General features: G+C 40.2%; 1 protein-coding gene and 1 long non-coding RNA gene across 2 annotated transcripts; both read left to right on the top strand.

Annotated features, from left to right (window-relative positions):
* Positions 1-27,465: 27,465 nt before the first annotated feature.
* Positions 27,466-49,590, top strand: LOC127525798 (galectin-9-like). Its single transcript, XM_028807105.2, has 10 exons — positions 27,466-27,622; positions 27,858-27,946; positions 31,379-31,574; positions 32,040-32,159; positions 37,699-37,734; positions 37,879-37,911; positions 42,546-42,578; positions 47,562-47,650; positions 48,674-48,833; positions 49,062-49,590. The coding sequence occupies exons 1-10, from the start codon at positions 27,587-27,589 to the stop codon at positions 49,206-49,208; spliced, it is 939 nt and encodes a 312-aa protein (XP_028662938.1). The 5' UTR covers positions 27,466-27,586; the 3' UTR covers positions 49,209-49,590.
* LOC127528870 (uncharacterized) lies at positions 40,114-41,259 on the top strand. Its single transcript, XR_007935477.1, has 2 exons — positions 40,114-40,833; positions 40,874-41,259. It is a non-coding gene; the product is annotated as an uncharacterized LOC127528870 (long non-coding RNA).
* Positions 49,591-60,948: the final 11,358 nt, after the last annotated feature.

A 60,948-nucleotide genomic window follows, 5' to 3' on the forward strand; every position in this document is an offset into this window, starting at 1 on the left:
TATATAGTGGTCGAGATCTAAAGTTTCAGTCTTTAAAGGGTCAACAGGCCATCGGGTATTACACAGAGCACTGTTGGAGCCCCTCCATCTACATACTGCTTGCCTCTGGCAATGTGCAGGACAACAGAGGAGTGGGCAAACATTGAGCTCCTGGATTTAGAAACATCCAGTTTGAAGTTTCCCCTACTAACATGTTTACTGGATTTAAATCTTGCTCTTGTTGTTTGGATTTTTGCCTCTTACCTTCTTATTCTTGATTTTTTTTTTTTTGCCTGTCAGCCTGTGTTTTTGAGCTCTGTTTTGATTTTGACCTGACCTCTACCAATCTGACCTTATGGGATTTTTACCATCCTTGGTTATTGCTGTCTAACTTGTCATTTCTTCTCGATCAATGCTTATCTCAGTGAACCATCCAGATCTATATTGTGGCTGGGTGCAGGAATGACAGCTTGTGACAACTGGAAATAGCTGGGATACCAACGAGATTGTCCCTTTTATTACAGTTCCTAATGTAAAGTGTGCTCCTTTGGCACTAATGAATGGCCCCCTCTATGGGCAAATGAACCAAATAATACAGTGGCTCTAAGGCCACCATAAAAAATAGGGTCCTTCACAGAGCTCTGTCTGGTGGTCTGCTCAAATTGTGAAAGATGCCTCCTTCCGGGCGGCTGGGCTTCTTATATTGTGTGGCTCAGAAGGGGCGGGGCTAAGATAGATAGATAGATAGATAGATAGATAGATACTTTATTAATCCCAAGGGGAAATTCACATACTCCAGCAGCAGTATACTGATAAAAAACAATATTAAATTAAAGAGTAATAAAAATACAGGTATAACAAACAATAACTTTGTATAATGTTAACATTTACCCCCCCAAGTGGAACTGAAGAGTTGCATAGTGTGGGGGAGGAACGATCTCCTCAGTCTGTCAGTGGAGCAGGACATTGACAGCAGTCTGTCTCTGAAGCTGATCCTCTGTCTGGAGATGATACTGTTTAGTGGATGCAGTGGATTCTCCATGATTGACAGGAGCCTGCTCAGTGCTTGTCGCTCTGCCACAGATATCAAACTGTCCAGCTCCATGTCTACAATAGACCCTGCCTTCCTCACCAGTTTCTTCAGGGCACTCGCCACAACCATCTGATAGAACATCTGCAGCATCTTATTGCAGATGTTGAAAGACGCCAGCCTTCTAAGGAAGTATAGTCGGCTCTGTCCTCTCTGGCACAGAGCATCAGTATTGGCAGTCCAGTTCAATTTATCATCTAGCTGCACTTCCAGGTATTTGTAGGTCTGCACCCTCTGCACACAGTCACCTCTGATGATCACGGGGTCCATGAGGGGCCTGGTCCTCCTAAAATCCACCACCAGCTCCTTGGTTTTGCTGGTGTTCAGTTGTAGGTGGTTTGAGTCGCACCATTTAACAAAGTCCTTGATTAGGTTCCTATACTCCTCCTCCTGCCCATTCCTGATGCAGCCCATGATAGAAATGTCGTCAGCAAACTTTTGCACATGGCGGGACTCCGAGTTGTATTGGAAGTCCAATGTATATAGGTTGAACAGGACCGGAGAAAGTACAGTCCCCTGCGGCGCTCCTGTGTTGCTGACCACAATGTCAGACCTGCAGTTCCCGAGATGCACATACTGAGGTCTGTCTGTAAGATAGTCCACGATCCATGCCACCAGGTATGAATCTACTCCCATCTCTGTCAGCTTGTCCCTAAGGAGCAGAGGTTGGATGGTGTTGAAGGCACTAGAGAAGTCCAGAAACATTATTCTTACAGTCCCACTGCCTCTGTCCAAGTGGGAGAGGGATTGGTGTAGCATATAGATGATAGCATCCTCCACTCCCACCTCCTCCTGGTATGCGAACTGCAGAGGGTCGAGGCCATGGCAGACCTGTGGCCTCAGGTGGTGAAGCAGCAGCCGCTCCATGGTCTTCATCACATGTGACGTCAGAGCGACAGGCCGGAAATCATTCAGGTCACTAGGACGTGATACCTTTAGGACTGGGGTGATGCAAGATGTTTTCCAAAACCTCGGGACTCTCCCCTGTTCCAGGCTCAGGTTGCAAATGCGCTGTATAGGACTCCCCAGCTCCAACGCATAGGCCTTCAGCAGTCGTGGTGATAAGTGCTGTCCATGGGCGGTTTCTCGGAGCTGTGAGGAATAAAGCACCCCCACTCGCTCTGGCGGGTTATCACTTACCTTGAGTGTGTCAACGAGGCGGTCCTCCAACGCGCATGCGTAACAATATTTATATTTCATATGGCTTTCTGAGCACAACAGTACAAAATCTGTATCCAACAGGAGCACATGCTGCCTGGGAATGAGTTCTTTTAGAATTGTAGCTGTGGAAGAAACCCCCGAGGAAGGCAGGAATAGTTCAATCAATTAGATTTTTATTCAGTCACAGATGAGTACATGGATTCTATGTTGAAAGGCAGAAGAGCAAAGTTACATTTTTCGATTGGCTTTTTATAATTTCTTCTTCCTCCCCCTTCCCCTTACTTAATCAAAAAGCATAGTATCATTTACTTTAGCATTTTATTTTATTACACTAATGGGCCATCTGTTCTTATTTTTATTTACTTGTCAGATAGACCCTAAGGAAGGAAATGTCACCTTTCCTGTGTCAAATAGACACATTCCTAAATAGGAAGTTGTCCTCAGTCAGCTTACTGCACCCTGTCTTATGACAGACGCCTGTATGAAAAACCTGCCGTTATAGCAAAACGGCTTTGTCAGCTAATAACCCTAAGTAGCTTGCACACAGTCAGTTGATTTTTCTTTCACACAGGTCATACCTGAACCCGCACATATCACTCTCTAGTAATTATGGTGGAAATCTTAAGACAAGAGAATGCCATGGAACAATACCACTATCTTACATTTCTTCAGTGGGATCTTTGATGATTGAGTGCCCATCTTTAGAGGAGTTTGGAGGCAGTTCTTTTAGGTACAGGTTCCATCCCTACAAGGTGGCTTCATACCCAGACTTTCCACAGCACATTCAGTGAGCCATTTCCATGCTCTGCTGACCAGTGCTATATATGGTGTGACAACAAGGAGACACCACTAAGCCCCAAACCCCAGGTACAATTACAACTAACACAATCATGGGTTCAGCTAAAGGTTGATTATTTGCACAGTACCTTCATTAAACAGACAATCACAGTCCAAAATGTAATCACCACTGTAAGAGCCAATCTTAGAAAGTTAATGCTTTAAGTTAAACTCATATTAGTGTTTGCTTAATTTGAACAGAATATAATTTTCTCTCATAGCTATAGATTATGGTATAACCTTTCCCCCCTGTAAGTTAATGTGAGACAGAACTTTCTTAGTTAAGTCAGTGTGTTTTGGAATAGGCTCTTGGCCTAGCATGGACTGAAAGACCCATTTGCAGTTTGTAATAGGTTTGGGGTAGGCATACAGTTTTCTGATAGTTAAGAAGTGGTTCAACTGTATTAGAAAACTGAAAGAATGAAACAAGATATATAAGCTTTAAACAGAATTTTTTATTAAACTAGAGTTTTTGTGTGAACTGTTTTTTTTTTTAATTTTTACTAAAGCATTTAAAAACAAAGATATTTGGATATGTGGAATCATTTCAACGTGTCAAGCTATTGCTAGAATCCCATGAAGCAAACTAAACCTGCAGAACTTTGGTAATTTTTGGTAAACGCAGCTACAACCACCATTGATTAAAGTTTCCTTCCTCCTCTTCTGCTCCTCCGGTGAGTGTCATCCCCTCTCCTCTCGACTCTGACGCCCTAAATGAGGTGATACGGCTCAGTTTATGTTGTACATGGGAATACTTCTGATGTCATGACATAGCATGGTGGAAGCACTTCTGGGATATGCTGAAGCTCTCCAAAATAGGGAGACCTTCTCCCAGCAGCACACTCAGTGTTTCACCCAGAGATCCCAACAGGGTTTCCCTTCCAAACAGCATCTCCCATAAAAACAATAATATCCACTTGCAGAGCCACAACACCATACGTCACTGCAGTTGTAGACCCGTAGTTACAGACCTGGAAGTGACGTCTCTGTCGTTTCAGGACTGACTTCATAAAATTACTTTTGGAAGGTTTCGACAGGTCTCGGCAAAGGTTGGAAGGTAACATCAGGTCAAGGACCCATTCAGAAATTAAGCGAGAAAAATGAGAAGGAAAAACAGTACATCAAACCAAATAATACGCATCATTGTGAAGTTCATAGGGTTACTGCCATCACGTTGTGTCACACTTCAAACTAAACAATATGGATTGTTTCTGTGAAATACACTATTAAAATTTATGTTGTGTTCAGGTCTGTGGGAACCATTTAACATGTCGACAAAATTAAAATCATCAAGATCTGTGTTAATTGAAATAGTTTTTCGTTTACATTCATGAAACAAAATATACATTATAATTACAATGTTTGCACCACGTTAGAGTTTAGCAAAACGTTAATAATAAAAGTGATTATGTTTTTTAAAATGTACTATGCATGTGTGCAATACTGTTCTAAACCAATTTAGAATAAACATTTAAGCCAATCTAATATTTTTAAACATGTATGTGAAGAAAATGGCAATACATATTCTACACTGACTTATGCTATATATTGCCTTATATAGAAGCGCTCTAGTTTTTGTCACTTTTTTATTATAAACGATGGGCCATCAAAAGAATAAATATAAAAATACTAATAAGAACATAATTTATTTATATAGCACCCTTCCTATGCCCAAAATTCAGAAAGAACAACAGAACATATATAACATTGGCTACAAATAATATCTTCACTAAATTAAGATAAATACAGGATATACCTGCGGTGGGCTGGTGCCCTGCCCGGGGTTTGTTTCCTGCCTTGCGCCCTGTGTTGGCTGGGATTGGCTCCAGCTGACCCCTGTGACCCTGTAGTTAGCATAGAGCGGGTTGGATAATGGATGGATGGATGGATACATGATATACAAAACATTCAAACAGAATAAAAGACAATAATGCAGACTAAAATACAACATATAATACTACAAAAAAATCTTGAACAAGTAACATAAATTGTGATAAAAATGCAAACCCTGAGTACCTGGACAGATAGAGGGGATAAACTGAAAGAAGGGGCAGAATGTCAGGTCTGTTTAATGTCTTCCTAAACAAATGAGTTCAAAATAAATGAATGGAGTCAGCTGATCTCGGTAATTTCAGGAGGTCATTCCAAAGTCTGGGCGCAATACAGCTGAAGACCCTGCTGTCACCCACAGAGTGCAGGTTAGTGGGGGGCACAGAATGAGAGGACCTTAGTGGGCAGGTCAATAACAGAATGTGATATTCAATCCTGTAAGACACAGGGAGCAGTTAAGGTGCAACAGGATGGCTGGGATGTGCTCGCTGTTGTTGGTTCGTGTCAGGACTCTTGCAGTTGAGTTTTGAATCAGCTGGAGCTGTGATATAAGATTAGAAGTGGCACCTACCAGTAGTGACTTACATTAATCAATGCAGGATGTGATAAAAGCAGGGACAAGATTCTCAGCATTAGAAAAGGAGAGGAATGAGCAAACATAAGAAATGTGACACAGGTGGAAGTAAGAAAGTTTCTTAATATGGTGTACATGGGTGAAATAAGACAAGGAGGAATCAAAGTGACACCGAGATTCTTTGCAGTAAAAGAAGATCTGATGAAATCATCACCAAGAATGGCTGAAGAGGAGCTTGTTTTCTTATGTTGCACTTTAGTGCCACTTTGCAGGAGTTCAGTTATGTTGCAATTTAATTTTAAAGGGTTTGCTCTGTTCGGGTTTTAATTTTAATTTAATTTCACTGAGGCAAGTTGTGAGCTGAGAAAGCTGTGATGAAGTGTCACTTTTAACACTGAAGTAGATCTAAGCATCATCTGCATGGCAACCCAGTCCAAAGCTATGAATAACATGCTCACGGGGAAGCACAGACATACAGAAGAGCAGAGGATGTCATTTCATTAACAAAGGGAAGTCAGATGGAGGAACTCTTGTGAGAAATCAAGGTGTGAGGGTTGCCCTGGATATGACATAAGCTGCATGGCCACAACGCCATATGCAATAACTTTTACTTTTACACAAACTGGGACAGTAGCTCCTCAAGAGGAAGGCAACAATGCTTAGCACAATAAGGAAAAATAAGCCAGAGCTCCTATCTCAACTGCTGGCCACACAGAATAGGCTAGTGAAAACATGAAAGTTTGTCTAAACAAATGACACATCCTTGGTGCACAATGTGACCTGCACAGGGATAGGAGATTCCATGGCTAGAAATGATAATGGACTATTAATGCTACAAAAAGAGGAGTGGAGAATTTAGACAAAACATTACGCTGGATGCTGGCCATAGGCAATTTTTTCAACGTATTGAACATCTCTGAAAAAAATACTTTTGTCATCTCAACAACCTTGAACTGAGACTGGAACAGGGAGAAGGAGACAGAGTCATCTTGAGGAGCAGGGTAAACCACTGGTGACACCTCACATGCTACTGGGACGACAAGTGCCAAAGACCCCAGCATGTACAGCCATTGTGTCGATTCAACAGTCCAATCCACAGGGGAACCAATGACGGCACCTGTAGTGTGTATGCATAGTGAGTGTGTTTGTGTGTCTCACTGAGTGAACTGTACAGTTATTACAGTATTGTGTAGAAAATGAAAATATTCAGTTCTGCTTGGTAAACAAATAGAATGTGATCTGAGGGTAAAGAGTAGACAGGTTATTTACATTGCTTGTTAAAATAAAGTGACCATCTGTTTTAAAAAAAAGTCCCTCAATAGTACATGCGTAGCAAAAATGTAATCATAAGTTGAGATTCAACACAATTATTTTTCATGCTTCTCAAAGAGAAATTAAAATACAATGTTTGTAAACTACTGCATTTTTGAAGGTGTGAAGTGTTGGGGGCTATCCAAAACTAGCATTGAGTGTATTTCAGTAATTTGTGTAGTGACTTATAAAACCACAATATTACATTAAAAAATACTGCTCAAAAAAATTAAAAGAACACTTTTTAATCCGAGTATAGCATCAAGTCACTGACACTTGTGAGCTATTGATCTGGTCAGTGAAGTAGCAGAGGGGCTTGTTCATCAGTTTTAGCTGCTTTGGTGCACTAGAGGGGCAACAATGAGATGACCCCCAAAACAGGAATGAATGGATTAACAGGTGGAGGCCACTGACATTTTTCCCTCCTCATCTGTTTTGTCACTCGTTTTGCATTTGGCTACAGTCAGTGTCACTACTGGTAGCATGAAGCCAAACCTGGACCCTACAGAGGTTAGTGGCACAGGTAGTCCAACTTCTCCAGGATGGCACATCAATATGTGCCATTGCCAGAAGGTTTGCTCTGTCTCCCAGCACAGTCTCAAGGGCATTGAGGAGATTCCGAGAGACAGGCAGTTACTCTAGGAGAGCTGGACAGGGCCAGAGAAGGTCCTTAACTCATCAGCAGGACCGGAGGAACAAGATGAGTGCTGGCAGAGCCTACAAAATTACCTCCAGCAGGCAGGCCACTGGTGTGAATGTCTCTGACCTCTGACAAAAATGAAACAGACTTTATGAGGATGGCCTGAGGGCCCGACGTTCTCTAGTGGGCCCCGTGGCGCTTGATTGGCATTTTCCATAGAATATCAGAATTGGCAGGTCCACCATTGGTGCCCTGTGCTTTTCACAGATGAGAGCAGGTTCACCTGGAGCACCCTGAGCACGTGACAGACGGAGAACGTTATGCTGCCTGTAACATCGTTCACCATGACCAGTTTGGTGGTGGGTCAGTGATGGTCTGTGGAGGCATCTCCATGGAGGGACGCACAGACCTCTACAGGCTAGACAATGGCACCTTGACTGCTATTAGGTATCAGGATGAAATCCTTGGACCCATTGTCAGACACTATGTAGCTTAGGTCACGTCCAGGACAACCCTCATGCCTTAATTTATAATATAATAATTAAGTTATCTTAATTTTATAATAATATAATCTTATATCACAGCTCCAGCTGATTCAAAACTCAACTGCAAGAGTCCTGACACAAACCAACAACAGCGAGCACATCCCAGCCATCCTGTTGCACCTTAACTGCTCCCTGTGTCTTACAGGATTGAATATCAAATTCTGTTATTGACCTGCCCGCTAAGGTCCTCTCATTCTGTGCCCCCCACTAACCTGCACTCTGTGGGTGACAGCAGGGTCTTCAGCTGTATTGTGCCCAGACTTTGGAATGACAGATGGTCACTTTATTTTAACAAGCAATGTAAATAACCTGTCTACTCTTTACCCTCAGATCACATTCTATTTGTTTACCAAGCAGAACTGAATATTTTCATTTTCTACACAATACTGTAATAACTGTACAGTTCACTCAGTGAGACACACAAACACACTCACTATGCATACACACTACAGGTGCCGTCATTGGTTCCCCTGTGGATCGGACTGTTGAATCGACACAATGGCTGTACATGCTGGGGTCTTTGGCACTTGTCGTCCCAGTAGCATGTGAGGTGTCACCAGTGGTTTACCCTGCTCCTCAAGATGACTCTGTCTCCTTCTCCCTGTTCCAGTCTCAGTTCAAGGTTGTTGAGATGACAAAAGTATTTTTTTCAGAGATGTTCAATACGTTGAAAAAATTGCCTATGGCCAGCATCCAGCGTAATGTTTTGTCTAAATTCTCCACTCCTCTTTTTGTAGCATTAATAGTCCATTATCATTTCTAGCCATGGAATCTCCTATCCCTGTGCAGGTCACATTGTGCACCAAGGATGTGTCATTTGTTTAGACAAACTTTCATGTTTTCACTAGCCTATTCTGTGTGGCCAGCAGTTGAGATAGGAGCTCTGGCTTATTTTTCCTTATTGTGCTAAGCATTGTTGCCTTCCTCTTGAGGAGCTACTGTCCCAGTTTGTGTAAAAGTAAAAGTTATTGCATATGGCGTTGTGGCCATGCAGCTTATGTCATATCCAGGGCAACCCTCACACCTTGATTTCTCACAGGAGTTCCTCCTTCTGACTTCCCTTTGTTAATGAAATGACATCCTCTGCTCTTCTGTATGTCTGTGCTTCCCCGTGAGCATGTTATTCATAGCTTTGGACTGGGTTGCCATGCAGATGATGCTTAGATCTACTTCAGTGTTAAAAGTGACACTTCATCACAGCTTTCTCAGCTCACAACTTGCCTCAGTGAAATTAAATTAAAATTAAAACCCGAACAGAGCAAACCCTTTAAAATTAAATTGCAACATAACTGAACTCCTGCAAAGTGGCACTAAAGTGCAACATAAGAAAACAAGCTCCTCTTCAGCCATTCTTGGTGATGATTTCATCAGATCTTCTTTTACTGCAAAGAATCTCGGTGTCACTTTGATTCCTCCTTGTCTTATTTCACCCATGTAAACCATATTAAGAAACTTTCTTACTTCCACCTGTGTTACATTTCTTATGTTTGCTCATTCCTCTCCTTTTCTAATGCTGAGAATCTTGTCCCTGCTTTTATCACATCCTGCATTGATTAATGTAAGTCACTACTGGCAGGTGCCACTTCTAATCTTATATCACAGCTCCAGCTGATTCAAAACTCAACTGCAAGAGTCCTGACACGAACCAACAACAGCGAGCACATCCCAGCCATCCTGTTGCACCTTAACTGCTCCCTGTGTCTTACAGGATTGAATATCACATTCTGTTATTGACCTGCCCACTAAGGTCCTCTCATTCTGTGCCCCCCCCACTAACCTGCACTCTGTGGGTGACAGCAGGGTCTTCAGCTGTATTGCGCCCAGACTTTGGAATGACCTCCTGAGCTGACTCCATTCATTTGTTTTTAACTCATTTGTTTAGGAAGACATTAAACAGACCTGACATTCTGCCCCTTCTTTCAGTTTATCCCCTCTATCTGTCCAGGTACTCAGGGTTTGCATTTTTATCACAATTTATGTTATTTGTTCAAGATTTTTTAGTAGTATTATATGTTGTATTTTAGTCTGCATTATTGTATTTTATTCTATTTAAATGTTTTGTATATCCTGTATCCATCCATCCATCCATTATCCAACCTACTATATCCTAACTACAGGGTCACGGGGGTCTGCTGGAGCCAATCCCTGCCAACACAGGGTGCAAGGCAGGAAACAAACCCCGGGCAGGGCACCAGCCCACCGCAGGTATATCCTGTATTTATCTTTATTTAGTGAAGATATTATTTGTAACCAATGTTATATATGTTCTGTTGTTCTTTCTGAATTTTGGGCATAGGAAGAGTGCTATATAAATAAATTATGTTCTTATTGGTATTTTTGTTTTTCTACCGATGGCTCATCGTTTATAATAAAAAAGTGACAAAAACTAGAGCACTTCTATATAAGGCAATTAATATATGGTATAATTCATTATTGAATATGTATTGCGGCGGCACGGTGGCGCAGTGGGTAGTGCTGCTGCCTCGCAGTTGGGAGATCTGGGGACCTGGGTTCGCTTCCCGGGTCCGCCCTGCGTGGAGTTTGCATGTTCTCCCCGTGTCTGCGTGGGTTTCCTCCGGGCGCTCCGGTTTCCTCCCACAGTCCAAAGACATGCAGGTTAGGTGGATTGGCGATTCTAAATTGGCCCTAGTGTGTGCTTGGTGTGTGGGTGTGTTTGTGTGTGTCCTGCGGTGGGTTGGCACCCTGCCTGGGATTGGTTCCTGCCTTGTGCCCTGTGTTGGCTGGGATTGGCTCCAGCAGACCCCCGTGACCCTGTGTTCGGATTCAGCGGGTTGGAAAATGGATGGATGGATGGATATGTATTGCCGTTTTCTTCACATACATGTTTAAAAATATTAGATTGGCTTAAATGTTTATTCTAAATTGGTTTAGAACAATATTGCACACATGCATAGTACATTTCAAAAAACGTAATCACTTTTATTATTAACGTTTTACTAAACTCTAAGATGGTGCACACATTGTAATTATAAGGTATATTTCGTTTCATGAATGTAAATGAAAAAAACTATTTCAATTAACACAGATCTTGATGATTTTAATTTTGTCGACATGTTAAATGGTTCCCACAGACCTGAACACAACGTAAATGTTAATAGTGAATTTCACAGAAACGATCCGTATTGTTTAGTTTGATGTGTGACACAACGTGATGGCAGTAACCCTATGAACTTCACAATGATGCGTATTATTTGGTTTGATGTACTGTTTTTCCTTCTCATTTTTCTCGCTTAATTTCTGAATGGGTCCTTGACCTGATGTTACCTTCCGGCCTTTGCCGAGACCTGTCGAAACCTTCCAAAAGTAATTTTATGAAGTCAGTCCTGAAACGACGGAGTCGTCACTTCCGGGTCTACAACTGTGGGTCTACAACTGTGATGACGTATGGTGCTGAGGCTCTGCAAGTGGATACTACTCCATAAAAACCCTGCAGGAGTCCAAACAGGCACTGCCACCTTTCATCCTGGGGGATAAACTGTCCCTGATAACCAGTCTCCCACTATCCATCCATTATATGATTGCCCTGACTAACATAGGAACCTAGAATTACCTCAGCTGGGTTGCACCTCCACTATGGCCTCTCAGCTGGATAAGATTTCACTCTCTGTCCCAGTTGGGATGTCAATCCCTCCATTCAAGCATTTACAATGGATTAGGCTCTCAGTATGGCACATTCTTTCATTAATCTGCAATCGCTAAAGTTCTTTAAGGTCCCTTTTGACAATCCTCATATTTTCAGAGCTGCAAAAATGTATGCTTGCATGCTAACATAAGTGTATCAAAAGAAAATCATGTTAACAGATTCCGTTTCAGTTTCCCACTGATCATTAGAGCATTTTTGAACTCTGGTTACACCATCTCACTCTTCACTTTTGAGGTTTGTCTTCCATTGTGAAGAACTGGCTTCTGCCTTGCTTGCAATAGCCAAACAGGCCCTGTGGTGGGGTTTTCTGCTCAGCATGGCCCCATTTGGATGACAAATACTGGATCTGAAAACCAAGAAGGCACTCAGGGTGTGCCTCCTTATCGTTTTAACTTCTCCTTCAATATGTCATAGCCACTGGTAAGTGTTGGCAAGCAAACTAATCAGATGGGCACAGTCAGACACGAGCAGGATGTGGGAGGAGAGGTCAAGGTGGAGCCTTTCCATTACAAGAAATGATAAGTCCTAAATGCTGTACTCAGTTTTCAAATACAGGTACATCAAAAAAGAGATGCCATTGTGGATGATTTATTAAAAACACAACATGAGGAACAGGTGAATACAGGTAGGATCTCAAATATGAAATAAACTGAGAAAACAAGAAACACAAAAGCCTTTCTAGTCCAAAATATACAGGCCTTTGGCCCCTTCCTCTCAGGTGGAGTAGCTCATTCATTTCCCTGCCCCTAAGTAGAATTTCCCATGCACCTCCTATAAGACGATTTCTTCGTCTGACTTACATCTAAGCTCTGCAAACCTGTGGGCTCAAAGCAGCTTCAAAGCCTGTCTCACAGTCAATTTCTTCAGAGCTACAGGGATGGCCTTATGTTTTCAATGAGGAAACCAGGCTAGAAGTTCTTCTGACAACCCCTGGTGTGAGTAACTTTCACAGCGGGCCCATCTCCTGGCCTGCCCTCTTGCTGCTTCATCTCTTAAGGAGGCACACCATTCGTGCTCCCTCAGCCTGGGAATGTGTGCTTCCTTCTGTCACGAAGCTTTCCCCAGTACTCCAGAGCTTCATTCGAGTTCTTACTGGCCCCTGCTGGATTGTCTGCCCTCCAGTGTTCTCAGACAGCATTGCTCATTACATCCCAGGTTGCCTTTCTCTCACTCCTTTCCTATCCTACTTCCAGCTCTTCTGGGCCATCTAGTGTGCCTTCAGGACATAAAGTTCCCTGCCCTTCTTCTGGCACTTGCATGTTAACATGTGTTATTGCTGTGAGTGCACCTCCTGCTGTCTTTCACATGGCCTTTCTGGGCCATTTCTCCAGCCCAATGCTGTCTGCAGTTCCTTCATTCATCAACCCCACCATCACACATGTCACTCTCTAAACACCAGAGTGACGAAAATAATATCAAGCATCAAAAGAACAAAACGTCAAGGAAAATTTACAGGACAAAAAACAAAGTAAGAGCCTTGCGAAACTGAAACTAACAAGCAGGACTCCCAAACAAAAACAACTGAAGATTTCCCTCAAGCAGCTTGAATTTAGAAATGATCCCAAAGAGTGCCATCCCAGACTAACCTGGGGTCCTTATCTTCTTCTTGACACCACCTCCCACCACCAATAGATCTGAAACTCTCTAACCTGCTCCTCCACTATATTGCCATTTCTTATAACATTTTCATTTAAACAATATAAAAAATAAATAAACTTTATAAATGAAGGCCTTATTATTATTATTATTAATAATAATAATAATGGTTCAGAGTATCAATACTACTTGAAGTAGCCAATGTAATCACAGATAACATATGATACAACAATAAAAACAACAACTTTAATACTATTACAGCTTCAAATAATAATAATGATATAAAATATCATTATTACTACAAAAAAGAATAATTACTACTACTACCACTACTATTACTACAATAATAATAATATAAAATATTACCACTACTATTACTACAAAAAATAATAATAATTACTACTACTACTCTGTGGTGGGTTGGCACCCTGCCCGGGATTGGTTCCTGCCTTGTGCCCTGTGTTGGCTGGGATTGGCTCCAGCAGACCCCCATGACCCTGTGTTTGGATTCAGCGGGTTGAAAAATGGATGGATGGATGGACTACTACTACTATTAGATAGATAGATAGATAGATACTTTATTAATCCCAAGGGGAAATTCACATACTCCAGCAGCACCTTACTGAAACAAAAAACAATATTAAATTAATAACAGTAATTATAATAATAATAATAAAATATAACTACTACTATTACTACAAAAAAAAATAATTAGTACTACTACTACTATTAATAACAGTGATAATAATAAAATAATATAAAATATAACTACAGTAATGTTCTCCCCGTGTCTGCGTGGGTTTCCTCCGGGCACTCTGGTTTCCTCCCACAGTCCAAAGACATGCAAGTTAGGTGGATTGGTGATTCTAAATTGGCCCTAGTGTGTGCTTGGTGTGTGGGTGTGCTTGTGTGTGTCCTGCGGTGGGTTGGCACCCTGCCCAGGATTGCTTCCTGCCTTGTGCCCTGTGTTGGCTGGGATTGGCTCCGGCAGACCCCCGTGACCCTGTGTTCGGATTCAGCGGGTTGGATAATGGATGGATGGATAACTACAGTACTCCTATTACTACAAATAATAACAATAATATATAAAATACTATTAACTAAAAATAATAATAAAATAAAAAACTACAACTACTACTACTGAACGTGCTTAATAAACGTACTTAAAGCAGTAAATACAGGGTCATATTTAGGCATTTAGAAAATGAACATGTGAATGTATCACCTACACTTATGAATTTATCTAAACTTCATTTTGTCCTTCCAATGACAGCACATAGCAATAAGGCATTAACTAACTCAATAATTCAATAATGTTAGCTACCAATAAAATTAACCAACAGTTGAAGTTTATCTGATCTCATTTTTCTAATTTTGTATGTCCAAGTTGCTTGCATTGCACTTTTCCACAATTCATCCATAACTTAATAGTAAGCAGGACAGCCTGTGTGTTGGTGAAATTCACAAACATGTCCTCAGTGCATCAACACTCAGAGCACTTGTCGACTAACGTTAGCAGCATTTAACAGCATGCAGGTCAAGCATGTGCCAGCTTGGCACGGTATTTCACAGAGGCGCTAAACGAGAATACGTATGTATGTATGGTCATTCAAAAGAACAGCCCCAGTGGTGCAGCAGAAAGGAAAAATCCTAGAAACAAAAAGTCTTGTTGTGCTGAAAACCATACCAGACATTTAAAAAAGGTAAAAAGGTATCTGAAAAGGCCTTTTTCAAATCATAAACCCATTGCTATTTCACAAATCTGTTATCATCTATTCACGGCTATTTATGAAACCTGTTACATATTTAAATAAATCAAGGTTCTTTCTGAAATCTTCATGTGGACAGATCTTTCAGGAACCAAAATCGGTTCCCCTATGGCATCACTCTGAAGAACCAGTTTGGCTCTTATTTTTAGGAGTATTAAGAGCATTAGGCCTGAATGCACACACAAAGTCAAAAGAGAAGAGACTTGTTGATAATAAAATGTTTGTAGGAAAGCAATATGTAGCATTTTTGGCATAAAAATTGTGATGGGGCTTAGTGTCCCCAGTCTGCCAAAAGGGCTGAACTATCCTGTGGGGCTGGCCGTAAAAGGAGTACGCCCACCATTATGTCTGCAATCCCTGCTTCCCTTACAACCTCTGTAATTTTAATAATAATAATAATAATACATTTTATTTATATAGCACCTTCCATGCTCAAGGCGCTTCACAGAGTCTGAGAAAGAATGGCATGGCATATCTAAAATTGGGTACAAATTTTTCTGTATATAGAGCACTAAAACAGATAGATACAGGATATACAAAAGTATTAAACAGAATAAAAGACAATAAACCAAAATATAACACTAAAGTCAACACTAAAAGAAGAACCTAGCAGATAACATCATTTGTGATATAACACACACATAAATTATCCGGAGCATCAGGACAGAGACGTAAACTGAAAGAGGGGGCAGAATGTCAAGTTAAGTTAAACGCCTTCCTTAACAGATGAGTTTTCAGTTGTTTTTTTTTTTGTTTTTAAAGAATGAATGGAGTCAGATGATCTAACTGTTTTCGGGAGGTCATTCCAAAGTCTGGGTGCTACACAGCTGAAGACCCTGTCGACCACAGAGTCCTTAATGTGTTGTGGGGCACAACAAGATTGCCAAAATCAGAGGACCTTACTGAGCAAACAGTAGCATAGCAATGGAGAAGGTCACTCATGTAGTCCGATGCAAGGCCATTTAAAGCTTTGTAGGTGAATAACAGAATTTTATATTCAATCCTGTAAGACACAGGGAGTCAGTGGAGGTGAAGCAGGATGGGTGTGATGTGCTCGTTGTTGCTGGTTTGTGTTCGGACTCTTGCAGCAGAGTTTTGAATCAGCTGGAGCTGCGATATTAGATTAGAAGTGGCACCTGTCAGTAGGGAGTTAAAATAATCAATGAAGGATGTGATAAAACCATGGACAAGTTCCTCAGCATTAGAAAAGAAAAGGAATTAGTGAACATAGGATATGTTACAGAGGTGGAAGCAAGAAAGTTTCTTAATGTGGTTTATGTGGATGGAGTAAGAAACGGAGGAATCAAAAATGACACCAGGATTCCTTGCATTAGAAGAAGGTCTGATGAGATCACCGTCAAAAGTGACTGATAAGGAGCTCATTTTCTTAGTTGTGCTTTAGTGCCAATTTGCAGGAATTCAGTTTTGTTGCAATTTAACTTTAAAGAGTTCTGTTCCATCCAAGTTTTAATTTCACTGAGTTATGTTGTGAGCTGAGAAAGCCCTGATGAAGTTTCACTTTTAACCTTGAAATAGAGTTGAGTATCTTCTGCATAAAAATGATAACCCAGTCCATAGCTACGGGTAATAAGGCCAAGGGTCAGCATATAGACAGAGAAGAGCAGAGGGCCGAGGACAGAGCCCTGAGGAACCCCATGTGTGACTGGCGCTGAGCTGGATCTCCTGTTGACAAGTCTAACAGTTTCTTGCCTGTCAGTCAGATAGGACTTAAGCCACTAGATGGCAGTGCCGGAGATCCCCAGAATGTTCTCCATTCTGGACAGTAGAATGTCATGTCTGATAGCATTGAATGCTACTCTGAGGTCTAACACAATTAATGTGCTGGTTTGTCCTGAGTCTGCTGCCAAAAGTACATTATTAGTTACCGAGGCAGGACAGTTTTCACAGCTGTGCTGCACTCTGAATCCAGACAGACAAGTTTCCATCAAATTATTTAAGTAATTGGGGAATTGGGAGGCTACAACACACTAAGTTTTCACACAAAAGCTAAGTGAGAGATCAAGAGCATCATGACTTTAACATTAGGATGTCAGAAGCGATTTTAAAAGTGGCTGGCACAAAGCCATTGTCAAGGGATGTGTTTATTATTGTCGTTAACAGTTGGGATTATGGCATGAAGGCAGGATTTAAGATGTGTGCTGGGGATGGGGTCCGATACACAGGTAGTCAGCCTTATCTTACAAAGCAGGTCATCAACAAATGCAGATGTGACTGCTGAAAAATTAGAAAAGGAGGAGGATGGAGTGGGAAGAAAGGAAAGATATAAATGGGTGATGGATTTGTGTTATTTGAATTATTTAGATTTTTAATTTTATTACGGAAAAAGTGGACGAATTTTTCACAAACTTCAGTAGTGGAAGTAACTAGGTCAGATGCAGATTGAAGTAGTTTATTAACTAAAGAGAATGAAACCCTTGGGTTATCATGGCCACTTTTTATTATTCTGCCATAATGTGTGTTCTTAGCTACAGTTAGTGCTTCTCTGTAAGCCCTTTGATGGTCAGAAAAAGTCTGGATATGCACAGTGAGGGTAGTCTTAGGTGACATTCTCTTAAGGCATCGGTTAGCTACTTTCATAGAAGACTCTGAATTGTACCATGGAGCTGAGTGCTTAAAGGAAATCTCTTTATACTTTAAAGGAGCTGTTTTATCTACTACTGAAAGAACGACTGATGTAACAAGGATAGAGGGACAGATTCCTGAAAGAAATTTTATGTTTACAGGTAATAGGAGGTAGAGGTAATGAGACAGTGAAAAGTACTGCTTTATGATCAGACAGTCCCAAATCACTGCTGTAAGTGTTGCAGACAGATAAGCCAGAAGTGCAGATCAAGTCCAATATATGACCACCAGGAAGGGTAGGAAAATCAACATGTTGCACCAAATAAAAACTGTCCAGTAAGGACAGGGACTCAATTCTCAGTTTACATGTAGGAGTGTCAATATGGATGGTGAAATTGCCAAAAAGAACGACTCTCTGAGAAAAGGAACTTAAGTGGGTTAATAATTCAGTCAGATCAGGTAAGAAAGACCCATTGTATTTAGGGGGATGATAGAGAATAACAAGTAAGATAGGATCAGATTTTGTTATTAGTTTAAGAGCTAGACATTCGATAGACAACGGACAGTCAACAGGGATTCTTTTGATTACTGCAACCCCTCCACCTTGTCTTGAGCTGCGAGCCTCTGTGAAGTAAATTTATAAGGTTGGGGTCACCTCTATTAGAGACGTAAAGTTGTTTGGTTTTTGCCAAGTTTTTGTTAAGCATAGCATATCAAGGTTGGGATCTGTAATGAATTCTGATAGCACCAATGCTTTGCCATTAGCGAATGAGGGTTCTTTTTGCACAGATCCCTTCAGAGCCTGAATACACCAATGACGTACTTAAACCTTGGGTAGCGTTCAGGTCTGTGAGACCCATTTTCAAATGAGATGGCTCATTTTCTTTGAATAACATGTTAAAGGACAAATTTTTATTGAGTATGTACTGTGATCCCCCTTTTACATTACATTAGTGGTCTTTGGATCTTCTAGACCCAAGAGCAATGCAAGTATGGAAACAACAATCACACCACTTTAGAGACATTTTTTAAATACCCAAAACCTAATCCCATCACACCAATCATTTATATCACCATCACCCCTGAACACCTCCATTAGCTCCTCCATACCCATCCAACATCCAACAACACCATTCCCTTTCACACACAATACCAAATTCCATCAGACCAATCAATTATTTTAATTGCTTAGTGCCGCATATGTGGGACATTTCCAAAAACCAACCAGTACAGCAGAGAAAATGTCTGCTCAGATGGCTTTAGAAATCTATGCAGAAAAGAGAGAAGACAACATGGAAGGAGTGCCCAAGGGACAAGTTTTTGTCATTTCAGAGTCTGGCAGTGAGTCTGAAGAAGAGGGTAGGATTGACTCTCAGACAGGAAGAGAAATATGGATGTCAAAAAAATGATGTACTTGAATGATATTCTTGATCAAGGAAGGAGTCACCCTGCCTTGCTGCCAATGTTATAATGATGCAACAAGGGACACCATTTATGGCAGTTAATCACATACAAGACATTTATTCCAGAAAGTCTTACTGGACTACGCTAATGTGAAGGGGTTGTGTGTTTTTGCAAAGAAGTGGAAGGAAATGAACCAAATCAATTTACAGACATACTTTGGACTTCTTATACTTGCTGGTGTTTATAGATCCAATGGGGAGTCCACTGAATCCTTGTGGAATACAGAAACTGACTGAGAACTTTTCAGTGCAACAATATCTCTGCAGATATTTAACAATATGTCCAGAGTTATCTGCTTTGATAACTGGGACATGAGCCTAGCTTGAGGACAGCAAGACAAGCTGGCTGCAGTCAGGTCAGTGTGGTACAAGTGGGTGGAACGCTTACCCCTGTGCCCAGTGTTACTGTTGATTTATGGGCTGCTGTCCCTTAACTTAGTACATGCTGTCTACACCTGCCATCACGATTTGGACTGCCTGTGCTGCTGCTTCATCATATGCATGGAGCAAGCAGGTATACTGTATACTGGGAAGCCTGATGGAAGAAAAACTGAGAAACACCAAGGGACTCTGTGATCACATCATAGGTGACATTTTTTACTTTGTAGAATTTGGGACAGAAATTCCTGAAGACAAAGCTGACAATGCTAGGAGAAATAGAAAAAAGAAACAAGCCAGAGCACCCACCTCAGCTGATGAATACAAAAAACAGGCCTCTCAATTCAAGAACGTTTCTATTCATGGCCAACATATCTCTGGTGACTTACATCCCTAAAAAAAGGAAAAGAGAATCTGTGATGAGGAGCACCATCATGGATTACAATCCTATAAAAGGAGGAGTAGATAACTGGTCACTTGTAATATTTTTAATACCTTATAAGTCACAGCTTACAATGCATTTGTTATCTGGAAGGCACTGATTCCAAACTGGAACACAAGAAAGCTCTAAAGAAGAAGGCTCTTTCTTCAAGGAATTGGTAAAACCAGAAATTCAAAGGAGACAATACAAGGCAAGGACTTCTGCTGCTGCAGCCATCTTGAGGAGGATTGAGTAGGAGCATCCTGAGCAGAAGAAGTAAGTGTACCTTATGTTCATGTTGCCTGTATACACAGCATATACTGTATGTATGTGAAGAACAGAGCCACTTACAGATGTGTTAGTAGACTTTTACAACTAACCAGCATGATGCCACTAGAAGGCAAGAGGAAACGCTGTGAACCCAACGAGGCCAGAAAGACACTGTTCGCATGAATCAAGTGCAAAGCATACATTTGCAATGCACGCCCAATAAAACTCACTTCTTTCATGTGGTCTGTGGGTGCTATGAACTTTTTTTCAACTGGGCTCATCATATCATTTCAGTATAACACCGTGTGCTAACTGTGTCCTTTCTGTGTCATCAACAGCTCTGGAAACCGTGTCTCATTTGTATTTGTTCAAGATCAGTATGACCTATTAATGGTATTCACGATTGACTATTGATTATTTCTACACAAAAAATCACATTTCATCACAAGAATCGTATAATACGTTCATTTCTAAATATCCATCCATCCATCCATCCATTTTCCAACCCGCTGAATCCGAACACAGGGTCACGGGGGTCCGCTGGAGCCAATCCCAGCCAACACAGGGCACAAGGCAGGAACCAATCCTGGGCAGGGTGCCAACCCACCACAGGACACACACAAACACACCCACACACCAAGCACACACTAGGGCCAATTTAAAATTGCCAATCCACCTAACCTGCATGTCTTTGGACTGTGGGAGGAAACCCACGCAGACACGGGGAGAACATGCAAACTCCACGCAGGGAGGACACGGGAAGCGAACCCAGGTCCCCAGATCTCCCAACTGCGAGGCAGCAGCACTACCCACTGCGCCACCGTGCCACCTCATTGCTAAATATGATTTAGCATAAGTAAATAGTAAATATTAAACATGCAGTATTTGCTGTCTATATCGTTTGTAACTGAGATAAACTAATTAACAGATGTTGACTTTAACATAAACGTTTATGGTTTAATCGATTTAAAACCTCAATGCGAACACCACACAAGAGTTAATATTATCCCAGTCCCCTTGCTCCACAGGACTGTTGCCCCTCCGCTTCCCGTGACTCGTCTGTAAGATTCGCTTTCTGAAAAACGAAAGCAGCGCCAGCAGGCGAGCGTGGGTGGGGGGTTAGAGAGAGAGATAGCGAGCGCGAGCGAGCAAGCAAGCAAGCGCCCTTCCTCGGTCCCAGTCAATTGTATCCGGCTGCAGGTCGCAGACTCGGCCTTCCACGCCCCTGGCCTTCCACGCCCCCGGCCTTCCGCGCCTCCTGCCTTCCACACCACGCCCCCAGCATTCGCGTCCGTCCTCTGTCACATCGCTTTCGTTGAAAAGCTAGTAACGTTGACTTACCATGTAACCCTAAAAGACGATATTAATATGACTTCCTGCAATCACGAGGCAAGAATCCGAGTTTCTCTTTATGGTATTACTGTCGTGTTTACTTTTAGAAACAAAAAACAGTTTTATAATTTATGAGTGAGGATTCGATAGTTAAAAGAAAGAGGGCATAACATATTTTTAGATTAAGGAAACCCCATACTAAATTTGAATGTGGATGCTCTAACTGCTATTATAGTGAATTCTATCCTTCAAAATATTTGAAATTATTTTTATGGTACTTTTGTACTAAACGGCATGTCTGACATTATTTCTGGAACCTCGTTCAATAAAGGAAAATTCCGTTAATGACATTAATTTATTATGTTACAAAATAAATGATGATCAATAACACAACAAAGCAATCAACAGGCATGAAAATGAAGGTCTAAACTTTCGAGTTTAAAAGAAACTTTTAAAATTGTTTATATTGAACAATTTTTTAAATGATCCAGCTTACTAATACAGTTCATACCTTCATTTCCATTGTTTGTCTTGAATTGTGTTTTCTTAATTTTGTTCTTCGCTGCTGCTATAATGTTGATAAATTTCAAGTGGAGTTATTAAACTTTCAAACGTTTACCTGGTTTTTAATTTTAATGCATAATTGTTATCCCTGGGACCCTAACGTATAAATATGTACTTATCAAAAAAAGTGAAGCAAATCTCTCAAATTGCTTAATAGATATTATATCGTTTGTTTTTCTAAAGAAATGCAAACATTTGCATTATTGAAAGTTGCACTTCCATAAACCGTCGTTTTTATTTATTTTGGAACTGAACTAACAGATTTTAAACTTAACTTTAAAAATGTTTCGTTTGGGTCGATACAATAATTACAAATCAATTTTTTAGTGATTTTAAATCATTTAATCGCCATATACCATTTCTTGTATTAGGAATTGGTCATTTATTGCATACCCCAACTTACTCTCCAAACGGAGGTTTACTTTTTTGTAAATAAGATTACCGTTATTAGGTCATCGGTATCACTGCCTGCTCAGGATTCTTCCCATAGTGTGTTCAGCTGTCTTTGACCACTTTGTGCCTGCGTGTGTCATCGTCTCTGTTGTCTGATTTGGTGTAACGCCTGAATCCTACAAAGTGCCCCCTGGTCAGTGTCCCCTCTTGATTAGTTAAGGGGTTTTTTGATTCTGTCAGACCAAGTATTGTTACCGTAATAAATGCTAGCTTGATTTCTGGTTGTGTTCCTGCTGCCTTGAAACACGCTGTGGTGCAGAAACGTATTATAAAAAACAAAATAAGGACCCTCTAATGTGTTAAATTTCAGGCCAATTTCTAAACTGCCTTTTTTATCTAAAGTCTTTGAAAAGGTTGTCCTACCTCAAACATTTCTAGATGAAAATAGTATTCTGGAAAAATTCCAATCCAGATACAGATGTTCTTGCAGCACTGAAACATCCTTGTTAAAGGTTAACAGTGACCTCTTCCCAATTACTAATCCTGGAGATTCTGCCATTCTTGTACTGCTAGATCTTACCTCAGCTTTTGATGCTGTGGATCTTATGATTCTTATATCCTGCCTTGAACAGTATGTAGTCATCCAAGGTAATGCTCTGAAATGGTTTAAATCTTATCTAAGAAATAGGAGCGTTTCTATTCATTTGGGTGAGTTCTCATCCTCTGTAGCTCCTCTTACTTGTGGGGTTCCATCCTTGGACCAGCTATCTTTTTGATAGGCATGTTACCTTTAGGCTCCATTGTTAACAAGTATGGCTTCTCTATACTGATGACACTTAAATATATTTGCCACTAAAATCAAAGCGAGAAAATACAGACTCTCCATGTGTGCTTGAATGATATTAAAACCTGGATGGCAATGCATCTTCTTAAACTAAATGATAATAAAACTGTGATCATGGTGTCCAAGAGTTAAGAAAGTTTGAGTGTCTCTGATATTGCTCTTAGACCCCTTTCCATATACGTATCATAAAGCTTCAGTTAGCCCAGGTGTGATCTGTGACAGCTCATTCAAACTCGACAGACAGATAAATTGTGAAGTTAAATGAAGCTTTTTCCAGCTGAGACTTTAAGGTAAAGGCTTTTGTTTCTTTCTGTGATCTTGAAAAGGCCATCCAAGCTTTTACAGCATCTCATTTGGACTATTGCAGTTCTTTGTATGTAGGTATTAGTCAAGCCCTATTACGACGCCTACAACTATTCCACAACTTTGCTGTTCGCTTATTGAAGGCTCTCGTAAGTGTGGCCATATTTCACCAATACTCACCTCACTTCACTGGCTTCAGGTCCATTTCAGAATTGATTTTAAAATTCTGTTTCTTGTTTTCAAATGTTTGAGTGGATCAGCCCCATCTTGCCTCTTGGAATCTCTTCACTTGTATGTGCCAACAAGATCCCTGTGGTCTACTAGCCCGATGCTCTTAGTTGTGCCGAGGTCAAGGCTGAAGCAAAGGAGGAATCGGGTGTTTGTGGTGGCTGCTCCTTTTCTCTGGAATGGCTCTCCTTATTATATTAGGTCTGCTCCATCACAGGCCATTTTTAAGTCATCATTAAAGTCTTATTTCTTCTTGCTGCCATTTGACCCTCCAAAAGGTTGACATTTTTTGTATATGTTGGCTCACGTACATTCAGGATTATAAATATGTATATATGGGTATTTTAAGTTTATCTTTTATGTAATGGCTGGTTATTCTTGCAGTTTTGTGATGTGTACATACAGTATATTTGAACTGCTTCTTTTACCCTTTCTTGTACAGCACTTTGGTTCAGTTCTGGCTGCTGTTGTAAATGTGGTTTATAAATAAATATTGCCTTGCCCTGCTTTATAAAACATTATTTTAATACATAACACTAAGACAATGGACTGTAAAGATGAAGTTGGTTTGAAACATTTATTACAAAAAAGTTAAAGAATAAATAAAATATAGAACAAGAATTGTAGGTTGTAGCTGAACAATGAGGGACACGTATGTTTGTTACATTTTCTCACAAAACTCAGTCATTTTCCTGTTTCCTCTCACGTTAATCTAAAAACAGATGCATGTCTTCCATATGTGAAAAAAATATGTCTAAAGACATATTCCCTCTCCTCTTCTTCTGGAAATTCAGATAGCAAATCAGATTTCTGAAGGGCCTCCTCAGTGTCGTCTTTGTCCATTGACAGTAATGCAGGGAGTGAGATTCGCCCCCCTGAACACAGAAATGTTCTCAGCACACCACTTCTGTGCCTCGGTGAAATGCTGAAGGATTCCATGCTGCTGTGATACATTATATTAAAAAAGAAAGAAAGAAAATTCTTTAAATGGTCATCATAAAGCTCATAGCCTTTTCCTCCACATTTACAAGGAATGTAAGGAAAGTAAAAAAAATAATGTACAGTAAATTTAATTTATTATACATTATTAACATTACTGCTTTTGATCACAGATTCTACAAGTCTTCAATGTTTCTTACAATACACTATTATTAATACAGCACACAATGCATTTCAAATGTTTTAAGGACTTTAAGAGTTGTACTAGTACTACAGTTTGTCAGAAGATATAAAACAGGCTTTTAGTCTTTTGGGCTTTGACTCCTACTGCTTAACGATTAACAGTCGGCATCTGAGACAAGCATTAAGTCTTTTTATACATTTTATTCACTACACCACAGGCATTGTAAGCCAGTATCAACAAAATGTAATTTATCTTTCTTATGGAAGTTTATAAAATGATGTGTCTGTACCTGCTCATCAGTGCCCTGTGCTGGATGTTGGAGAAGGGACGCTGACGTTTCTTCTAAAAGAAAAAATCTGAAATCTGCAGAATGCAGTGTTATGGAACAGAATAGCAAGACATTTGTTCATTTCAGACGTAGTGCCAAGTCTTTACTCTGTCTTCTCATTAATGGCTCAATAAAGTCTAAGCCTAGAAACATAGAAAATAATATTTACTTAATAAATGTTAAAAAAGAAACAAAAGAATAAGCACAAAAAATGACCCTATCCTGGCAGTCCATTGTTTCTGTACCTTCTAATTTTTTGTTTGGTTCTTGGCCTTCATTTAGAAAGGCGTTTGCTCGCTCAGTCTGATGTGAGCAGTTACTTCAGTTATTTCAAAAAGAAGCACTAAGTTTATAATGGTAAACATTTGGACTATTTGTCTTTGATTTACAATATGGCTAAGTATATTTGCCATATTGCCGCAGAACTAAATTAGAGTTATTAAAGGAAATTTAAATTTCATTTACCCCTTGGTGCTGGAGTTCTCAAGTAACATTCTACACCAGCTCTTCCACAAAGCCAGCATGTCATTCTAAAGAGGACTGAGCAGAGTCACGTTCTTAAAAGGAGTTTAATGTTACAAAAATATTTATGCAAACCATTAAACATACATTTAAATGATCTGGATTTTTAAAGGTAGGCGTTTCTGGAACTTCAAAACCACTATGGACAGTATGTTGAAATTAAAAAAAAAAACAAATATAATAAAATAAGTTAAACATGACACAAATATCCAACACAAATTGTAGAAGGTGACAAAAATGGGAACCAGCAACCAGATATAATCCTCCCTCCACAAATACTACAATGAAAGAAGAGAGGACTAATGTTGAGACACAACTCATTAAAATTGAAGGGGACATCGCGGATGAAATACAGAGACACCACAAAATGGTCCTTTGGAAACCTGGACACAACATTAAATACAGACATACAAAAAATGATAGTTACAATATGAAATGGTCGTACCATCAACATGGAAATTCCACAGCCATGGCTATTCATTTGACTTGGAAGGCCCTAATACATCCATCCCGCTATATCCTAACTACAGGGTCACGGGGGTCTGCTGGAGCCAATCCCAGCCAACACAGGGCACAAGGCAGGAAACAAAACCCGGGCAGGGTGCCAGCACCGCAGGGCGCACACACACCAAGCACACACGAACACACCAAGCACACACTAGGGAGGCCCTAATACAAGGGGTAAAAAAATTTAATCAAAGAAAAATATTAAATACTGACATACAATAAACTGTTGACAATGAGTTTTAAACAAAAACAACAATGGAATTGGTCACTTGGGACACACCCTGTGTTACATCTGTAAATAGTAAAACCTGCCAAACAGCGGAAAATGCTCAGCTTTTTAACCTGTATTTAAAAAAGTTCCAGTTCAGAAATCTAAACGTCAGTATTGTTTGCAAGCACACACTCTTGGCATACATACACTACCTGCATACTTGACAATGTGGCCTTCATGACTCTGAAGGTGACGTAGCAGGATGCTGTAGTCTCTGTGCTTTTTACAAAGAGGGCACTTGGATTCATTTGGATATTTAATCAATGTTAGCAAAGTTGTTTTTATATTCTCTGCATTTATGGAGAAATGTGACTGTGGAAATCAAGACAAAAATAATATGTAATACTAATTTGGCAGAAAGCGCTAACGTGCTTTTATAAATAGCTAACTTAACTAAGTTAAGATAAGATATTTAACATACGTTAATGACGACGATAAACATAAATATCTTTCATATTGTACACTAACATTGCAGATTCTCTACATAACATCTCATAAATAAGTGTAAAAGTTAATATAGATGAAATAATACGGTAAGTATTAAAAAGAAATAATACAAGAGGTAAAAAATAATTAAAACGATATGCTTAAAAATAGGATATGTCAGTAATGACGATAAACAGAGAACACTTGGATTCGCTATACAGTGTATAATCGTACATCTCATTAGTTTTGTTTAATGGATCTAAAGTTTCTTTAAATATACTGAGCTTTTTATTCTGTGAGTCCATACCTGGTTTTGTTGTGCCATTGTTCCGTGTCAGAAAACGTTTCCAGCTCCTTTTCTTTTTCGAATTGGAAAAACTGTACAGCAGCTCTTCTTCTCTTTCTACGGACTATAGGCGGTTGTGGGGCGGACTGTGGAAGGCAGAAGGCGTGGAAGGCCGGGGGCGTGGAAGGCCAGGGGCGTGGAAGGCGAAGTCTGCGACCTGCAGCCGGACCCTTCTCACTTGCAGCCGGACCCTTCTCCCCAGTTGGGCTTCTTCTTAGCACTCCACCTCCTTCCTGCCAGTTCTCTGGGATACAAACTGGGTTCAGGCGCGTCTCAGAGATCGTCGCGATGGCTTACTCCAGCCCACAGATCATCTACAATCCGGTGAGTACCTGTGGTTTATTTTACTCGAACTGAACTTGTATAAATCTGGGGACATGTGCTATCCATAACCGAATCTATAAGTAAAGTTACTGGTTAATTTCAGTTATTTCTAGTAATGGCAGTGTGTTGTTTCACTTTCCGTGAATTATTTCCAGCTGGCCGCTACAACGCGACTTGGAATCGAAGCAGAAGTGCGCTCTCCCTTTTGTAATACCTGGCTTTATTACTTTTGTAGGTAGTGCCCTTCATTGGGTCTATCCAAGGGGGTCTCCATGTTGGCAAAGAGATCACAGTGATCGGAAGAGTGCTGCCAGGGGCAAAGAGGTAACAATTATAGGCTTCTGCTTGAGGTGATGATTTGGTTCAACAGATTTTCTTTTATTTCTGTTTAGTTGCCTCTTCAAATGGCATGTCATTTTATCACATTGTTGAAGTGCAGAACGTGTTGACGTGAATAAGGCGGAGGTCACAAGTGGGAAAAGATTTGAATCACGGTTATAAAGGACGTTAAACATGATCTCATAGGCCTTATTTATTATGTTATCTTCATTTGCACAATGGGTATATACTTTGAACTAGTACAAAAACAATAAAAAACAATAATGTGGAAATGCATCCACCTTCCCAGCCATTTTCTGACTCCTTGACTTTGTGCTCATTGTGCTGGCCTGGCAGTCTGTTCAAAAGGTTCAAAAGCGAAAGTCTTTTTGACAATGTGGACTAGTGCTGCCGGTCGTTCTCCACTGTTCCCAGCCGAGTTTCATCGGGCTGTTTAGGTGATCGGATAATTAGTTCTTGAATTGAACTGGGAGCACATGTTGGCACAGGGATCAGTGTTGCAGTATTTCACCTCCGCAGATCTGGGTTTGAGCCCTAGCCTGATCACAGTCTGTGCAAAGTAATCCAGTTTCCTCACATATCTCCAAGCCTTGCATTGTAGGTTAGCTGACGTAATTGACTCCAACCTGCTTAGAAGCCCTCCAAAGGAAGATACAGATTCTGATAGTGGATGGAGAGATCTTCTAGCCTTGTGATTGGCCATGTAAACTGTATGAATAGGAGTGAGTGGAAGTGTGCCCTGCTGTCATTTTTTATGTTGTCCCCCCTCACACCCAGTGCTTCTGGGAGAGCTTCCTGTGGCCGTTAATGAACAAAGTAGTTCAGAAAATGGATGGATGGATTGCTTTTACACAAGGGACGGAATTTTAGAAACAATAAGTTTATATTACAAAATGTGGGTAAGTAATTTTAGACTTTAGTAGTAAAAATCACAAGACAACAGGGTTTACTTTCCGGTGAATGACTTGTTTTATGTGGGCTGTCATTTTGATTTAACATGCTGTTATTTTTTAGCTAATGCATTTTATTGTTTCAATGTAAAAGGTCACATCAGGATTTATTCACTTTTTACAGGAATTTAGGAAATTAGACTAAAATTAACTGAGTTAGCGGTCTCTTTTTTTCTTCTGCTTGCTACCGAACTGGAAATGGCACTACAATAGCTACTACTCTTCATCATTCATAGTCTACTCTTTGTTACTGGTGAGTATTTGGAGGAAGTTAACGAGGTCTGCTTTTAATTCAACTTTGAGTTTGATCATTTGGCCTTTTTCAGTTCTCCTTCACAGATGTTGCTCTGTATGTTTCATATTTGCATGTTCTGTTTTATTATCCAGGTGTCTTTTTCACTGTTATCTTTCAGTTTGCTTTTTGTGTGTTTGCTCCTGTATAGCAACCATTGACATAGAGCAAACATAGGTGCAAATAACAATAAACACGGAAACTGAGCAGCTATGTCAGTCCTAATATCAATTCCTTTAACATTAAAAATATATTCATTTTTAAAATGTTCACCCCGGCAGTAAATCAGTAGCACACTGGGGATTGGGATGCATGAATTTATTGTCCAATTGTACATCGACTCACCCAGTTGCACCTTCTTTTCTGTTGCAGAATTGCTGTTCATATCTTTTAGCTTGTTTGGTGTGTTTTTAAACAAATGAGTGAAATAAAAGTCACAGCATCTATAAAGATGAAAGTGTTCTGTAGCAGTATTCATGATTTTGTCTGACTCTAATATTTAAGAGTGACACGGACACAGCAAAGTTCATAGGTTCTGCCGAGGGTTTCGGTCTGTCCAGCTATACTGTGTATACTGTAAGATACCAGACATTTTAAAAATACAGGCACCATGTCTAAAGTTAAGAGCAGTTTAGGGAAAAGATAAAACACCGGCAGTGGGTTTGTTGCAAGTCTCTCGATTTAACAACTGTGCATCTTTGGTTGCAAAATTTCAGTTCCTCAGATTTCCATGTGTACCCCTGTTTCGCTTGTCATTAAATAAATAGAACAAAGCAATCCTTGATGACATTTCTGTTCATTTCCTCAATTGTTGTGATTCTGTGAAGGTCTGAAGCAATGTATTCAGTCTTAATTCTGTTTCTTTTCTTTTACTGATGTGACAAAATAACAAATAGAGAGCATAGTGTGCTTAAAGCATGTGCTCAGTTTCCACCTGCCATACGGTTTTTTTGTGAATACTCGAGTGGTGAAGCCAATTTGCATTGGACGTTCATTTTCACACATGAAGAATGGCTAAATCAAGACCAATGATGGATGTCAGAATTGCAGGAAGTGTGAAAAGTGCTAGTAGAAGCCTGACCTTGAAGACAACCACACATTTTATAAAGTAGCTTAAACAATAAAAGTCAGGCCAACATTTGCTGGCCATAGGTTTGCTTAAAACCCAAGTACATTTATGGTGAGAATGGGCTATCAAATGTGTGTTATATGCAACATTTTATTGTCTTTGTTAAAAATTAAAAATTAGGGGTCAAACAACAGGTCACAGTGCTTCTTAGTTATGAGAAGAACACTGTAATTCTACAGCCTGCTGTAGAATTAACCAGTTCTTCTGGTTAACTTTATGATCCATCCATCCATCCATCCATCCATCCATCCATCCATCCATCCATCCATTATCCAACCCACTATATCCTAACTACAGGGTCATGGCAGTCAGCTGGAGCCAATCCCAGCCAACACAGGGCGCAAGGCAGGAAATAAACCCCGGGCAGGATGCCAGCCCACCACAGACTTTATGGTTCATACTTTCCTAATTTCTGTAATTTAGTCAATGTCAATTTATTTATATAGCACATTTAAAACAACATAGGAATGCTGTGGCCAAAATGCTTTACAATAATAGAATAAAAGAAAAACATACAATTAACATAAATAGAAATAAAATAAATGAACATAAATAAAATAAATAATAAATAGAAGTAATGTTACATAATCACAATGAAGAAACAATCAGTATTACTAAAGGTCACGGAATGCAAGTGAATAGAAATGAGTCTTTAGTCTTGTTTTGAACAGTTGAATTGTAGACAACTCCTTTATGTAATGAGGTAAAGAGTTCCACAGGCGAGGAGCAGCAGCTGCAAAAGCCCTGTCCCCCTTAGTTTTATATTTGGTACGAGGGACAACAAGAGACAACCGACCAGAAGATCTAAACACTCTAGATGGCTGTTGTAAGTCTTTGCATTATTAATATCTGGTTCCATTAAAGGTTCTTCTCATTTTAAAGTCTTAGAAAACTGAGCTATATTGATGACCTGATGTCAAAATGTACCAAATCTCTGCTTGAACTAAAAACGTTCTGAAATCTTTCTGCCTTCCTTCCAGTGTCCGGGCCTCCCGTAAACTGATTTACCACGTAGCCGGATCACTTTTTTTCTTGTCTTGCTGTAGGTTTGACATCAATTTTAAATGTGGTCCGGATATTGCTTTCCATTTCAATCCACGTTATGAGGGGGGTCAGAAGTATGTGGTGTGCAACACTCAGCAGCACCACTCATGGGGTAGTGAAGAGCGGAAGTATGAGGCCTTTGTCCAGGAGGGCTCTATGTTCACAATGACCATCCAGGTCAATCAGGACTCCTATATGGTGAGCCATTCGACTTCATCTTACCTCCTCTAAGTTCCTCCTCTTCCAATATCCGTCTTGTTCTATTAGTCTTATAGTGTATTTAGTTAAAAGACTGCCATTTTGATCTCTAGAGCAAGTTCTCAGATTACTGTATAATAAATAAATAAATGTAATTCACTATTTGGCTGCATTTCAACAATGTAGTCATTTCTTGTTTAGTCAAAACTATTCTATTTTTTTTGCACTTGTCATTATTCCAGCATTTGCATTCAGATACAACCACTGGAACTTAACATCTTGTGTCTCACACTTATTATTCATATAGTGCTTGTCATGTTTTGCTTTGTCTGCTATTTTACTTTTACCTCACTGTGCACATCCTCATTTCTTCCTGCCCCAGAATATGGTACTTGGAATGAGTAGGACTGCCTGAGAACTGTGATTAGTGTGTGTCTGTATTCATTGTCGCCTGAATCTCTCTAGGTGCTGCGGAATGGCTCCTATTTTCTCCATTACATGCATAGGCTCCCCTTCTCAAGAGTGGACAACTTCTCGGTGAATGGTGACGTGCAGATCACTTCTATTGCATTTCAAAATGCAGTTGTAAGTATTGTAGACTGAGTAGTTGAGTTATGCATTGTAGTATCTGTAGTTCTCTCATGCTTAGTTTGAGGATAGTCTTATGGTAAAGTAATTACAACATTGCCACATGGTTGACTTTTTACACCTTGAGAACCTTTGAAAGGGGATACTTATAGAAAACTGATTAATTGCAAGACTTCCTGCAGAAAAGAAGATGAAATGTTGGAAAAAAATTAATTAATTTACTCTGAACTTAAATATTTTGATAAAGAGTAAAAAAAACCTTCTACTCTCTGTCAAGTTGATAAACCTGTAAGGATGTTCTTCATTAAGCCCAATATTAATGTTCGAAATTACCGTATATACTCACGTTTAAATTCCATCCATCCATCCATCCATCCTCTTCCACTTATCCGAGGTCGGGTCGCGGGGGCAGCAGCTTGAGCAGAGATACCCAGACTTCCCTCTCCCCGGCCACTTCTTCTAGCTCTTCCGGGAGAATCCCGAGGCGTTCCCAGGCCAGCCGGGAGACATAGTCCCTCCAGCAAGTCCTGGGTCTTCCCCGGGGCCTCCTCCCGGTTGGATATGCCCAGAACACCTCACCAGGGAGGCGTCAAGGAGGCATCCTGATTAGATGCCCAAGCCACCTCATCTGACTCCTCTCGATGCGGAGGAGCAGCGGCTCTACTCTGAGCCCCTCCCGGATGACTGAGCTTCTCATTGAGCTTCTCACCCTATCTTTAAGGGAGAGCCCAGACACCCTGCGGAGGAAACTCATTTCAGCCGCTTGTATTCACGATCTCGTTCTTTCGGTCTTTTCGGCGTTTAAATTCTCCCGCAGATAAGTCAAGACTTGATTTTCCTGTATAATTTCCAGTATTTTATAATGTCTGTCGTATAAGTTGAATGCGGAAAACTCACGCTATTGGTCCAAGAGATTATGATATGCTAACGCTCACCTGAATACGGAAGTCACGAAGAAGAAAAAAAAAATATGGACACGGAAGAAAAAAAAGTATGTCAAGAATAAAGTGGAGATTAAAGTTAACATGTCAACTTTAATAGTTTATTTTGTCATTAAAGTAGAACATCGTAAATGTAATTTTAAAATCAATGTTTAATTTACTAGATTTTATCAAACCCCGTCATAAGTAATGTAGCACATTAAATGCTTTGTGTTAAGTGTTCCCTGACCCATGTTACTTGGTGCATGATTCTTAAACTGACTTCCTCTCTTCCTCTCCTCGACTTTATTCTTGACATTTAATTTTTTTTTTCTTCATTGTGTCCGTATTTTTTTTTTCTTCTCCATGGCCCTAATACGCTTCCGTACTTGAGAGAGTAACCATGGAGCACACTGCCTTTTTTTATATGTATTGTGCCTTCATGACCATACAGTAATACCCGAAATATTCCAAAGCAACGTTTGCACTGTTTTGTTTCCCCTCATACACCTTTATCATAAGAGCATCCCTTATCTACGAAGGAGCGTTTGATCAGAAGAAATTATGAAGCTGGTTTTAAATTAAAAGTCGTTGAAGTGACGAAAGAAATTAGTAAGTGGGCTGCTGCAACAAAATTCGATGTATCTGAGAAACTGGTGTGAGATTGGAGGAGGCAAGAAGATGTAAAAAAAAAAAAAAAAATTGTCGTATTTTTGAACGGGCATATAAATTGGGGTCTGATTTTATGATCGATTTTTCAGGTTTCAAGACCCAACTTATACACGAGTATATACGGTAACTTCAGAAATCAGGAGGACAGATTTGGAGATGAGGCTTCTTCTTTCATATCTTCTACAGCAATTCATTGCATCTGACTAATTAAATAACTTTACTTAAAACTCTTTACCATTACAAAACGGTGGTGAAATTGTTCTGCATGTACAGTAGTCTACTACCGGATTACAACAAGTAATTCATAAGAATTAAACTGGTTGTTTTGTTGTTTACAGATCAAGGGTGTAATCACTAGGCAGCTTTGACCAGTACCAAAGGTTCTATCCTGTAAGCACAAACTCAAAGCAAAATGTTGTAAGAGTTTATCTGGTTATCAAGATTTTATGTGTTGTTAATGTTTAGCTAAGGGGAGTGATGTCTAAATCATAAGGTTCCTGTTTTAATCTACATACCATGTGTCTATAAATATGTTGCTTAAATTCCTACACAGACAGGCATTTTTACATGATGGCTAACACCTTTGTATAACATAACCTGCTCAGATTCACGCCTGGTTGTTTCACTCCCGGTGTTAAATGCATATCTCTGTGAGCTGTCTCAGTATACTTTGCCATTCTTCTACACACCAGAAAGGTGAATTAAGTGAATAACTGATTCTGTGATTACGTGTGACTGTGCCTTTCCATGATGAACTCACGCCCAGCAGATGGATTGGACTTTCTGGATAAAAACTCCTCAGGTCTGTGTGCCTTGTTCTGTAGCGTGCCAATAAAATGCTGGTGGGTGAGCCCTTTTTAAATGAGATTGTTTTTAGTGCAGCTGACAAAAACAGTTAGGCTTATCATTCACCAAAAAAAAATATATAACAGGACTATGTACTTGGCTTCCTCCTCTAACATATTTGTTAAGTTCAAGCTGAGGTGAACACATTTAATCAGGAAGTGGAGAGTGAAGCTGGAAAGCACAGACCCCTCCTCCAATAAAAGAACCACTAGTGCCTGGAGGAGGAGGAGGAGGAGGTGGGAGGCCCTCTAGAAACTTCTGCAATTTTGAAGAGAGCGAGGGCACCATCTGAATCATGGGAAAGACGTATTTAGGACATCAGTTAGCAGCTGTCTCTAACTCTGTACATAAGGCCACATTTCACAATGGCTTTAAAAATTGTAGACACACTGAATATATAACTTTCATTTCATTTTACTGACTGGAACTTGACTTTTAATTCAGTTATGCTACTTGGGGCACCAGGGCCATATAATTAAACCTGTAACTGGGTTTGATCTACAGAATGAGCTTGTGGAATTAGGCTTTTACAGGCCCAGTCCTGGTTTGAAACACTGATGTTCCTTAGTCTGTTTCTATGCTCCTTGTTTAACTGTGAGTGGCTAATAACACGACTATAGTTGATCTGATTACCCGCAATTATTCATCTCTCTGGAAAAAGGAACTGAAAAACTTGCCTAGCAGGTGCCACTGGCATAGCCTTGTCCTGACAGTTAACAGTAGAAACAACAGTCTGAATGACTTTCGCGCTTACCATTGTCTGTACATCCACTCATCCATCCATCTATCCATTCACTTCAACTGTGTGGACTGGGGTGTAGAAGAAATTATGGATGTCAAAATAACCGTAACCTCAGTAGCAAGTCAATCCCATAATACCAAAAACGTAACAGTACTGGCATTTTTACAGTATCTGTAGTACTGAATTGGTATTGCACTCAGACAGGACTGAGTAGACAAATTACTTCAAAAGGAGTAATCGAACGTGAGTAAGATCTTCAAAAGAAAGTCACAGCTCAGAGAGCATGTCAAAAAGAAGTACAACAAAAGTCACATCTGGAAATGCTTTGAATTTGAGGCAGGAGAATAGGGGGGTGTTATTGGGGGAAAAAAAGAAAAAACTAAAACACACGCACACACTGGCTTTTACGATTGCCATTTTTATGTAGTTAGCTCATGAATAGATGTGTACGTGAGCTCTGATGTGACAGTTAACCTGCATTGGAATCATTTAATATCACAAATTTCTGTTAGGAGATTAAATGATGTCGTGTTAAACATTTTTTATTGATACAGTGTCATACACAGTTCTGATAAAGGAATGGAGGCTTCGCAGATTGTGATGTGCACGTCTACAGATGTCCATCCAAACATCTGTCGTCTGTACCGTTATACAGTTCAGGGTCACGCATTTGGGACTGTGGGTTGTTGAGGGAAACCACACACTGGCCATGCCAGCAACAGTTTAGCAGGTTAAAATCAAAGCTAGCTACTCCATTTCTTAATATCATAAGAAAATTAATTTATTGATTCAGTACTTTACATCACAAATTATACCTGTCTATTAATGTGACCTGTGCTGCTTTAGCACAAATGCCTAATCGCAGAGACCGACACGCAGTTAGCAGGACTGCCAAAGCAGCATACAAATATGAATCTGCAAATGCTAAATTTATGTAATTCTTTTGGTTTTTGAAGGCAAACTAATGATTGTAATCCCTAAAATGTGACAAACCTAGTGAAAAAGCGCAGATGCCACATATTTGAATGGTACACTGGCACAGTGTCTTAATTAGGAGTAACTGAATACAATCAACGTCAGTTAATTTTCTTATTCTGGGTTTGTGCACGGACGTAGACAATCACAAAGTATAACTCGTATAAGACACCTCCGAACAGAAGAGCAAAGTTCTGAAATAATGCATTAATGTGAAACTGATAAGTTTGATTTCACACTTAAAGTTGGGACAAATATAAAAAAAGGGACAGATGAATCTCTGACAAACCAAATTTTAAAAGTATGTTATTATAAAGCCATCTTTGAAGAGTTTGTTTAAGCGATGATATCCTGAATTATTTTGGCAGTCACTAACTCAGCCATACTTGTTATGCTGGGATAATCCCCATTTCTGTCATAAACTAAATTTAAGCCTGGTGTTGTATTTTGATATTAGTGAATGCTAATATTAGTTTAATTAAGTGATAGTTGGATAACTACTTAAAAATATACCACAATTTTAAAGCTCTTGTTGCTGTTAGTATTTTTTTATTTTAAATTCTGTTACAGAATATACACCGTATTGTTCACTTGAATAATGGAAATACTTTTAATTAAATGAACAGGAGGTCTGTTTTTGCTGTGGTATCGTGAAATGTCCCTGTTATTGGTATTAAATACAGAAATTTTGGCATGGTGACATCCCTAGATGAAATGCTTTGCACTTTTGCATTCGTGTGTGATGTGCCTCTTTTTACTTTCAAAGGCACAGGCATGGATATCTGAAGATGCCGACAAATTTATACAAATTTTAATTTTTTTTATGAAGTACCTAAAATGTACTTTTACTTGAGTAATATTTCCATGCCTTCATTTTTACTTTTATGTGAGTAGTTTCCATGTCAGATGCTTTTACCTTCACTCGAATAAAATTTTGTCTACTTTGTAATACTTTAACTTGGTTAGGTTTTTTTTTTTACAGTAGTACCACCTTTTTTCCACCTTCAGTTTTGTCTTAATTTCACTTGCCAGCTGCTAATTTACTGTTGTTATCGCTGTTTTCTTATTAGGAGAGGCCCAGTGGTCTTGCAGTACACACGTGGCAATTGATGCATGTAAAGAGATAACGATTGTGTCCAGTCACTCTAAGATGGTGTTTTTAGGATCTCAGCCTGCCTTCTTTCAAGAAATATAGGGAATCTTTCAGGGGGGACACACTGTCAGGCTTTGAGTTGGATGTAGACGTTTAGGTTCTGACCTCTGCTGTTAATTGTGTGGCGTTTGGACATGTCGCTAGATTTACTTCTGTGTTAATCACTGATGGTCATTGGGTCCAATGCTCAAATATTCTAATCAATTTTTTTGCTTCTCCACTTTTCAGGTGGCAGCACCTCAGCTGGGATTTGGCCAAATGATGGTATGTAATGTACTAAACTAATAAGATGTTCTCACTCTTTTTCAGTCTGTCTGTTCTATTTAGCAGCCTGTTGTCTGCTATGGTGTGTACTGTACATTGGTGTCAGTATCATTATTCACTTGCTGTCTTATTATCCCTCTGCAGGCTCCAGGAAATCTGGGATGCGGACAAATGATGGTAAGCATTTTCCCCATGGTGAGCCAATGAAGATTTGTGTTTTGCTCTGTCCCTTTTGCAGGCTGATTTTATTTTTTTCTTTTTGACTTGGGCTCTGTTTAGTGACCATATTTATGAATTGGATTCTAATTTGACTTTGTGTGGTAATGTGCCTTACTGGCATTTCCAGCAATTAAATAAAATTAGCTAAGTGTCCTCTACAGTGTTAAGAGAAAGGCATTTGTTTGGGATAAAAAGGACAAAAAGGTATAAAGAAAGGAAACTTGCTTTTTTCTTTTTCTTTAGTGTAGAGAGACATCTTCGCTGACGATATGAGCGCCTTTTGAGGAGCGTCGCGGCGGGTCTCGTGTAGACTGAAGAGACAGCCCTGCCATTAACCGGCCGGGATGGCACTGTCGGTCCTCCACTCTTGTGCGTGCCTCCCGTGACCTCATAACCCTGTACGTGCAAAAGACAGTGCGAAGCTCCTTAATATTAGTTTGCCGCGATTTAGAAAAGGGATCCCATGTTTGCAGTTGTCTGGGCTGTAGCTCAGGGGAAGGAGGAAAAAAAATGAAAAATGCTTACTTTCACTTTTGGGAGAAGCGCAGTTTGTGTCTCAAAAGCCGACACAGCTATGCGCGCGCGCGCCGGCTGCTCGAACTTATAGTATTTTTGCAGGGCAGGAGATGCCACTTTTTGCAGACGCGTTCACGTCATTGCGTACCCGTGGAGGGATGGCATAGAACAGTTTAATTGGTCGGTGCGAGGGCGCCGAACACAAAAGGGAATTAGAGCCTCTAGAGGGGGTTCTTCTGACTAGATCTTGCTAGAGAAAGGTACTTGGTAGAGCAACGATTTGATATTACCAAGCACCACTGCTTGTGCCATGATTATTGTAAATATATTTTTCTTGTATATATAAATATCTCTGGATTAACTTTGGTGGAGGTATTTATTGGGTTGTGGTTATTGGTGCACTGTTTATTTTTGTATATACACTTTTTTCTGTATTTTGAATATTTTTGGGTGAATCCTGTATTATACACTGTTTGGAGGAGCAGCTTCCTGACTTGGATCACTGTGGAGGAAGACAGCTTCACATTTTGCTTTTGTGTATATATATGGGTTTCACTAATTTGTGTGAATTTTACTTTTTCATTTGGGACTTTCAGGCAGCACTGTAAATACTGTATAAAGTCATTTCTGGGCTCCATTTAATTACTGTTTTTGTGTGTCCTTTGCGGTATTGGACTGTGTATTGATATATAAAATACACAGGACATTATTTTTGTTTTTTTTAAGTGCACCTGTAAATAAAACCTCACTTTATTTTTCAAAAAACCCAACCCTTTTTGTGTCCATGTCTCTCTGTCTTACACCATCATCCTGGTCACGCTCGGTCCCACGTACTAGACACCTAGAGTGTAGGCTGGTGACCCCAGTTCCCACTACACGGGGTGTCACACTTTGTTTCATCCTAAATTAATTTCATACAGCTTGTCATTTCAAATGATCTTTTCTTGTGCAGAATGTTAAGTTCCTCTTGTCTTTACAAGTATTAGGCGGCTTCGCTCGCCAACCCCCCCGCCTGCGCTAAACGCCAGTAACTTCGTGTCTCTGGCGCTCGCATATGTGGATTTCACTTTCAGCAAACAACAAAACTTTTAATTCTCGCAGAATTGGGAAGAAGCACTACTTTTCCCTGATGACAGCATGAATTTGAAGATCTACAAGTCTCTGACTTAAAGTTTAAATCCAAACAATTGTCAGAAACTCGACTCAGAGTCATGGAAAGGGTTGGGGCAGCCACCCGTATAATTGGTTTCCTGGCTGCAAAGTTGAGTAAATAAATACAGGACTGATGTGCACAAAACCGAGTCCAAAACAGAACTGAGGGAATAGGGTAAAGGTGCAGGCTTGTAAAGGGGAAGACAGGAAGTGAGATCATAGGGGTCGGGCTCATGAAGGTCTTCAGCCATTGGTCTGAGCCCGGATGTGACATCACAGGAGTCGGAGCCGGCAAGGTCTCCTTCCATAGGCTCGTTCCTGGAAGTGACGTCAAGAGAGCCAGGTGGAATCTCCCGTGAATGACCAACAGGAAAGGGAGAAAAAGAGTCAGTGCACTGTGCCACATCCCGGTATGCCTCGGACCTGCCCTTACTCAAGCCCTTTAGCTACCTCCCATGCACACGTGTGTGACACAATATATACATACTTCTGTCTTATCACCTATGTCCATATATTCGATCTCTTTTCGCTTTTACCTTTTTGTCAATATCGCATTGAATTTTAATTCCGTGTTTAGAATTACAGCACATCGTGACAACTCAACGTATAACTGCCCGTGAGTGAATATATCGTTTCTTTCTCTCTACAAGAAATGTGTCTGACAATAGCATTCACACAAATGAGACATGACTGAACCGTATGCGTGGTTATGTGGGCAAGACTTTTCCAAATCTCTTTGCATAAACTCTTGTCTCGCTGGGCTTGAAATTTTCTCTCACAGGAGTTCACTTTCACCAAACAACAAATCTGTTGATTCTCGCAGATACGCCTCTTCATTGGCGAAGAAACACTACTTTTTTTTTCCCTGATGGCAACATAAATTAGATGATCTACAAGTCTCCAACTTAAATTTTAAATCCGAACAATATATTCGATCTCTTTTCGCTATTCCATTATTTCACTGAGTAATAATTTCCGTTTGTTTGCACTAATGCGATCTTTACTATTCTTTTTTTGAGACTTTTGAATTTTCTACTTTCATTATCTCTAACCTGTTCTGCATGTGTACCGCACCAACGTTTTTGAATTCTTTACGACGTTCTACTTTGTCATCTACTCTTTGTCTTTTATTTCCATTCCCGGGTGTGGTTAAATCTCTTGGCACAAAGACTCGTCTCGCGGGATGAGAATGTCTCTCTCTGAGAAAATCACGTCTCGTTTCCTGCCAAGATTTTTTTTTTTAAATAGAGAGATAAGAAGCTGATGCTTTGAAACTCTCTCCACTCTCACAATTAATAGCTGTTTTCCCTTCTGTGCTGTGGCTGGTCTTGTCAAATTAAATTCGGACCACAGTGTGCTGATTTATATTTTAAGCTTAGTTCTGACTCTTTACGTTCATTGCTTGCAGGTTTGCCAAGTCTCACATGGTAAACCAAGGGCAAACCCAAATCAAACCTAGCAGATATCCCGAGGAGAATGGAGGGGGGCACATAAAAGGGGAGGCCAATGTGTGCAGCACTGAGCCCAGTAACCAGTCAAAGTACGTTGTTTAGATTTAGGAGTGCTGCTTTGGGAATGTCAGAAGTATCCTTTGGTAGAAAAGAATAATTATATTGCGAATTCTTAAGTAAAATTAAAGTATGAAAAAAGAACAAAGAAATCAACTTGCTGTCTGTGTGTAGAGCAGCCTAGCATTTCTTTAAATTGCCGTCATAAATCTGATTCACTCAGATGGTCATCGCAGATCTCTAGGAACGATGCCACCTGCTGAGCTCAACAGACCTGTTCATCCAGGTAAAAACTGGTCACCCGGGTAGGCAGTGCCATTGTGGATAAGCTTTTGGACCAGAAACCATAAGGCAGCACATTTATTACCCCCACTGATATCAACTGTGACCAAGACCAGTGCTGCTGCTCGAGACTGGATGATTTTCTCCCCAGATGACTCAATTAATCAGTAAATTAGCAGATCTCAAAAATGATTTCTTCAGGAACTGCTTTTCTGAGCTTTACGGTGTTTTAGTTGTACTGGTTCTCATGTACTGGAGAGTGAAGGCAGGGATATTTGCTTTTACATTAAAGAAAATGGAGTAATAAAATGAGAAAAGGGAATCTGAGGTGTCGTGCCGGGCATGGAGAAGAACAGGAGAGTTCAAGGAAAGCGAGGCGCGTCTAAGGCAGAAGTTACAAGAGAATGAGTTCAGACCTTTTCTTTTGTCCTTTACTTAAAGTGGACACATCTTGTCTGAGTGTGGATGGTGAGCGAGCTTGTGTTTAGTACCGCAGCTCACATTTTTAATTAGAAATAGAACCGATAAAAAAGAATGTGTCCTCACTGATTAGTAAACTGTAGGGTTGTTAACCTGTTGCAATAGGCAGCATGTTAGCCTTGTATCTTCTCGATAGACATTAACATTTTGTTAGGATTATGGCTTGTAATTACGACAAGAATTTATATTTTTTTGTATGGCATTTGTATTATAAATAAATGATTTTCTACATGTTTATTAGTTTAAAAGGGCATGTTTAAAGAAGATTCTATTTATTTTAGTATTTTTTGTGATCAATGAATAGTAAACCTACAGGCTTTCATTTTGTTAATAAAAAACGAACAGGTGACCCTTGTGGTCTGCAGTTTAATGATAAAAATGCCACTTTAGTGTAGAATATAATGTTTCTACATGGCTGATTATGAAGGGGCTTAGTGGAAAACAAATTTGAATCGTTATCAGAATCAGCCAATTCTAGTAACGTGAAATCAGTGATTGGTATCGGCGCTAAAAAACCTGAACAGAGCATCCTTGACCCAACTAACTCCATATATTAGCAGTAGAAAAATACAACTAAAGGAATGTAAAGGATATTTTTCAGAACATGCTTTACTAACGCAACTCCTTATTTGTTGTCCTTTTTTTATTTTTTAGACACCTCCTATATACTCTCCTGCTCCAAATTTCGTAAGTATTAAAAGCCTTTCTGACTGGTAGGTACAGAAGCAGTGTGAGTTTAGGTGTGCCAGGTGGTTTATTATCTCATTTGGTTTCCAATGTAATGCGCTTTAATCGCTTAGTAAGAATTTAAACAAAAATGTAATAATGTAGGCTGGATCTTTTTTTTACTGGACATGTCAATTAGATTTGATTCAAAGAAATTTACACAAGTGCTTCAGTTCATCACCGTTAGCTGTCGAGATGGCAGGCTTGCAGTCTGGATTGTTGTCTGCACTTTTAACCGTAGGCAGTATCAAGCTTCATTCACTTTTGTAGTCCAATTCTTTTGTAAGTTAGTAGCGCCCGTCTTCTTCAGTAATTTCACATACATATTCAAACCCCCTTAATACACTCTAGGTAAACTGAAAGCGGTGGGTGAAAGATAAGAAAATAAGAAACAACCTTGGAGAAGGCCATAGTCCATTGCAGAGCCCACCTGTGCACAGCCCCACAAGAAGACCAATTATAGAATTGCCAGCTTACCTAAACTTGCATCTTTGTGTGGATGTAGGAGGTAACAGGAGCACCTGGAGAAAAACCAACACAGACACAAAGAGAACAATCAAACTCCACACAGGCAATTCAAGGAGATTTGAACACTGGACGCTGGATCAGAGAGGCAGCAGTGCTAACCGCTGTGCCACCTTACAGTTTTACCAATTTGTCCGTATTAAAGACTAGCTTCTTGAAATCAGCTATCACTGCATAATAAATCATATAAAGTCTACCAGTAGCTCCATTTGAAAGACATTAATGGCGAGAATGAGAGTAGTACTTCACGCAAACAAACACTGCTGTTTTTTTCTTTCTGAAAAGTTCTTACATTTTATTATTATGTAACAGTGAATCACAGTGGATCTAATTTGACTTTTTTGAAACTGATCAACAGAAAAGACTCCTTAATGTCAAAGTGATCTAAATTAATTCCAAGTATAAAAAACAAAATAACTGATCGCATGAATATTCACCCCCTTCATTTCAGTATTTAGTAGTGTCGCAGATTGAGGTTGCTGTCATCCTCTTGAACCCTCTGACTCGACTCTAGACACCAGGTAAAAGTCCAAATATTACTTTTATTTAGACAACCTGGAAGCACGTCGTTTCCTCTTGTCATGTGATCATGACGCACCTCCGGGTTATAGGGCAAGTAAGAGTCCGGCAGCCTCCCCACAGCGACTCCTGGTGGTCCCCATGGTATCCAGCAGGGCTGTGCATATAAACTACATAGTCCATGATGCCCTGCTGGAATTCGGGGAATGTCCACACTGTTGAGAGAGCTCCACCTAGCGGCCTGGGGGTGAGGGCCGGAATATTTAGCCGGCCACACACCACAGTAGATGCATCTTTGGTGGCCATGACAGCCTAGAGTCTGTGAGCACAGGTCTCTATCAGCTTTGCCCATCTGGACTCTGCCATTAGTCCTGACTCTTCTTTGCAAAACTGCTCAAGCTCTGTCAGGGTGCATGGTGTTTGGGAGTGAACAGCCTTTTACAGGTCCAGCCACAAATTCTCAATTGGATTGACTTCTCGACTCTGGCTGCTCTAGAACATCAGCATTTTTGTAATTTAAGCCATTCCTGAGCAGCTTTGGCTTTTAGCTTGGGGTTGCTGCCTTGCTATAAACCTTTTTTGCCCCCAAGGCGTCTTGCAGACTGTATCAGGTTTTCATCCAGGATTTCCCTGTAATTTGCTGCATTAGTTTTATCCTCTGCCTTCCAGGGCCTTCTGCAGAGAAGCATTCCCACAGCTTTGATAATGCTGTTTATGATACTGTGCAGTGCTTGGCTTATGCCAAACATGGTGTTTAGTCTGAAGGCCAGAAATCTCAATTTTGGTCTCATCAGATCATAGAACCTTCTTCCAGCTGACTTCAGAGTCTCCCGTCTGCCTTGTGATAAGCTTCCTCTTTGCTACTCGTGAACTGCCTGCAACTTGGTGACTAGTGAAGCACTATTAAACAGATTGGAAATACATTAAAGAAAGAAATCTTGTCCTCGACTAGGACCTCTTTGAGTCAGGAAGCAGGCAGGAGGAAACTTGTTCATTCATCTTTAATTTCTTTTCATGAAGAGGGAGCATCCTGTTATTGCAATCTACTAAGGTCCAGTGCCCTAGGCCGGGGTTGTCAGCAAATGGTCACAGAAGAAATATTGAGAATCATTACTGAATTTGCATAACAGTGCTGAATTAATGCTTACTCTAATTGGTTCACTTGCTTGCATACACTCTTATGGGTTCAATAGCTAAATACCCAAATAGACATTCCTAAATAAAAGTCTTCTTTCTTCTACATTCTTGTCCTAAAATATCTCTTTTTATGGAAAACTGTGTACATGACAACTGACAAGTCTTCCTGTGCCCATGACACTTAGTCACTTAAACCACCTAAGGCATTTCATCTGTTTACCCAACTGTTGCATTAAACTCTTCATTTACAAGTGCAATGTTACCCCTCTGATGGTTCCCTTTATTCCCTCACAACACTCTGTCCAATCTCATTCACTGCAGCTTGTAACTTCTTCAGATTTATGAGAGGTCTCTTGGTGGCCTCCCTCACTAGTCCTCTTCTTGCACAATCTCTCAGTATTTGTAGATGACCTGCTCCAGGAAGATTTCCAGCAGTGCCACACTCTTCCAATTTCTTAATTTCTTAACTGGACTAAAAGGGATATTCAGTGACTTGAATATTTTCTTGTTTCCATCCTCTGACTTGTGCTTTTCAATCACCTTTTCATGGAGTTGCTTGGAATGTTCTTTCTGTCTTGATTGTGTAGGTTAGGCCAGGGGTGGGCAGATTCAGTCCTGGAGGGCCGCAGTGGTTGCAGGTTTTTGTTCCAACCCAGTTGCTTAATTAAAAAACAATCCTTGTCAATTATTTAATTGCATGGCTTGCTAGTGCTTTACCTCTGCCATGTCATTCTCATATCCTAGATTTATTTTCCTTTCTAAGGATATCATCCAAATGATTTGAAGTCTAAAACAGATGAGTAATTCTCAGTGCTTCGCTTTTTTCTCTTCACTTTCCTTCCAAGTATTTAATTAAACCAAATAGTGCATGATAAATACACACAGGTGTAAATGAAAACAAGCTTAAATGGAGAAATGCTGGTCTCTTTTGTCATTTGCGTGGTATTGCTAATTAGGAGCAATTAAAAACCAAGAATATAGCTGTTTAAGACTAAAATAAGCAATAAGGGTTCAAAATCTTAACGAGCGAAACAACTAAAGTGAAGCTGAAGTGTTACTTGAGCAATAAGGGCTTCTTATTAAGCAATTGGGTTGGAGCAAAAACCTGCAGCCACTGCGGCCCTCCAGGACTGAATCTGCCCACCCCTGGGTTAGGCTATGATACTGACTCACAGAAACTGGACCTTACAGTTAAGGTACATTTAGACGACAATCAAATGAAACCCCATCACCAGACTAAAGATAGGTGATCTCCATTGTACTACCAGTTAGCCGCACCACTTATGATTTAGGTGTGTCATATTAAAGCGGGTGAATACTTATGTGATCAGTTAATTTGTGTTTTAGATTAATTTTAGTAATTAATTTGGACCATTTTGCAGAGATCTGTTTTCACTTTGACATTAAAGAGCCTTTTTTGGTTACCGTATATACTCGGGGATAAGTTCTCCCGTGGATAAGGGACTTGATTTTATCGTATAATTTCTGGTATTTTATTATGTTGGTCGTATAAACTCACGCCATTGGTCCAAGAGATTATGATATGCGAATGCCCACCTGAGAGAGTAACCACGGAGCACACTGCCTTTTTTTCTATGTGGGTGCAGCAATGCGCTGTATTAGCGCGCGCTCCTAACCTCTTTATTTGTTGAGCTTCTGTAAAAAGCTGAATTCCCCCATGGGGACAAATTAAGTTCTATCTATCTATAATGCTTACTAAGGCACTTTACAGTGCTGACCTGTTAAATATTTGATTACCATATATACTCAAGGACAAGTTCTCCCATGTATAAGTCAGGAGTTGATCTTATCGTATAATTTCTGGTATTTTATAATGACGGTCATATAAGTCGAATGCGGAAAACTCAATATGATATGCTAACATTCACCTGAGAGAGTAACCACGGAGCACACGGACTTTTTTTCTATGTGGGTGCAGCAATGTGCTGTGTCAACACGTGCTCCTAACCTCTCTTTCTTGCTCTATCTCTCTCCGTGACCACACGGCAATACCCAAACTATTACGAAGTGACGTTTGCACTGATTTGTGCTTTTTGTATCTCACACCCTCAGACACTTTTATCGTAAGAGCATCCCTTATTTACGATGGAGCATTCGATCAGAAGAAAATATGAAGCTGGTTTTATATTAAAAGTCATTGAAGTGGCGAAAGAAATTGGTAACTGAACTGCTGCAACAAAATTCGATGCGTCTGAGAAACTGATGACAGATTGGAGGAGTTTAAAAGATGTAAAAAAAAAAATTAAGTGTCACATTTTTGAACGGGCATATAAGTCGGGGTCTGATTTTATGATCGATTTTTCAGGTTTCAAGACCTGACTTATACGTGAGTATATACAGTAATAAGTGTCAACAAAAAGCTAAATTGTGATTCAGTGTTGTATAATACTAAAATCTGGCAATGCTTAAGGAGATGAATACTTTATATAGAGTCACATCTAGCACAAGACAAACATTATATGTTAAAACTAATTACTATATGCTATGGCTAGTGATTGGTAATACAAATAACCATGGCATGGAAGAGTGGTGACGTGTTGCATGTTGGTTGGGCTTGTCAATAAGAATCTTACTATACTTAGTAAATGTTTTATTACTACTCCTACCACTTTTGTTTTTTAGGTTGATATATTTCATATTCTGCCAGAGCCTTATTATTTTATAAAATAGTCAACCAAAAACAAGTGTTGTACCATCAAACAAAATAGATGGGTAACCTTTAAATATTTGGGTCTTTTTTAGGCAGTACCGTACAAAACCATTATTAATGGAGGTTGCTACCCATCAAGGAAGATTATAATCAACGGCAGCATTCCACACTATGCAACAAGGTATGAGAAGTGGAGGCCTGAGCATCCTTGACCAACACATTCTGCCCATTTTCTCAAAGCTGAAGGCTGGCTTGGCCTCTGTATCCTGGCTGTTGCCCAAATTGAAGAGTTGCTAGTTTAGAAGTGAATGCTTTTGTACATCATTTAAATTTCTTAAATTTACATCTATCCATTATCCAACCCACTATATCCTAACTACAGGGTCACGGGGGTCTACTGGAGCCAATCCCAGCCAACACAGGGTGAAAGGCAGGAACAAATCCCAGGCAGAGCACCAGCCCACCGCAGGGCACACACACCCACACACACCAAGCACACACTAGGGACAATTTAGGATCACCAATGCACCTAACCTGCATGTCTTTGGACTGTGGGAGGAAACCGGAGTACCCAGAGGAAACCCACACAGACATGGGGAGAACATGCAAACTGGGAAGCGAACCTGGGTCTCCTATCTGCGAGGCAGCAGCGCTACCACTGTGCCACAGTGCTGCCCTTCTTAAATTTATGAGGCATGACAATTTTTTATCGATTGTTCCCTTTTCTTATCCCACACATTTTTCATTCTGTCTTGAGACACTGCAAAAGCAGAAGGTACGTCCTAAACATTCTGTCAGTTCTCTGTATTGCTTCTACTGTATCAATTTTTTGCCCTACATTTGTGCCTTTGCAAAGATCGTGCATAAAAGTTGCCACTATATACTGTATGTACAGAAGCACATACTGCCTAGACCTCAGGCTTGCTTTGCCCACACTTAGGATGCAGATATTAATAAATAACTATACACAGTAGTTCTGTAACTTCACAAGTAGTGAAGTTCACAAGGAGCACTTTGGCAAAGATCAACAGACTCCTGCCCCAGTGCTCTGGCTGTTGAGGATGACCATCTGCTTGTGTCTGAATGGCCTTGAGTTTCTCATAAAATTTGATGCGAGTTTCCTTGTGTCTTTCATATGGAGGCTTTCTTTGTTGGACTCTTTGTGTTATCTAGATATTATCTAGATTTCTTCCTTCATTCACAGGTTTCATATTAATCTGAGGTTCCATTCTGGAATTGCACTTCATCTAAATCCAAGGTTCAATGAGAATGCTGTGGTGCGGAACAGTTTCTTGAATGACAGCTGGGGTCCAGAGGAGAGAAACCTTGCAATGATGCCCTTAATGCGCGGCCAAAGCTTCACGGTAATGTTATGTCTGTTTATCGTGGTGTGTTGATCCTCAGTCTGGACCATTTCAGTTTGCAATGGGACACAGGCAGACTGAACGCATTGACACTGGGACCAGGAATTCCGAGGTCCATTCTTTACAGACGAGTTTATGTTGGTCCAAGGACAAAGTGAGCAATCTTCAGGATCCATGATTGGTACAACCCTAAATGTGACTTTTTCATTTTCTCTTCTCTGTCTGCAGATCTTGATTCAATGCGAGAGTTCCCGTTTTAACATTATGCTGAATGGCAAGCACGTTATCACCTTCAATCACAGGGTTTCCCAGCTTCAAGATATCGATGTGCTTGAGATTGATGGGGATGTTAGTCTCACCTGGGTTCAGGTCTGAAAACCGGGCTTTGGAGTCATGGATGAGCAGGACCAACACTCCACTTTCCTTTACTTCTGCTTGTTCACACATTCTGTGTGTGTGTGTTTGTGGCTGCTCTCTATTTTTCTGTGAATGTAATGGCACTAAGGTAGCAGCAAAATGACAGCTGCCCCTCTGTGGCTGCCTGGGTGCTTAAATTCCAACCATGTCTTATAAGATTTGAAATAAACTCCAGCTGTAATTAGATAGACTGTTTTAATGTAAAAAGTGAATCTGTTTCAGATACTGTATAAAATGGTTTAGCAATGAGGGTCATAGCCACGTTTAAATCTCTGGAATGATGTTAGCAGAAGAAATCCCGAATGTTTCAGATTTTCATTAAAAGGAAACCCTTCATTAATGCTCTGCTGTGTTTTCTTAAGGCACTAAATAAATTAAACAAGTGATTCGAGTTCAAGGCAGGTTTTTGGAGGTATGGGATCCTGAAAATCTTTTTGTGCCTGATAGGGAGACTCAAGGGAAAGATTACTAAACATTTAAAGCTTCTCTTCCCATTGACCTGTATCTTTTTTTTTCATTTTCACTTGCCAGCTAATGTGCCTGCTAATGTGGATTATGTTCAAGATGATAAAGCAATGCACTCCTCTTCAAGCCACCTTTATTTTTATTGGCATCTTCTTTGTTGCAAGTGACAGGTTTGTAGGAAGAAAAATGAATAAAGGAAAATCAAGATTCAGTTTCATTAAAAATGAAGGGCAGCGCCATGGCACAGTGGTTAGCACTACAGCTTCATGAATCCAGTCTCCTGAATTCATATTCAGCAGCCAGCTGCCTTCTGTGTGAAACTTGCATGTTCTCCATGGTCCTATGTGAGGTTTCTTCTCATAACACCAAGCTTGTGCAGGTTAAGTTAACTGGCATTTCTAAGTAGGCCTTGGGGTGGACTGCCTGCCCAGTGTTTTAAGGACGTTTTGTTTTCTTACATTTGTGGGTGGGGGTGGCACAGTGGTGCTGCTCTCTCACAGATCAAGGCACACTGGGTTCAACTCAAAGTCACTGTCAATATAATGTTTTGCATGTTCCTGAGCAAAATTAGCAACTCTGCCTTGGTCTACAGTGGACTGGCAGTCCATCCAGCATTTGTTCCTGCTTTGTGGCCTAGGTTAAGTGCACTTGATAATGGAAGTGTGAATTTTTTAAAATAATTGTAAAATTGAGTGAAAAGCAGATATTGAGATGAAGAGGATGGGGCCAGAGAAGAACATGGAGGAGCTCACTGCACTTCTGAGAAGCCCCCTGACAGAAATACTTTTTGGTCCTGAGCTTATAGATGAAAACAGTGCTGGGTAGCAAAGACAACTAGGGGGCACCAGCACTTGGATTTCTGTGGGCTGTGCCCAGATAATGGAGAGATTGTGTCATGGCATGAGGTTAACAAAGAAAAGAACACAGTGACATTTGACAGTAACCAGCCCTGAATAGCAGTGTCTTGTAGGTAGGGGAGAGGTGGAGTGGTGGCTCTAAAGCTAGAGATCTGCACTAGCAATGAGAAGGTTGCCAGTTCGAATCCCGTAAATGCCAACAGGGACTCTGCTCTGTTGGGCCTTTGAGCAAGGCCCTTAACCTGCAATTGCTGAGCGCTATGAGTAGAGTGCTATATAAATGCAAAGAATTATTACAGGGGTACATATGGCAGGCCTTTTACTGGTGAATGTGTGGTAGTAAAATTATTTAAATAGAGCAGTTGGTATTTGTACAGTATAACATCTTTTTACTCTGTATACTACACTTCAATTTACGAAGCGCCCTGGTAAAAGAGATAAGCAGCTCAGGTTGTCAAAAAGGATTAAGGGATTTCAAAGCTGAGTATCTCAGTTGAATCACGAATGTTTCACACCAACACAGATTTTGTAAAATCTCACACACTTTCACGTCCTGTGCCTGAGTCCAGTCTGTGAGATGGTATCCACTCTGGTATCATTGTGCTTTAGCCTTTCAAATTGCAGGACCAAAGAGAATCGCCTTACCTGACATTCATATTTCTATGTTTGTCCCTCTATGGCTGATTGCCTTTACATTAAAGTAGAATGGTGAGTGATATTTTAATGTATACCTTCATTTTTGAAAATGTTGATGGCTAATGAACATAGTTTGATAGAACTCCCTTACTTAGAGTTTCTAGTTACCTCGCTGCTCTGGAATAGAAATATGGCACTACAAATTGACTTCACACCGAGTCCCAAGAAGAGGTGGCAGCCATTACAAGATTTTTAAAGGCATAACTGAGAAGTGTGTGATTGGTTGCCCAGTAGACAAGGAAGTACTTAGCAGGGAGTAGTGGCACAGGACAGGGACAGAGGCAGGGTCCAGCGAGACCCATAAGGGACAGAGTGAAAGAGAGAAGTGGGTAGTGGGGAGGGTAGGTGGATCAACCAGTGCCAGCCAATGGCATACCTGGTGCCCAAAGTGAGAAAGCAGCCAGGGAGTGTTAGCAGGAGGTCCGCACCCCACCTGTCTGATACAGCAGTGGTTCTCAAGATGTAGTCCATGTGCTAATCTACCTAGTCTTCTTTCATAGACGAATTTTCTTGCTGATATGGCCAGATGAAACGTCTCTTAAGACACCAACCACAGGGCGCCCTGTCTGACTTTCTTGAAGGTGATAACATCTTTTATGTCTACAGCACTTCCTGCTCTGATCTGGTACTCTGAGCCAGCATGGTAGCTCCTAGAGTAGCATTGTGAGAATTGGCCTGCAACACAGAAAGAGACTGAGGAGTTGTTTGAGTCTGATAGCATTCTGGTTGCTCTGGGTTTATGTTGAGTTTCCTTAGAGCACCGTCCAAAGATATAACTGCAGACATTTAAATTAAGGAGGAGCTTCCTGATAAACAGTCCTGTTATGGCCTACTAACTCAGTTTTTGTGTTTGTGTGCCAGCTCTTCTTCTTTGCACCTTGGGTTGTTATAGTATTTTTTACATGAGTACCTACAGAAGAAAAATAATAAAAATAATAATTGTAATGCACATAATTTGCACTAATCAGTAGCTGTTGGCCATAAGCACCATGGAAGCTGCCATTTGACCTTTCCCGGATACTAGAGGGTTTACAAGTGAAGCCAAACCAGAGACTAGAGAGGAGAACATAGATAGTCCTCACCATTTTTGATTTGGACAAAAGTGGCCCCTGGTCCAAACATTTTGAGAATCACTACAACAGAGGATAACATATCATACTGTTTTAAACCTTAGAGCTGTCAGGTGGCCATTTGTGCTTCCTAGGATAATAATCCTTAGATAATGGGTCGATGTTGTTCTTTTATAACTGTAAGAGACCTGATCTTTAAAGGGCTTTGGATGGCTCAGGGTGTGCTTGTCTTGGGACACTGGGAGGAAGTGTCTCTGTCCGAGGCCAAAAGTGAATCCTCCCATCATAAGCTCATTCAGTGTGGAATCAGAAGGTAAGTGGGAGCAATGGTCCTTGGAAAGAGGTGCACAGAGATAGGAGACAGGAGTAGATTCAACAAGACTGGAGGAGATACAACATTAAAAATGGTGTTCATGTGAAATGGCTCACTAGGTATCTCATGTTTCTTTGGTTCTTATAGCACATTGTAGTGGGGGGTGGTAAGGCAGAAAGTGTAGGAGTGCCTGTTGTGTAATGACACACCACTCATTTGTGCCGGGGGAAATTTCTCTTTGCTCAATTGTGTAAGACAGTGATTTCTTAATCCAAGGCCTATAGGATACTGAATGATATTCATTAGTGCAGTGTTGCAACTATTGAGGCCATCACAAAGATGTAATGAGTCTGTGACAAGTAACACTCAAGCAAAATGTAGTCCGAAGCACAAATTATTAGACACATACTGTATGCCATGAAGATCTTAAAAGAGTGTCCTCCTTAAAATGCAAACAAGTCAATCTGGTAACTCAGAAACCTTAAATGAAAGTTTCATAGCAGAACTGCAGAATGTAAGCCACAAACAGGCAACCGTGGATGTTTCTCTGGAAAATACATCTTCCAATATAACAAATATCAATAATAACTTCTAAAGTGACATACCTCCACATGAGTTGCTCGTCAGTATCTTTCGACATCCGGGGAAGTGCAAGAACTTAAAAATGACCAAGGAAAACCAAAAAATGGACATGGAGATCTCTTAATACTTGTTTCCATTGGGGCGCAGTTTCATTTTGTAGATGGCACTGTACTTTGGCAGCAGGATGTTTCATTGTGTCATCAAAACGGTTTCTCTCACATATCTCTTACACTCTCTCATACCTGACATTAACTCCTCTAGTACTCCCAAAGCCCTTTCTTTTATCCAGTGCTTTGACAGATGATGACAAAAGACTTAATAACAGTTGCATTAGCTGAAATTGGACAACTGATAATTTCTAATGATATTAATACTTGTCAGTGAAGTTATTTTTAGCTAAATATACAGATGTTTTCAAGGCTAAATTCTAAGCCCCTATTTTACACCTTCTTACGAGCATACACACTTGTTAGTTTATCTGAGCTTAAGTCTAATAGTAATGACACTTCATTAATATTTGCTTTTATATATGCACCAGTAACAGCCCACTGCATGTTACACTTGACTTGAGTATTCCTAGTTTTCATCCTCTTTCTCTGTATGTTTAGCATTCGTTTGCTCAGAGGTTGATGCGCTTGCTGCTTCCTGAGCAGCTCTTCTTTTCTCCACCCTAGCAGCCCACTTCTTCTCTTCTTTCGTCAGCATCTTTTCACGTTAAAACTGATTAAGTCAGTGTTTGTGTTGCAATTACTTGATTTTTTTTCTTTATTTTTTTACTTAAGCTGGCACTTAAGTATTCAATCTGCCTCAAGAATGATTTAAGGTATGAAGAGGTAGGGCAAGTAATGGTGGTAAGGATGAGAATGGCGCCTGTATGCATGCGCCACATGGCCGCCCTGCTGACCGCTGCCGATAGTTGATTCTACAATAAAATAAAAAGAGGAATAACCTTGGAGGTCAATCATCACCCCAAAAGCGGATAGTAGACGTCACATAGTACAAGTGTACCAAATTTCAGGTCAATAGTTCAAACGGTTTGCGAGCTATAGGTGATTTAAAATCCTGGACTGACAAACGAACAGCCACGGTAGTGTATTATATAAGTAGATATTTCCCCATGTTTTTCAATCTGTCCGCATGCATCATAGAATTCTTTTCTCTTTAAAAACACATTGTCATTCCTATGAGTCATTGTCATGCTGATTAAACCCTCTGTCCAAAAGGCACCTACATGTCAAACTCTTCTTTAAATACACACTAAATTGTGAATTTCCCCTTGGGATTAATAAAGTATCTATCTATCTATCTATCTATCTATCTATCTATCTATCTATCTATCTATCTATCTATCTATCTATCTATCTATCTATCTATCTATCTATCTATCTATCTATCTATCTATCTATCTATCTATCAGTGGTTCGTCTCTATCTATCTATCTATCTATCTATCTATCTATCTATCTATCTATCTATCTATCTATCTATCTATCTATCTATCTATCTATCTATCTATCAAAAATAATGTTAGCTTTCCCAGGTTATTCACTTAAAAGCTGCAACTTACCAATACATTCCTAAAATAACCAAATATCCCCACAAAATAAACGCTACAAGTCTCTATAATAAGATGTAAAACATAATGCAGCCACCATAAAAAGAAACAAATAGTACATACCAGTTTCAAATCAGAATAGTAATTTAACCACTGAGTGACGTTGAAACCAGCAGAGTCAGACTCTAGAAAGTCACATTTAATTAAATAAAAAAATAACGAATGTAAAATGGATGAGCAAAAGGCAGTCACCTAACAATTACAAGTGAATGTGCCTCACAGGCAATCTAAACAGGAAAAACAAAGGGTTACTTGAAAGTTGTGTGAAACTTTGACTGGGATCAATGCTACCAGAAAAAAAAGAAACCGTTAATGTAGACAAGGTTAACGATAATCCATCCATCCATTTTCCAACCCGCTATATCCTAACACAGGGTCACGGGGGTCTACTGGAGCCAATCCCAGCCAACACAGGGTACACAGCAGGAACAAATCCGGGCAGGGCACCAGCCCACTGTAGGGCACACACACCCAACACACACTAAGGACAATTTAGGATCGCCAATGCACCTAACCTGCATGTCTTTGGACTGTGGGTGGAAACTGGAGCACCTGGAGGAAACCCACGCAGACATGGGGAGAACATGCAAACTCCAAAAAAGGAGGACCCAGGAAGCGAACCCGGGTCTCCTAACTGCGAGGCAGCAGCACTACCACTGCACCACCATACGATAATTCATAACAGAATTAATAATGCAATAGTCATGCATCGTGGTGGCCAAGTGGTCAGTGCTGCTGCTGTACACCTAAAAGAGACCACATTCAAATCTTGGAGTAGTCACTAGCTGGGTGGCGTTTTGTGTCTTTATGGATTTTTCTCTGAGTGTTCTGGATTTCCTTCAGTATTCCATAAACGTGTGTATTAATTGGTTAACTGGTAACTCCATATTGGTCATCATTGAGTGTGCAATCGACTGGCTTCCCATCCAGGATTAGTTCCTTTTTTGGCTCACCTGTGCTGACATGGTAACCACATTACAATCATTTACTTGTACATCACAGTGAAGAAAAAAAATGTTAGCATAGCTATTAGTTGTTCAATTATAAAAGTTTTCCAGATATGCAACAAAGTTCACTCTGTTTGACTTTCCTTATATTAGAATGAAATTCTGTCAGTTAGTCATATTCTTTCAATGCATTGTAAAACTGGAAAGGTTTTATTTTTTAAAGTAAAACTCAAAATCTTTATTTCTTAATAAAGACAAAGTTGACTCCAATAAATCCTAAAGTAAAATGAGTGTTCAATAAATGTGGTAAAATAAATAACACATCACCAGGACATACCGTATCTGACAGTGCTGTACAATTCAGTGCGCTCCATGCCTATGTGAAATTTGTATGGTTGTGCTGTGCAAATCGGGCATTGGACACAGATTGGTGTCCTCAATCATTAGGTGATCAGGAATGCCTGCCCTTTATGATGTTTATGACAATTACATATTGTCTTAGAAACAGATGGATAATGCAAGTCATCAAAGTCTAGTTAAGTCAGAAACTGAAATGTGATTACAAGATATTAACCTGTAACACACTTCACTTCTTTGCTACAGAAAAACATAATTAGATTATAGCAAAGCATTACTTTGTGCCAAGATACCCCATACTTTGGTAATAAAATAAGAAAGATTTAAAAATTACTGACATGCAGCCAGGCTCTCAGCACCAGTCACTCTTTTTATGGGAACATGTAAAGCAAGAAAGGACTTCAGCTGCCACAAAAACATCTGGAAGGGCTCACCTACTGCAGTGAAGCTCCGCTCTGGGGGCTGTTCCATTCATACATATATTTTCTTAATGATAAAGATTGCTTTGCAATGATAAATTACAAATCAGTAAAAATGCCATGCAACATTTTCTCGAAGTCAGATGAGATGCCAGTTTGAATCCCATAAAAGCAAGAAGTGACTCTACTCCATTGGGCACTTGAGCAAGGCCCTTAAACTGTAGTTGCTTCATCCTGGGCATGACATTAACCTGCATCCAGCCCTGCAGGCAGGTCCTCCAACTTACAGGGAAAACTTGAAGGTTGGTGGTAGGATTGGCACTCCAGCCACTGTAAAAATCCTCACGCTGTTCCGGTGTGGTGCTGAGGTGTCACCCATTCCATAGCTGCACTCGGATTCCAATCTGGGTGGTTCCTCGTGTGGTGGGTGCCGCAACACACTGTAATCAGCGCATACTTCCAACCTTAGATAAGATATCACATCTCCTACTCAACTAGAGAACAGAGAAACAAGATGCTGAAATATCCAAAGTGTTAGCCACTTAAGCCATTATTTCAAAAGTGGAACCAGCCATGACAGCTCTGAATCCAGTGTCTAAGTGGGTCACCTTGTAACAACAATAACCCAAAGTGCTGAACAATCAGTAACAACACCTCTCTCTGTTTACTTCCTCAGTATCAATATTTGTTTGAACAAGCATACAGTCTGTTAAAGAATAAAACTTAAAGGTTATTTTCACACTTGAAAGGAGAGACGGTAATGACGATGTTACATGACTTCTTTCAAAGGGGTTGTCAAATCTGATGACTGTAGCTGTTGATCTCGTCACCTGAGTATATCAATCTACATGACAAATTGGGAGATGTCAAATTGCATGACGGCATAATGACTTTCCAGAACAGTTTCACATTTCCAATGTATTGCAAGCTCACCCCTTTGGCTGACGGTGGCTGTATGATTGGTTTACAGATTCGTCAGGTTCAGCCACAGTCTCAGCTCTTTTATTCTTTTTTTGCATCCTATGGTGGTACATAAAACACTATACTTCTGACATAGGGGTCTCTGGTCTGTATGTGAAGTCCAAAACACCAATGTTCCGTATTCCTTATCTCTGCATCGTAATTTCGGGTGAGCACTAATTGGCTGTCAGCGCTCACATGTGCACAGAGCCTGCCCCTACTACTTAAGACACGGGTGTCAAAACTCCAGGCCTGGAGGGCCGCAATGGCTGCAGGTTTTCATTCTAACCCTTTTCCGAATCAGTGACCAGTTTTCACTGCTAATTCACTTTTTTCCCCTTTATTTTAGCAGCCATGTTAGAAGGATTCAGTGCTCTGAATTGATTCATTTCCTCATTAAATGACAGCCAAACAGAAATGAGATGTGAAACGAGCCAACAGATGAACAGCTTAAACTGGGGCTTCAAACTCCAACCACATTCTTAATGAGAAGCCGATGCTTACTGTTAATTAAACCCGTTATTTAATTCCGTGGCTTGCTGCTGCTCTCGTTCTGCAACAGCAGACATTTCCAAAACTGTTGATTTTCTGTTTTTTATAAGAACATCTTTAAAGTGTTTTGGAGAGTTGAGAAATCAACATTACTGAGAGCATCGCCTTTCTTTATTTTCAGATATTGTGTGATGTGGTGGCTTGTTTTGTGTCTCATTATTGTTTGGCTGCTAATTAAGGAAAAAGAAACAACTAAAGGGCCTAAGTCAAGATAATTAAAAGAAGTAATTAGCAGCAAAAATTGGTCACTAATTAAGAAGATAGTTAGAATGAAAACATGCAGCCACTGCAGCCCTCCAGGACTGGAGTTCGACACCCCTGACTTAAGACAAAGTCAAACCTGTTTGATGTTGTAGGGATGAGTTGCAGATTAGCTGAAGTCAGTTGCTGTGTATGTAAAACTACAGGCATGGCAGTCACGGGAGAGCATCATGACTTCTGGCTTGCTAAGATTATGTAAAATGAAGTTTGTGACTTAAAATTTTAATTTAAAAGGTGACAAGGCCTTTACAGACACAAGTTTTGTCCGTGGAGCCTTCATCAGTGTTGCACATGTAACATACATAAGAGGGAAAGGAGGAAACAATGCCAGGACAGATGAAAGCAGAAAAGGTGGGGCACTCCATTTATTTTCCACGCAGTGTGGTTGTATATACATAAAACTTTAACATGTTTTTGCCATCATAAAAAGGCAGTTTGCTACAGTGTCTGGTTTAACATAATTGGAGCATTTGACTTCCTCATCCACTTTAACGAAAGGACAAGAGTCTGTGTGTGTGTGTCTGTGCATCTGTGTGTCCATCAAGTTGTGAGGGGTAGGAAGAAAAATGTAAAGATAGGCAAAATGTGTAGAAGAAAGGTTCAAAAAATCCAAAATTATAATGAAAATACCAAAAACTGCATAGAAATCAGAAAATTGGTTTCATCAGGCTATTCCACTGTCCAACATTATACATTGGCAATAGCAGCATGGTAGTGACTTTCTTGGACCTGCTTGGGCAATGTGAATGAGATTTATAGCTGTAACGCTAATGACAAGTAGCTTCGCATGGTGGGCAATGGAAGAGTGAAAATAATGCTAAATTGAAATTTGGGGAAGCCAATGCCCTGACGTGACTAGGCTAGTGACACTAAACTAGGCCAATGTGATAGCGACCACTGCTGCATTATCTCAGAAAAATACTTTGACTACAAGTGCGGTCAGTTCAACGAGTGAAATCCAGAGGAAGTAGTAAAAACGAAAGGCTCCATCCAAAGAGGGACAGGCCACAGTGAGGGAAGGGGGTCGGGGGCATATTATTATTACAGAATAAATGGACAATTCATGTATCAAATAAAAAACATGAGGTCTATGTTGAGTCTTAGTTTTCAACTCAGCTTAGCTAGTACTGCAACAAGAGCACCTACCGAGAATGAAACTCCTTTTGTTAACCATAAGCATTAACATTCCATTAACATGCTGCCAGGATGCTCTGTGGCATGGATCAACTGGTGATTCATTTGTTTTTCAGGCGAAGTAGCATCGGCAGACAATGTGCTGATGGTGCTGTATGCAATGGCTGGCTTGTTGATAAGGTAACTGGCTGAACTCTCAGTTTTTCATATGGCCTGCACTACTCATTGTAACAGAATCATGTTGCAGTCATCACATGTGCCAGGTGATAGTGACTGCCCACACAGATGCTGGTGCCTTTACCTGACCCCAAGAGTGCAAGGGCGGTGGTGGGTTGCTATAATGCCACACATGCTTAAATGTATAGCGGACCATAGGACTCCTCAAATGCAGGTGGATGGTGTCAATGTGTCAGGTGGGAGGCTGCTCTACCAGCCAATGAAGGTCTGCAGCATTGTGTTTGCATATGTATGAGGCTGATTAACATAGTCCTTATGTAACTGGTTCAGGGTGGCAACTGGGCAGGGTTTGAGGTGCATCCACGTATGCACATTGACAAGATGATTGTAATAATAATAATTCTCTGCATTTATATAGTGCTTTTCTCACTACTCAAAGCGCTCAGCAATTGCAGGTTAAGGGCCTTGCTGAAGGGCCCAACAGAGCAGAGTTCCTATTGGCATTTACGGGATTCGAACCGGCGACCTTTCTGATTACTAGTGCAGATCCCTAGCCTCAGAGCCACCACTCCACTGACTTATAAAGGGTAAATTGCATATGAGTAGCATACGCCAGGTTTTATAAATCAGACTTTTTTTGGTGTACACATTTTTCTGTTTTTTGGTGTTGTATTCTTTCATATTTGAATCCGTGCAAAATTTTAAATATGAGGTCCAAGGTCACAGAGTTACAGTTAGGGAGAGAGAGAGAGTAGACACTGTGTGACAATATTAACAGAGCGCCACAACTTGTGCTGAAGTACCGAAAAACCTTCAAAACTGTGGAGTCCAAATAGACACAATTGCCTTCTCGATCTCCCACGTTTGTGTCGGTTTGAACATTGTATTAAATGATGGCTTGTTAAGGATTGTGCACACCAATGGCTGTCTGTTCTTGTGGTGTAGACCAGGCTGTTGCTGCTCTTGAACCCTTCTCTGATTCTGAGCTGAGATGGTTCAGTATAGAGATTCAACCTTCTTCTTCTGTGTAAATGACCTGTCATGCCAACAGCCCAATCAGGTCAGCTGCGGGCTGTAGACTGCCATGAAGTTCACGTACTATTCAATGCATCAATGATGTGGAAGTGTTCAAAACCCGAAATGTTATTCTTTCATGTTTCATTTCTTCTTATTATGCTACACTGCTTGCTTTTCCTTCTTATTTGTTTGCATTATTATGCTCCGAGAAAACACCTCTTGGGCTCAGGTATGCTGATAAGGTCCTTTGTTTCTAGAGATTTTTTAGCATGAGGGC

The sequence above is a fragment of the Erpetoichthys calabaricus genome, chromosome 8 (genome assembly GCF_900747795.2).
Source record: "Erpetoichthys calabaricus chromosome 8, fErpCal1.3, whole genome shotgun sequence".
NCBI lineage: Eukaryota > Metazoa > Chordata > Cladistia > Polypteriformes > Polypteridae > Erpetoichthys > Erpetoichthys calabaricus.

Excerpts from the sequence above, each read along its gene's own strand:
- LOC127525798 (XM_028807105.2), top strand. The coding sequence starts at position 27,587 with ATGGCTTACTCCAGCCCACAGATCATCTACAATCCG. Across the intron at positions 37,735-37,878 it reads TGGGATTTGGCCAAATGATG|GCTCCAGGAAATCTGGGATG; the intron begins GTATGTAATGTA and ends ATCCCTCTGCAG. Across the intron at positions 37,912-42,545 it reads TGGGATGCGGACAAATGATG|ACACCTCCTATATACTCTCC; the intron begins GTAAGCATTTTC and ends TTTATTTTTTAG.